The sequence below is a fragment of the Ammospiza caudacuta genome, chromosome 10 (genome assembly GCF_027887145.1).
Source record: "Ammospiza caudacuta isolate bAmmCau1 chromosome 10, bAmmCau1.pri, whole genome shotgun sequence".
Taxonomy (NCBI): Eukaryota; Metazoa; Chordata; class Aves; order Passeriformes; family Passerellidae; genus Ammospiza; species Ammospiza caudacuta.
Window position 1 is genome coordinate 5,988,517 of NC_080602.1, and position 69,644 is coordinate 6,058,160.

General features: G+C 52.4%; 1 protein-coding gene and 1 pseudogene across 1 annotated transcript; one reads left to right on the forward strand and one right to left on the reverse strand.

Annotated features, from left to right (window-relative positions):
- Positions 1 to 3,252: 3,252 nt before the first annotated feature.
- LOC131562155 (hydrocephalus-inducing protein-like) lies at positions 3,253 to 34,106 on the forward strand. Its single transcript, XM_058811723.1, has 15 exons — positions 3,253 to 3,282; positions 5,073 to 5,207; positions 6,647 to 6,846; positions 9,496 to 9,620; positions 10,885 to 11,089; positions 12,271 to 12,460; positions 13,552 to 13,651; positions 16,152 to 16,320; positions 18,211 to 18,278; positions 20,438 to 20,670; positions 22,661 to 22,761; positions 24,008 to 24,143; positions 27,682 to 27,846; positions 32,077 to 32,358; positions 34,065 to 34,106. Exons 1-15 carry the CDS (start codon positions 3,253 to 3,255, stop codon positions 34,104 to 34,106), a joined length of 2,181 nt encoding a protein of 726 aa, XP_058667706.1.
- Positions 34,107 to 34,616: 510 nt separating this feature from the next.
- Positions 34,617 to 55,007, reverse strand: LOC131562156 (serine/threonine-protein kinase pim-1-like; annotated as a pseudogene).
- Positions 55,008 to 69,644: the final 14,637 nt, after the last annotated feature.

Genomic DNA, 69,644 nt, shown 5'->3' on the forward strand with positions numbered 1-69,644 from the left:
GCAGTGCTGTGAAGCTGCAGAGCCCCTGCCCAGCCCTTTGTGCTGTGCTGCTGTTGCTGGGGCTGTCCTGGTGCAATAGGGAACACTGTGGGTTGCTTCAGCTGTGTCTTGCCTGGCTGTGCCAGCAGAGCCAAGTGAAACCAATGTACAGCTGAAGGCCTGAGCATGTGTTCTGTCCCTTTCCCTGTGCCACAGGAATTCCTTCTGTCAGGCTGGGCACCACTCACCGGTGCTGCTCTGACCATGCTGCCCTTGGGCACCTGGGCGTGTTGGTGGGGGGAAGCTCAAACTCTGCCCAAAGCCTTGAGAGCCACGGCTGGTCCCAGCTGGAAGAGCTTCCAAAGCAGCTGCTCTCTCCCAGCTCCTGTGTGGGCACAGATGCAGGCCTGCAGGCAGCGCTGGAGCCAGGGCTGCAAAGGTCCCTTGCTGTCTGCAGCTCACTTGGCTGAAGATGCCCCACTGCTGAGGCTCTGTCAAGGAGATGCCTCTGTTTTCTTCTGTGGAGGGCTCTGTCAGCCCAGACAGAGAAAACAATCAACAGGGAGAACTAAAACCTAGAGACATTGCTGTGCACCTCACTCTTGGTACAGTGTTCCTTTCTTGCATCTCTTGGACTCATCCAGCAGCGATATCTCCTTGCTGTGAGTTCTGAGCGTTGTGCAGGGATGGAGTTCAGGCAGTTCTGAGAGCTCCTCCCCATTCTCTGGAAAGGTCACTGCCTCAATCCAATGAAACGTAAGAGGAAACAAATGCCCAAAGAGCAGAAATCCCCAACCATGTCCCATCCAGTCATGGAGAAGCCAATGGGACAGAGCCATATGGCTGGAGTATGTGTGTTCCACTCTGTATTATTAATTCACTGATGCTAAGTATTTCAGCTGGAAACTCCCAGGGCTTCCAGGAATGTCCTAGTGGCTGTGATCACAAGTTATTCACCAGTGCCACTTGTTCAAGAAAAGCCTTTCTGAACAAGCACAACTCTGAGGCTCTAGCTGGTTTACTTTTGCCTTTCAGCTGCTTCCCTCTAAGTTCCAGAGGGAGAAGTTTCTCAGCAGGAAGAAGGAGGCCAGCACTGGGGGGAGTATTCTGCCCAGAATTGGCCCATTTCTAGACAGGAGTGAGACTCGCCCAAAGGTAGCCTTTTTCTGCTCTTTTCCTTTCTGTTTCACATGAAGTTTGAAGAGGGTGTGTGCTTGTGACAGGCTTGCCTCCAGCAAAATACCTCAGTGTCCAGGTCCTGCTGTCATTGCAAGGTGCTGGGAGTGGTGGACTGGGAGTCCTGATCTGCACTAAGCCAACACAAATACCCTCTGCTGAAGCTGCTGGGGTGTGCTGGAGTGCAGCTGCCATTGCTAAAACAATGGGAGGAAGGCTGGGGACACAGAGGCCCAAAATTGCCCTTTGCCATTCTCCTGCTGAAGGAGCCACCTCTTGCTTTGGTGTGGTCACCATCAAATGCTCAGGGTCACAGGATTCCCTGCAGAGTGGCAGCGTTGGCCTTTGAAGGCCAAGGATCTGCAGGAATTCCTTCAGATTGAACACAACAAATTGCATTACTGCTTTGGGCTGGAACAATGTGTTGGAGCCTGACAGGGTGTTAGATTTTGCAGGCTGCCAGATGTACAGGGGACTGGCCCTGGGCAGAGGGGAGTGGATGTGCTTTGTCTGGATCAGTGCCTATTCAGAGGTGTGTTTAAAGCTGCTTTTCTGGCAGGACTAGCTCGGTATAAAGCACAGTCCAAACGGGTAGGTGACTGAGGTGGGCTGTTGAGCAGGAAATTGGTAGCAAGAGACACGGAACACAATCCAGGTTAAGGATTGTCCTGGAGAGGGGCCTTGGGAACACCTCAGGAAAGGGCACAGCTAAGGGACAGTGTGCTGCAGCCACTCCCTTGAGCGGAATGTGTCTGCTGTGAAGTCACAGAGGAGACCTGCTTGTGTCTCTGCGGTGACAGCAGTGTGGCTGGAGAAGGCAGACAAAGCAGGGCAGAGTTTTCTCCAAGCAATGTCTCTGCTCCAGAAGCATTTGCTGTTGTTGTGTCATTCCAGACGTGCCTCTACAATGGCATGAAATAAGGTTGCAGTAATGACAGGAAAGCACCCATTTAAAGGCCATTGAAAAAGGAGATACCAACTCTGCTTTTACCCAAGTTGCTGAGAAAATAACTGAAACTTATCCTCATTCAGCATTCACCTCACTTGTCTTTTTATTTTCAGCTCATTTGTCTTTTTATTTTTGCCTTTTCCTCTCTTTGGAACACACTAACTTTTAAATACAATGAAAAGGAACAAAATCATCAAAGCAAAAGAAAAGTGTTTCTTAGTAAGGATTCAGCTGAGCTGGGGATGTCTCCCTCCCTGAGAGCCAAGGGCACACACACACCCTCTGAGAAAATAGCAATCTTTGTATCCCCTTTGTACCCGGCTGGGGCGGTCCCTGTGCCCTTTGCCATTGGATGGGTACTCAGGAGCTTCCATTCTCTACTGAGCACCAACTTTTCTGTCCGCTCCCTTCTCGTCCTCCTTCCTTTTGGTCAGGTCTTCAACCCTGTCCCTCTATTTGTGACACTCAACAAACCAACCTGAACAAATCCAAACCACAAATAACACACAGAACCAACAAATTCCATTCTTTTGCTTAATAACCTTTTGGCTTCAGCCAAATGTCACCTCATCTCTCACACCTACTCTGGTCCTGTGCTCTTCTTACTGAAGTCTAAGTTCTAGAGCAAAAAAGATATTTGCAGTTGTGTGGGCCTCGGTTTCCCTGTCTCAGAGTAAAAGACATCCCAAATCCTTTCCCATGGAGTCTCCTGTAAATTCATGGGTTTTACTTACTCCATGAGTGCTCAGTCAGTGCCCCAGAGCTCTGTGACCGCATGGGCACAGGGCTGTGTTTTAGGAACGTGCTGCCTGGCATTCTGGAGAAAGAAACCTGGAGAAATCCATGCCGAAAGAGCAGCTTGGCTTGAGCCTGCTCTGTGTGGCCCAGCAGCTGTGGATGAGCTCAGAGCAGAGGTGGGGGAGCCACTGTTTGCCCAGTGCGGGCTGGGCAGACGTGCTCCCTCAGAGTCTGTACTTCACTGGGGATCAGTGGAAGATTCTCCTGCATGAACCTTCCTCACAGCAGCTGAAGCTCTCCCTGCTCTCTCTCCTCTCCAGCTGCCGTCAGCTGCCCCGAAACAGAGCTGGTTTGGGGTTTCCCCACCAGAGCTGGTATTTCAGAACTTCGTCGCTCGGCAGGTGTCGGAAATGGTGCTGTCTCTCATGAATAAGGACAAGGTAAGTGCTGGCACGCAGAGCTTTAACGCTGTGCTGGAAGAGGAGAGTGCTCTCATTCCCTCAGTGTACAGCAAAGCAAGTTATCTGCTGCAGCACATGCAGAAGAAAATGTCTCAGCACCTTCTTCTGCAAGATGGTGGAAATTTTGCTGTGCTGGGAATTGTCCCCAGATTTTGGCCAGGCGTTGATGGTATCTATCCCAAAGGAGTTTCCTTCTCTTGAAAGCTCTGGATTGACAGGAATGTTGAGGGCTGTACAGTTCTTACCTGCTCTCATGCTTTGCCTTGGGTCTATAGCACATCCTGTGTGTCCTTGGTTAATCTTGGCTCCTGGTAGGAATCTCTGCCTCTCTCAGCCAGTTTGGCTCCTTTGTGCAGCTCACAGGCAAAGCTCAGGGGCTGAGTCTTCTGCACTTTATGCTGGAATCACTTCTCATTAATGGCATTGGCCCTGCAGGAACCGTGTTCTGCAAGAGCCCTGCAATCAGAGTGATGGAGCAGAAGCAGTGAGAGGCCTTTAGGTGCCACTTGAGGCTCCTGCTCAGCTTCATCCAGCTCTGCTCAGCTTTTCCAGAAGCAATACGGTGCTCTGCTTTCCCTTTGCAGAAGCACAGCACATCCAAAGCCATGTGCTCCTGGAGGTTTCCACCTTCACCTGAAGAAATTGGCATTGTTTTGCAGTTTGCCAAGAGAGCTGAGAGGGAAAAAGCTTAAAAATGTCAATTGTGTTCCACTGTAAAGAGGAAAACTTGAGACCATTTGAATTTCAGTCAGGGAAACATTTTCTCAAGTGAGGCTTGTGCCAAGAGTGGGCTGGCGGGAGGAGAGAGGAGGGAGTCCAAATCACCTGGTTTAGATTTTTGGAGAGCATTTTGGTGCTCAGGGGTTGATGAGATCAGTGTGCTAGAAAATGCATGTGTGCTGTGTCTGTGTACCCCAGAGGGCCGAACCTGGCCTGCTGGCTGCAGGCAGGAATGCCCAGCAGCCCAGCTTGCCTGCACAGGCAGCAGGAAGCCCTGGAGAGCCAAGATTGGCTTTTCATACTGGAACCACACTGTCAGTCAGTGCTGGTCCTGTTTCTCCAGGCAGAAAATGCCTCTGAAGCCCCACGGTCAATAGACACCGCCTGTCTGTGTTTCTGTCACTTTTGGCAAGCTGGTTGCTCTCATGGTTTTATGATTCTTGCTTGCTGCTTTACTGCCCATTTAAATTCTCTTTGCCATCTCCTTGTTTTAGGGATTGTCTTGCTGTGTTCATTCCTTCTTTTGCTTTTCAGGTTTGCTTTTATTCCCAATAAGACCACAGTGTTTGGTCTCCTGTCTTGCTGCTCTGCCTGCCTGACTGTATCCCCAGAAGGTCCCTACCTAAATCTGATCTGCTAGAAGGGAATTTCTTCCTTCCCCCACAGAAATGGGCTGGTTTGCTTTTAGGTAGCACATTCCCCCTCTGGAACATGACCACTTCATGGCTGTGTGCAGGCAGAAGCCAGCAGGTTTTTTGGCCTTGTTGAACATGCAGGTGACTTGGTTCAGGTGCTGTGTCTCCATCCTGCTGGTGCTGACCTGCTCGGCCCTTCCTTCCCAGCAGGCGCTGCCCTACTGGCCCTGGCCAAAATGCTGGAGCCAGAGAGAAGGGATTCAAGTTCAGCCTTGTGAATGATGTGCCTGTGCCTGCTCAGCTGGAAGTGCTTTGGAAAAGGGGCAGGGGAGGGATGTTTGCAGGGCATGGACAGGTCTCCTCTCGTCCTGTTTCCACAAGTGGCAAAATCATAATTTCATGTCTTTGCTGCAGTTTCTTCACGTGGTGAAGGTCTCCATGGAGAGCTCACCTTACTTCCAGCTGGTGAGCTCCAGCGATGCGTACCGTGCCGTGCCGCCGGGCGCCTCTGCCCCTGTGCGCATCCGCTTCACCCCCAGCAAGAACAAGGTGAGGCTGGAGGAGCCAAAGCACACAATGATCTCCACAGCCATTGTTTTCCCTGCACTCTGGCTCCAGCCCATTGCATGCTGTGAGCTGGGCTCCAGGCGTGGGCAGGCAGCCTGCAGCCAGTCACACCTTGGCACTGCTGGCAGGCACTGCAGCCAGGCCTGACAGGCTCTGCTTGCCCTCCCTGCACACTGCTGAGCATTGCCAAGGGAAGATGCACGGGAAACAGGATGAAAATGACAGAGGGCTGTTGATAGATGTTGGGCCATCTCTAGGTCCAGTGGAATGGGTTTCATTCTGATGGAAAACACCAGAGGAACAAAGAGGTCAGAGAGCTTTCCTCCTTCCTGGACTGCCAACAGCTTCTCTGCCTGCCCCTGGGCTGGAGCACAGCTGGTGCTTTTTCACCCCCTCTGTTGTGCAGCCTGTCAGCTGTGCTGTCCCAGAGCACAAGTGAGCATGGCACAGCTGCAGGGCCAGGGCAGAGGATGTGCTGTGCCCGTGAGCCCAGCCTGGCACAGGCACACTGGGCCCTGGGTGCCCTTGGTCAGCAGGAGGTTGCTGAGCTGCAGGGCACTTGGACACCTGCCTGAAGGAGCTGGTGTAGGGCAGGTACAAGCTGCAGGCAGAGCTGTGAGCCCAGAGCCCGTGGCAGTGACACTGCTGGGGCTCTGTCTTCATGCCTGTCCCTGTGCTTGCTCTGTCAGCTGGCACCCATTCCGTGCCAAAGGTGCTTTTGTGGGGAGGTTTGCACAGCAGTGCTGAGGCCCTGGCAAGTCTGATCTCAGTGCAGGGATCTGGAGGGTTCATGTTCTGATCTGGAGGCTTGTTCATACAGAAGGGTTGAGGGCATGGCATGGAAGGGAGGAAGCCTTGCAGGGAAACAAAGAGAGGCCCTTTCCAACAGCATCCTGCTACCTCTTAGCACCGTTCTTCTCCTGACTTGGTTGGACAGGCAAAGTTAGAGGGGAGTTGTGAGCCAACTGATGTTTCTGCACCAGGCCAGAGGTGCAGGATGTCTTTGGGTGCAGCTGTTTTCTCCTCTTCCTTTTGCTGCTAAGAGTTAGTTGAACACTTTGTCCTATTCTCAGACAGTGGGAATATAGAAGCCTAAAGAGCAATGCCCTGTGTTCCCCAGCTCCATGTTGCTTAGAAGGGGCTTAGGAATTCTTTAACATCATTAAAGTTTAGAGTAGAAATGATGGTGGCCTAGGGCTGTTATCTGTATGAGCCAAGTGACACAAGAGCTGAATGCCACTGAGACGGATTTTGCAAAGTGCGCAGGTGCCTTTAAAACGTGACATAGCAGTAGAACTTAGTGTTCATGTGAGGGTGCAATAGGTAAATGGATGCCCTTGAAGGGGTATAGGAAATGGTTTTTCTTCTGCCATGGGGATGGCACTAAATGTCCTGTGCTGAGCCAGTTTCTTTTCCTGCAGGATTATTGCCACGAGCTGGTGTGCCTCACTGCAAGGGAAAGGATCGTTGTGCCAATTCGGGCCATTGGTGCCCGAGCTGTGCTGGACTTCCCTGCCCAGCTGGACTTCTCCAAGTGTCCAGTCAAGGTCAGCACCCAGCAGACTCTGCTGGTGCGCAATGTCGGTGCCCGGGCAGCTCGGTACCAGCTGAGCACCCAGAGGTGAGGCAGCTCATCTGGCCCTGTGCAAACACCTTTGGGTGAGAGCGGAGTTGGGAAAGAGCTACAGAAGGAACCAAGCATCGGATCTGCTGCCCTGCAGCCTGGCTGGAAGTGAGCAGGATGGAAGGCATCTGCCCTTGCTTTCAGTGGCCTTGGAGCTTTCTGTGTCCCAGATTTCCTGGAGGCTGCTGGAACATGTTGGGAGCTGGCTTGCACCCTGCTGAGCACAAGCAGCTTCTGAAATGCTTCCTCAGCACTGTCAGCCAAAGAGAGCCATTCTCTGGGAGGCCACAGGCACGTGGCTTTGCAGTGGTCCTGGAGGGGACCTCTGGAAATCATCTGAGCAAAGACACTGCTCAAAGCAAGAGCAGTGTCTGGGGGTTGCAAGGTGCCATTGGGAGACATGGACCTGTAAGGCATCTTGTAAGATGCCTTACAAGAAAACAAACATGTCAATGGACCTAGTTATAAAAGCAGAAGAAAACAACCTTTTAAAACCCCCTCCATACCTTATCTTTTCTGCCTGTCAGGTGCAGTAGTGATTCATTGAGAGGATGGATCTAACAGGATGAGAAGTGTCTTAAGGAGCAGCTGACAATTAACAGAGAAAAGCCCAAAATTTAGCTTTCCAGGCCCATCTCTTGACAGCGATTTTAATTTGGTTCTTACAGTGTCAGGGATGTCTCCTTCACAGCTCTTCTAGCTGTGGGCTCAGGGAACAGTTTAGTGGTGTTGGCCGAAATTCAGAGGAGTTAAGTTTAGCTGTGGAGCTTGTGTCTTTGGGTCTTGGGGAGCCAGGTGTGTGTGAGAGATGACTGCTAGAGCAGGGACAGAGGAGTCTGGTGGGTAGAGCCCAGGGATGGAGGCGATGCGGGGGCTGATTTGCACTCAGTTTTTCAGTCCTGACAGCTGAGTCCTGAACTTGGCTGGATCCTCTTCTCCTGATAATTTGAAAAGAAGAAGACACCTTCTTTCTCAGGCAAGCCCTGAAGTCATCCCTGGAATGTTATTCCCATCCTGCCACCTGAAGGCAGGAGCATGTAAGATGGGGCAGGAGTGGGAAGGGAATGGAATGGAAGGCAGTGCTGAAGCCTGGCCAGGGATTCCCCTAACTGGCAGCTTCTCTATTGCGGTGAAATTTCTGGCCAAAGACTAAGAACAGAATGCTGTGCCTTGCCCCCAGCAGGCCCTGATCTCCCCAGCCCCAGCAGAGCTGCAGCAGTGCTGGCATCAGCCCCGGGGCAGATGCAGGAGCACGAGCACTGATCTGGCTCTGGGGCTGCTGGGGCCTTGTCTTTCCTCCCCTCCCTCCAAAGTCTCACGTCCAGCACATGAACATTGCTGGCCCAAGGCTTCTCCATCAGCCAGCAGTGATGTTCTCACCAGTGGCAATGGGAACAGGTCAGCCCATAATTACAGCAAGAGGTCCTGAATGAGCAGAACCTGAAGCGAGTTCATCAGCTGTTACTACTGACATGAACAAAGTTCAGCTTGCCAAATGTTCTCTTTGTTTTTGTGTGTGATGCATTCATCAGCAAAGTCCCCAGAACACATTTGATGTGACAGATTGACCAGCAACAAAGCACCAAGGCCAGGAACTTTTGTTTCCTCACTGGGGCTGTAGAAGGGCACAAAGCCCAGCAGCTGCTGGGCAGAAGCACATTTCCCCTGAGCTGTCCCTGAGCATCAAAGCACAGAGTCTTGTGTTTGTCAGGCAAGAGCTGTTTACCTGGTGACTAAATCCTGATTGCTCCTGTTAAATCCAAAGTGCACCAACTCATCTGCATCATTATTTCCAACACATTGCACAGAGTTTCTCTGCTGGGCCAAGCAAACAGTTACCAGCCTGCATGACAGCCCAGAGTCCCAGACTGCATTGCTGGCAAACACACAGAAACCTCCGGTTCTGCTTCCTTGATGTGCTCCTGCTCATGGTGCTTCATTTAGCTGGGATTGGACCCTTCAGACTGTAAATGGCATCGTCCTTTTGGGTTTCCATGTCACTGTATTGCTCTAGTCTGCATTTGCACTCTTTCAGAGTTTTGATTACTCCTCTTCTTAGAGCAGCTTTCATTGAAATGCCTTTAAAAGTTGCCCTTTTTAGGCTAAATCACGATGATTTCAAGGTAAAATAAACCAAAGAAGCACACTGCAAATTCAACAGGAACTATTCCTTGGTCTTCAGGGAAAAGTTCCTTCTCCCTGTCTGATTCCTAGGCTGTAATCTCCCAGGACAGGGAGTGCCCTACCATTTGCATCTCTTGAGATGGGATTTGTAGGCAGCAGGAAAAGAGAAATTCCTGAGGCAGTCAGTGTCAAGTTGTGCATGCAAATAGCTCTGAACCCTCTCTGTGCTTTTCACAAACCATTCTCTGATGGGATTGCTGGCAGTGGGAGCCTTGAGGCTCATTGCAGAGAGCTGGATGCAGAGAATGGGGAGCTGAGGCCCTGTTACCCCCAGGATCTTGTGAGGGCTGGATCTTGTCAGCAGTGGCTCAGTGGCTGTTTGTGATCCTGTCTGTTCTGTCTCTTGTGCTGCCTGTGCTTGGTTTGCTCCCTGCTTGGCCAAGGGAGCTGCAGGGAGCTGCAGTGCAGCAGGAATCTCATGGCCAGGCGTCCCCAGGCCTGACCCCTCTCTCTGTGTTGCAGTCCTTTCTCCGTGGTGCCGGCCACAGGAGCTCTGGGCGCTGGTGACACCGTGCAGGTGACAGTGGCATTTCACCCGCTGGCCAGCGGTGCCCATTGCGGCTCCCTGGCCGTGTGCTGCAGCTCAGGTGAGTGCTGGGCCCTGCAGGGCACAGGACAGTTCTGCACATGGCTCCCTGCTGTCCCATCCCCTGCATTGCCTCCAGAGGTGCCTCCCCTGTTCAGCCTTACCCCAAAGCAAACTGAGAACTCCTTGGTGTTTAGGGGCTTGAGAAAGGCAAAGATTTTTGACTGCTGTTTTGCTGGGACTTGCTGAGTGGAGGAAGGAGGAACTCTGATTCTCCACTACCATGTGGCTATGCCTGGGTGAAGTTTTATTTGATTCCTGGGCAGTGCTGTAGGTGAGGTCTCCATCAGACTCTCTCCAATGCAATAGATTTCTTGCACACCTCTGTCCCATATGCTGCTTCTCCACTGGCTTGTCACAGGCCCTTTTTCTGTGTGGCCCTTACACATAGATGTAGTTTCTGTCTAACAACATTTTCAGGCCTTTAAGTTCCTTTTTTGTGACAAATCAAAACAATTTTTTCCCTGTCCCCATTTCCCAGGCTGTTGAAGCTGTTGCAAACCTCTCACATCTATCTCCCATTTGATTTCTAGACTGAGGGATCCCATTCAGTCTTAATGTAGAAACTGCTCTGTACTCACTGATCTTTCCTTTGTCCCTTTCTTCTTTGATTTGCAATGCTCCAGCTTGGTTTTTCAGATCAGAACAGTATAAAATATTTAAAGACTGATGTGGCTGTGGGTTTGGACAAGGAGATGATTTTCACGGTGCTCATTCTGTAGTGGTTTGTCACATTGCAGAGCCAGGCTGGTTGTGTTTCCTCACCTGTGTCCCCTCCTGCTGTGGGCTGTCACTTCACTTGTTCCTCTGGGCCTCCTTTTGCTGCCCAGCTGCCCCCAGGCATATTTGCTGGTCAGCAAGAAGGGATCCAAGGGATCAGGAGTCTCCTGGGATGCCCAGGGAGAGCCTGGGCAAGGCAGGACTGAGCAGGGCTCCTCAGCCCTGTCACCTGAAGGACTTGGATGCAGAAATCCTGGTGATCTGAGTGGGTCACCGGAGCACATGGACCAATCTCCCTGTCCATCCTGTCCCCTTGGGGCCAAATCTCTACAAACACCCTCAGAAATAAGGTGTTTTAGGAGGTGCCCAGGACATCCTCACGCTGTACACACAGAGCTGAAGGATGTGATCAATGGGGTGGTCCACAGAAGTGCTCCTTCAGCGCAAAACTGGGACACTTTCTTCTGTGCCCTGTGCTTTGCTCTGTCCCTTGTGCTTCCATCAGCCAGTGAGCTGAGCAAAGACTCCCCTTTGCTTTGTTCCAGGTGAAGAAAGAATCCACACAAAGCTCCAGGGAGAAGCTGTAGATGTCAACGTTGGGCTGAGCCCAAATTCCGTGGAGCTTGACAAGACTTTCACCAGCATGTCAAGCCACAGAACCCTGTTCATTGAAAACAGGAGTAACATCACAGCCCACTTCCAGTGGAAGGCTTTTGCTACTGAGGAAGAAGAGAATGAAGCGAAGAGGAGGTTGGTTTGAAAGATGCATTTCAGTGAGATACAGGCCCAAGACTGAAACTAACGTGTGGCCTCAGGGGATGTTGGTGCTTTTGAATGGTTTAGGCCAAGTGAACCATGCCCGGCACTGGGGTGTGTGTCCCTGGGCTTCAGGAGCTCAGCACTCAGCATTCCAGGTCATTTATACTCCAACCAGGGATGGCATTTTGGGAAGGAAAGGTTGATTGGGATGACTGGATTTCCTCAGGTTCTAATTGGGCTCTTGTCTCTCTTCTCTTCTTTCTACATGACCTGGCAACATCCTTAAGCATTTCCTGAGTTGCCAGTCCCTCTTTCCAAAGGTGATACACCCTCTTTTTTCCCTTTAGTTCCTTCAAAATCTCCTTGCCCATGCGGGCTGGTAGTGTGTCCCTGTGCTGCTGTCAGAGAGGTTTTGTGCTCTCAGAGCAGAGAGGATTTTTTGTGAGAGAAGATAGTGCAGGATCCTTTCCCTCTCAGGACATTCTAGTGCCATGCACTGGGATGGGATCCAAAAAGCTCTGGCTCATGGAAAGGTCTCTCCAGGAGTTTGCTGTCTCCCTCCCGCACAACAAAGTTCCTTCCCCTCTCAGAGCCTCTGTTTTCATGCATATTGCATATAAAAACTTGAATGTCCCTGAAGGGATTCGGTGCCTGAATTCATCAATTTCCTGTGGAAGTGCTCTGGGATGCTCTTGTGAAAGGCAGAGTAGGGAACGGGGCAGGTCCAAACTGGAAGAAACAAAGAGTGATGCTGGTAACACGTAGCTGCAAGCCAGCTTTGTCTCCCCTTGCCAGGGAAATGCTGCAGTGGGTGCTCTGTGATCTTTCTGTGCCCCCCCGAGCAGCTCAGTGGGAAGAAAAGCCACTTGAAATGGCTGGTTGATTCTCCCTCAGCTGTGGCAGAGGCTTTGAGGCAGGAGGCTCTCTGGAGGGATGCTGGCTTTGCAAACCTCTGCTGAGCTTGCAAGGATGGAGTGAAACTCCCTGCTGGGCCAGGGAACAGCAAGTTGTCCTCTGATCCCTGTGGGACCCTCGTGGCTTGGGCTCAGCCTTTGCTGGGGAGCTGCTGCTGCTGCTCCTCAAGTGCTTTGCTCTCCTGTGCTCACACTTCTTTCTGCAAATCTGTGGCTCATGAAACCATCTGCTGGCCTTGTCTCTCCCTGGGGCTGCAGGCAGTGCTTGCTGCGGCCGCCCAAAGAGGTGTCCCAGGAAAACTTCCCAGAGGAGAAAGAAACAGAGAAGGTGAAGAGCTTTTGTGGAGATCACAGTGCCCTCCTGAGCAGCATGGACAAGGAGAAGATGGTAAAGGTGCAAGAAGACCCCATGCTATTCTCTGATGACATTTTTTTCCTTGAGCCAATGGTAAGTGATAGCTGAGAACATTCTCTTCCTCCTCCTCCTCCTCCTCCCACCCACCCTCCTCCCTACACCCACCCCTTCCCCTGCTGCGGTCACTGGGCAGATCCTCAGCTGGCTCCATGTGCTGGCAGGGAGGACATGGAGTTTCTGGTGAGGCTGCAGGGCTCGCTGCTGAAAGCATTTGTGCCCTGCAGGCTCCAGGCAGGGCTGGGAGCCTGACAAAGCCCAGCTCTGCTGCCAGGCTCGAGCTCAGGGCACTGCCTGCGTGGCCTTGCAGTGTCCCAGGGAGCAGTTCTTGTAGGCAGGGGCTCCCCTGACACGTGGGGCTCAGCAGAGGCTGTTGGAGCACTGCCAGCTCACACACTGACCTGAAGCTTGCAATTGTTCCCTAGCAAAAGGAGGCCAAATTCAGCCCAAGGTTAATGACAGAAATGCCAATCCCCTCCTGTAACCATGCCTTGCACTATTTCTGAGTGTCCCTTCCAGCGTCATCTGTGAGCCTGGACACCAGGGTGGAAGGTTAAAATGGGCCTTTGGAGTTGTCCTGCACACAGGGACAGAAAACCTTTTCCTTTTCTGGTGGTGCAAGCAAACTGCCACATGCTCCCATCAACCAGAGCCTTGATTCTGAGTACTGGCATTGTGAGAGATGATGAATGCCTGGTGTGTGCACAGTGGAACACCCTTCTCATCTTGGAGTAAACCCTAGAATAATCCCAACCTCTGCTTTCTTTCAGTAGAGGTTAAACTAATATTTTTATTTCCAAGGAAGGGGATCATGTTCTCTTCTTGGTTACAGCTATGGCCCATCTAAGGCCAAGAGCCAGCAGGGCACAGTGGCAGTTGCATCCCACTGTAGCTGACAGCAGCATGATGTGCCCAAGAGCTTGTGTCAGAGCAGCAGGAATATTGTGGAGAGTGGGAGCTGATCAGCTGAGCATTGAGAGCTGTGTTGGGCTGGGTTTGGAGTGTTTCCTTGGCTCCTTGTGTTGTTCACTCATCACTGATGCTCTAAACAAAGGCTTACAGGAGGGTGGTGAAAACAAGAATGTGAAGTTTGCAGACCAATCTTTTGCTGTCTCTTTCTGGTGTAGGAGGGAGAAATCGGGCCGAATTGTTCAGCTGAAATCAAGGTGACCTTCAAACCCCTGGAAGCGCTGGAGTATGGAAGTGTGGCTTACTGCAGCATCTCAGGTGCAGCTCCTTTGCCCTGCCTCTCTCCCCCTCAGTGAAGCCCTGGTGCCAGCCTGAGCCCACTGGGCTCCCATGGAAGTGCTGGGAAGGGTCCCTGGTCAGCAGGGCAGTGCTGGCACATCCCCCCTGGCCCTGCAGCTCCCAGGGAGTCCCCCGTGCCAGGCCAGGGCTCAGAATGCTGTGTGTGCCTGAGTGATCCCAGAACAGCCCAGGCAGTGCAGGGAGAGGTTTTCATGCCGTGGCTTTGCCAGCATTCCCTCAAAGGCCAGAGAGCTCCAGAGCAGAACAGCTTCAGTGAACAAGGACTCAGCCCCTGCAGGACCCTGGCCTCCAGGATGGCTCCATTTGCCATGGATCCATCATCAGGGAGCAGGAGCTGAGTTAGAAATGGGCTCCCTGAGCCTGGACCACCTCCCAGTGCCCAGACAGCAGCAGAGCAGAGGGGGCTGAGCCCACTGAGCCCGGGCTGTTGGTAGAGGGAGCAGCCTTGGCCAGCAGCTGCTTCTCTCCCTGTGTGGCAGTTGTCACCTTGCAGCTCTCAGTCTGTGGCAATAGAAGACAGTGCTGAGTGTCACAAGGGGAGCACCTGGGCAACAAAGTCCTGTGCTCCTGGGCCAGGGAGTTTGGCAATTGCCAAACCCTGTTGGAGCTTTGTGCCTGCACTGAATGGATTTCAAAGCTCCTCTAGGTGCAGGGGAAGGAAACCACAGAATCACAGTATGGTAAGGATGGAATGGACCTTAGAGATCATCTAGTCCCAAGGCCCCTACCATGGGCAGGAACACCTCCCCATAGAGCAGGGAGCTCCAAGCCCCATCCAGCCTGGGTTGGAACACTTGCAGGGCTGGAACCTCCACAACATCCCTGGGGAACCTGCTCCAGTGCCTCACCACCCTCACAGGGAAAATTTCTTCCCGAATATCTCACCTAAATCTCCTTTCTCTCCATTTCTACCCATACCTCCATGGCCTGTCACTACAGGAACCAGAGATGTTTTAAACTCAGCAAACTGGTGGCTCAAATTGGAAAGCAGCCCAGGGAATGGGTTAGAAATTGCAAGTCAGCCTCAGGGGATATGTCCTGAGGGAAGAGAAGGGTCCATATCTTCTCCTGCAGCATCAGGAGCTGGTTGCATCCAGCTCAGAGTTGGGGACTAGCACTGAGGCAGCCTGGAAAATCCAGTGGAGCAGAGGGAATGATTGTACTGCAATGGACATCTCTCCCCAGGCTGTGAGAGCAGGCTGCCCCTGCAGCTCAGAGGGGAAGGCCAAGGACCCTTGGTTGAACTCAGCTCTCATACTCTGAACCTTGGGAACGTTTTCGTCAACACCCCCCATGTCTATGAGGTGAGCAGCAGGGCTTGGGATGGATCCTGATGGCTCCTGAGGCAGCAGCAAACCGGGTGCAGCTGTGGACTTGCTGCCAACCTGGGCAGCTGTGAGCAGGGAATATTTGATGGACTGCTCAAATCTGGGGGGACACAAAGGTGTGTCAGTTGTTCCTGAAGCCCCAGTCCCTGCCTTTGGGCAGCCTTCCTTAGGGATCAGCTGGGAGGCTTCCTACAAAACAACTCCTTGGCCCATGAAACCAAGCCTGGGTCAAAAAGCTGCATGTTCAGAGGCTTTTGTGGCAGTGCCAGACACAAGGCACCTTTGGACTGGGCTCTGCAGAAGCAGCTGCACCAAAGTGGCTGCCTTTGAGCTTAAGCCCACTGCCAACAGCTGCCAGCCAAGTGTCTTCTGCTTATTGCTGCAATCACAGGAAATCCTTGGGAGTTCTCTCCCTTGCTGACCAGTCCCTCACAGCACTTCAACCTTGGTGCATTTCTGGCTCTAGAAAGAGAAAAGTGTTCCTGGGAATAAAGCAAAGGGTTTTTCTACCTATTTGTCTCCCCCCCAGTAGAGTCAAGCTTGCAAAAACTTCATGAGGCACTGCATCATGGCAGACACTTTCAAAATCTTGGCTGTGGATGGGAAAGACACGCTGAGATTTGTTACAAACGATGGTGCTCTCTGTACGTTTTGACGCTGATGCCTCATTCTCAATGTATTGTTTTCATGGTCTGGGAAAAGGTGAATGAGCAGATGGTGCTGTTGGAGCTGTGCTCACTGGGGCAGCAGCAGCTCTGGGGTGATTCCCTAGGCAGCTGCAATCAGCCCACGTTGCTCTCAGCGCCAGCTCTCAATGCGCTTGGTGCTGCTGGGCAGAGGGGCACTGCTCTGTGTCCATGGGATAAGCCCAGGGTGACTGCAGTTCTGTGGAGTTGCCACTGCTCTGCATGAAAACCCAAAGGCAGAAGTTGTCCTGTTGAATCTTTGGACTTCTGCCATTCAGCAGCACAAAGCATCTTCTGCCTTTTCTGGGTGTTCATTGCATCATTAGACAATAACTCACAAGAAGGGGAGATTCCACACGTATTTCCATTTTGCTCTCTTGCTGCTGCAGGTGAAACTGATGAACCAAGGAGCTATTGATGCTCCCTTCACCTGTCTCCCTTCAGCCACCAACCTGGGCTTGTGTTTCAAGTTTGCTCCCGACGAAGGCATCATTGCAGCAGGTGGGAGCCAGAGTGTGCAGATCTCCTTCAGTGCCACCGTGCTGGGGAGCTTTGAGGAGGAGTTCCAGTTCAGTGTGGCTGGATCTCCTACGCCTGCCATCCTGACCATCAAGTAAGGACCCTGGGAGCTGGGTGGGCACATCTGTAGCTGTCTCTGGGACATCCCCCACCTACCTCCTTTTGGGGTGGAGCAGAGGAGAAAGGTGTTTCCTGAGGTCTGAATCTCTGCTCTGCCGCTGGCATTGCTTTGGTGTCAGGCTGCCTCCTGCCCTGTGTGGTGGCTGGGAGCTGGAATGACTCGTCCCTGCAGGGATCTCCCTGTGCCTTGGGCCATGGCAGGCAGTGGGATGGATCAGCTTTGGGCAGCAGCTGCTCTGGGATGTCCCACCTGAACACCCAGCAAGGCCCCCAGGGCTTTGCAGATGGGCCAGCCTGGCTGATTCTGCAGCAGCAGCAGCAGTGTTTGTAAAACCTTGTGTGAATAATCCATGCCAGATGGGCAGCAGCAGCCTCAGCTCACCTCTCATGGCCATGCTGTGGGGCACAAGCTGTGCCCCCAGCTCCTGTGCCCAGAGGGCTCTGGTGCCTCCTTTGCACAGCCAGCAAAGCGCTGATGTGGGAGTCAGGAACTGTGGGCTGGTGCCATGGCAAGAGACAATCCTGGCCCAGCCACAGGGAGAAGGGCGGATCATAGGGGAGGCAGAGCTCAGTGCTCAGCACCACAGCAGCGTGAGGCCTTGTCCCTGCCAGCCTGAGCCATGTGCTGCAGGATAATGGAGTGGAAGCAGGAGAGCTGATGCTGGCTGCTCTGCAGCTTTGGAGCTGGGCTGCTGCTCTTGGGCAGCACTGGCTCAAGGCAGTGAAGAAATGAAAGCAATCTGCACCTGATGGTACCAATGAGATAAGGGAGATGGGTAAAGAAGAACAAGGAAGTTATTCCTTAGCAAGAGAAAAGTGGTGAGCAGGTCTGCCCATAGTGCAGAAACAAATCTGCTGGCTTTGTTTTTGGAGGAAAAGTGCTGCTTTTTTCATTTGGAAATCAAGAGGGAACCTTTCACCATCAAATAATTGATTCTCCTCTGTCCCTCCCCCAAAATGGCCATGGGGTGTTTGTGCATAAGCAGCTTTCTCCTTGAGCAGGGGCAGGTGTCTCTTGTTGAGATGTGCAGAGCAGAGCCAGGGGCAGTCCTGTGAGTACAATAGAGGACACAGCTGACTGGTTCTTGATTTTGAACCAAAAGGCAGAGTGGGCACTGATTGGCATCAACCATGAAATCAACTGGTGAATGTTGTGCAGCTTCAAGTGCTGATTTCAGTGGATGTTGGTGGCTTTTGGAGTGTGTCTGCTGAGTTCAAGGGCAGGTGAGGTGCTGTGCTAGATTCAGGACAGCCAAGTTTGGTTGTTGAAGCTCTTGCTCTTGGCTGTGCCAGCTGGTGCACTGCTGACAAGCTGGTCCTTTCCTCTAGGATTCATCTGTGCCCTGGGTAGAACTGTTGCTGCTCTTTTCAGAGGATGTTTGGGAATGCCATGGATTCATATCTCAGAAAGTGTCTGTAATGATTGTGTGGGTCAAACTCTCTTGAGAAAGCTCCTCCATGGGAACAGCAGTTGCAGCTCAGAAGGAGCAAAGCAGGGAAGCTGTGGCTGGAAGGGCTGCTTACAGAAGTTAGTGGGGACACCTTGATGTCCATGCCATTGCAGATGGGGAAACTGAGGCACGGAGCCATGTCTGGGTGTGTGTTCAGGGTCCTTCATGGGACCCCCAGCAACCCGGGGGCTTCTCCTGCCTGCCCTGTGCCCAGAGCCCATCAGGGGCTGTTGGCTGCTGCCCCTTGGCTGGAGCTGCCTCCTGTGCCCAGGGCCCTGTGCTGAGCACATGGGGCTGTGTTGGTTGGAAGCCCCGGGTGCCCTGAGCCCGGGTTTTGTGCCCCCGAGCCACGACAGCCGGAGCTTTGCAACGCCTTTAACCGAGCCATTGCCTGCTCTGTCCTCGGCCTGCAGGGGCAGCGTCACTGCACCGAGTTTACACTTCGACCTCGCTGAGCTCGACTTCGGGGACATCTCCTTTGGTGAGTGTTCCCTGGGCTGGGACACAGCCTCAGGGATGTGTGCCTTCCAACAGAAAAGCATCCCTCACTCCTGCTCTGCCCCAGCAGCCTCTTCAGGCTGTGAACTGCAGAGCTGCTGCTGCTGCTGCTGCCTCAGGGGGCATTTTGCCATTGTGAGATCCAGTGGAAGCAAGGAATAGAAAGGCAGAATTTTCTGGTGTCTCTGTGCTGCTTTAAAAGACAGATGTCTGCCAAGGAAGGTGGGAATCTTGCTGCAATGGAAAGATGAGCCCCTCCCTCCAAATGATTATCCCTTTGAAATGACAGGGCTCCCAGGCAAAAGTGTGGGAAAAGGAATAACAGTTCTTTGCTAGACTGTCTCAGGAGAGCACAGACAAGAAGGCAAGAACAGACATTTCCCAGTCCTGTTTTTCCCCTTTGGTGGAGTTCTGGTGACAGCAGGAGGAGCTGTGGGCTCTGGCAGGCCAGGGATCCCCCCCAGCCGGTGCGGGAAGGGAAGGGAAGGAGGAAATGCTCCTTTTGCAGAGCCCCAGAGGGCAGGGGGATGCGGGCAGTGCCCAGCAGCAGCAGCAGCAGCAGCGGGGCAGGCAGGCAGGGTCGGTGCCAGCGCTGAGCTGCAGCCAGGGCAGCCCCGGGCCAAGCACAAACCTCCCGCAGCAGCAGCGGCCGAGCTGCGACCCCCGAGCGGGAGGAAGGGAAGCTCCGCTCCCTGCCCAGCCTCAGCTCCCACTGCACAGCTGCCCACGGCATCACGCCACAACTCCCAAGAACCCCCCAGGGAAAAGCCCAGCCCAGGGCCAAAACCCCCCAAAACCCCCCAGAACCCCTGTCCCCCTTCCCAGACCCAGGGCAACGTTCACTGCCAAGCCTAAAGCCAGAACAATGAAGTTCATGAACTTCTGAAGGAAACTCATTGCCTTTCTTGAGCTTCTTCTTCCCCAGCCTGCATCACCACAGAGGCACTTGTCAAGTTGACTTTGGAAGGAATGAAACACGAAAGGAAAGAGATGGAAATATGGTTCTGAAGCAGGAGATTGATCCTGCTGAATCCATTTTCATTCCTAAGGGCTCTTCGGCTGAAGGCAGCTGTTGTATTTTTGCTTCTTTGTAACTCTTGACTGTTGTCTGCATGTGCTGGCCTCAGTCTCCTTGGAGGTTTTGACATCTGGGTTTGTCCTTTTTGTGCCTCTCTTGCCTCCCTGCTGGAGTCCCTGCTGGAGCTGGCAGTGGTCACTTGGATGGGCACAGAGAAGCTCTGGGCTGCAGCTGCAGTTGTTTTTCCTCCCCATCTGTGTCCCATTGACTCTTGGTGAGCAGGCCTGGGGAGAAGTCTCCTCCCCACAGAGCTGGCCAGCCCAGCCAGATGTGCAGTGCAGAGCAGGCTGTGGCTGCTCTGCGCGCTCTGCAGGACATCCCCACCATGAGTGGCTGTATCTCTGGCTTTGCAGGATGGAAAGCAAATCTCAGAGCCAAAGTGAGGTAAACCCTTGCAGGCAGCACTCTCAGTGAGCAGCACGGCTGTGATGTCCCTGTTTGTGGGCTGAGGTGGGACCTGGTTCCTGATTGCTAATCTCAAAGCAAGGCTCGGCTGTGCCCCCAGCTGAGTGGGCTCTGAGCTGTCACGTGCTCAGTCTGTTTGGCCCAAAGCAAGAGATGCCTTAAGGATCCTGCAGAGAGAAGCTGCATTAGGGTTCTTTGCCTCACGTTCTAGTTGCGGATTCCATCCTCACTTTCTTTTGCTGTAGCTTCTTCTCACTGACAACTCACTCTTTATATGTCTTGAAAAAGGTGGGAGTGTTGGCAGGCTGAGCAGGGAATTGGACAGCTTGAATTCTCAGAGTAAATACTGGGTCTGGGTGCACACTCATCACTGAGAGAGAACTGGTGCTGGTTTGGGGCAGGTGAGGGAGCTTGGCCCCATCACAAAGAGAGAAGCTTGCAGTGTTCAGCAGGGCTAGGAGTGGGCATTTTCAAGGCTGCAGTCTGGAATCTGTGTCAAAGGGAGCTAAGTGACGATTAATTCCTCACGCAGCTTCTGGGTGAGCTGTAGTTCAGATCATAGAGAGCTCCACTCCAATGCCACTTTGATCCTGCCAGGATCTTGCCCCCAGGATCATGGCCTGCTGGGTGCCTGAATGGATATTTGTGTCCTTGCCCAGGCTTTCCCTACACGCAGCGCTGCCGCCTCACCAACAGCTCCGCGGTGCCCCTGACGTTCCAGCTCCGCATGTCGGACGATGGCACGCAGCCGGCTGTGGACAGCGTGGATCAGATCCGCAGGGACACCGACCCGGCCTGGAGCAAGGGAATCCATTTCCGTGTGGAGCCCAGGGAGTTCACCATCAATCCCAGCGGAGGCACCATCCTCCCCCAGGGACACCGGGACATCGAGGTACGGCAAGAGCCCAGCCACAGCCGCTGCAGCACCAGGGCTGGAGCTGCACTGCAGGGTGGGAGGGCTTTAGCTCTGGTGCCAGCTTGGAGCATGCTGGCACGGAGAGATCTGCACTGCTGGGACGCCTCTGCTGGCTGGCTTACTCGGGATGTTCCTCAAAGAGCACTGTTTGCTTTCCAAAATCATATGCCTGAGTTCACAGACCTTATGGTCAAGGCCTGAAGCCATTCTTGTGTTTTTGAGAGCGATTGATTTGATTGCAATGGGGCAGAGCAAGGATGAGGGCAGAAGGTGGCTGTTAGAGAGATGTCATTGTATCAAGCAGTGAGCTTTTCTTTGTGGTGTCATTTCCCCCCTCCTGGGCAGCAGAATGATTTGTGTTCACTGCAGGAAGCTCCAGTGGAGACAAAAAACTCTGCAGCCATGTGTAGCGGTTCAAATTTATTGTATTGATTCCTTGTTAAGTGGTTTGTTCTGTGGTACCCCGTGTTCTCCCTGAGTTGGTTTACCCCTGGGTTTTACCCTCCCTCAAAGCTGTCCCTCATGCCATTCCCTGCCCCTTGTTCCAGCTCTTTCCCTGCCTGTCAAACCCAGCCCCTTTTGTTCCCCAACCTTCTTTGCCAATTTAACCTGGAGCCAATCCCTGTCTGCAATGCCCCTTTGGAATTCCCCTATTCCTGGAGGCCCCATTGGCCCAAGTGAGCCATCCTCCCCACCCTCCTACCCAAAGTGGCCCCAGACACTTGATGTAATCCCCTCAGTGCTCCCCTGAGGATTCCCTTTTGGCTTGCTGTTTGTATTCACCCTCTGATTTGTATCTGTACAAAAGCCCTTGCACGGGAGTGTCCAGGGCTCTTTTGGCTTTGACCCTTTTGCTTGGAATAAACCCTTCCTTGTGGAACTTCAAGACAGAGATCCTCCTCCTTTCTCCTCTGCCTGGTCCCGTTGGTGGCTTGTCTCTTGCGGCGTAGAGCAAGAGGCTCTGAGGGTTCTGCCTGTGGTCAATGCCCACCCTGGGGCAGTTCTGAGGGTTCTGCCTGTGGTCAGTGCTCACCCTGGGGCAGTTCTGAGGGTTCTGCCTGTGGTCAATGCCCAGCCTGGGGCAGTTCTGAGGGTTCTGCCTGTGGTAAATGCCTACCCTGGGGCAGTTCTGAGGGTTCTGCCTCTGGTCAGTGCTCACCCTGGGGCAGTTCTGAGGGTTCTGCCTCTGGTCATTGCCCAGCCCGGGGCAGTTCCCCACTCCTGGCGTGGGGCCGGAGTTCTCAGAGCCAGCCTGGGGTCAGGGTCCAAGGGCAGCCATGAACTGCCCAGCACCTGCTGGGCCACACTTTGCCCTCAGCCTCCTGCTGTAAAGCTGAACTCGTTGTGGTCGAGTCAGATTTCCTCGGCATGGATGTCTTTGTAGTCAGATGAGAAATTGGCCCCTTAATTTGAATGCAGTGTTGCATGGAGCTGTAGTCTAATGTTTTAACGTAGCTGACCTGACATAGGAAGGGGACCAGGACACCAGGTGGTTCATCACAGGTCCAGTTTATTGAAGAAAGCTTCAAACACTTATACAGCAAATAATAAGCTTATGAATATTCTGTAAGCCAAGCAATCTATTGGTTAAACTATACCATTAACTCTTCCTCATTCCTTAGGGGTTACATCTCTCTTTTCTCATGTCTCTCTCACTATTTGTTATCCTACTACAGCTAGGCCCAAGGACACGCTATCTCACAGGTGCAGGACTTGGAATTAGCCACAGTCTTGTACTTTTCCATTCTCTAGTCTCCTAAATTTCCCAACACTGACCTGTGCCCTTATAGCAAGGTGTGTTTAACAAATGTGGTATTGCCAGAAGGCTTTTGTTACTCTGAGACTGTGCTCTACACATGGAGCAGCAGAAGAATGAAGGGCAAATCCTCCCTCAGGAACTGGAGGTTATCACCCGTGGGTAATGAGCTTTTGTAAGGAAGCATTAACTGTTCTTCTCTTCCACCAGGTGACCCTGTGCTCCAACACGGTGATGGAGTTCTACCGGAGATTGCTGGTGGACCTGGAGGGTATTGGCAAGGGAGTGGCATCCCTGATCATCACAGCCAGGTACCAGCCCTTGCCTGGCCTCCCCCAGGCACTGCCTTGCCCAGGCTGTGCTGGCTGCAGCTGCCAAGGAGAAGTGCTGCTGAATGCCCTCATGTTGTGCCAGCTGGACACGAGAACAGCAGTGCTTGGGCAGCAGCCCGTGGTGAAAAGCACGTTTGCTCGCAGCCCAGCACGGTCCTGGGCCCTCTTCTAAAGGCACCAGGAATGATATCATTGATTGGCCTTGTTTTTGGTGCTTGAGGTGGAACAAATTTCCTGAGGGCCTCCTCTCCTTCAGGCTGCAAGAGGTGGAGTTGTGCTGGCTGTGAGCATGGTGCACTGGTTTGGGCCACACCAAGCAGCTGCTGAGAGTCAGGCTCTGCCTCTGTCCATGAGGGCACATGGCAGGGGAGAAGTGGCTCCCAGCAAGAGTGGGGAGGGCAAGGTGTGACAAGGGGAAAGCAGCCCTTGATGTGGCAGGTCAGCTCCAGTTTTTGTCCTTCCCTCTGCTTCCCGTTTTGAGCTTTAATGTTGTCAGAGTTGAGAGCAAAAGTCGTTGTTGCTGCAGCAGAATTCCATGCTGCTGTGCTGCTGTGGGTGTCAGTGTGATGCCCAGAGGGATGCAGCTCCCTGGTGCTGTTCCCTGTGCCAGGCAGAGCCATCCAGGCAGTGCCTGGGCTGCCACTGTGTACAGCAGGTGGAGCTGGGGCCAGGCAGTGCCTGGAGCTGTGCAGTGAAGGAGCCAGGGAGCTGCAGGGCCTGGCAGGGGCTGATCAGCCCCTCTGTGGGGCAGCTGCTGTCTCGTGCCCTCCAGGGCTGGGGCAAAGAGCTGAGTTCTCAGGCAGGGCAACAGCACAATGGCAGAGAAGGGAGTCAGTTTTACTGAGACCCTGGAGCTGTGTGTTCCTTGAGCCTTAGGGAGCACTGATCCTTGTTGGGAAGGCTCCCCCAGCGCTCGTGGGTCACTGGCACTGTTGCAGGAGTCCTTGCAAGCCTTCTTGGGTAAAGGAGGGGCTGAGGCAGCTGTGGGGCAAAGTGCTCTGCCTGGGGCACTTGGCAGCCTCTGGGTGCTGCCTCTCAGGGTTTGCCCCTCCTTGACAAGACATGTGGGAGTGGGAAGAGGTAGAAGGCAATTTATCCCTGTAGGGCTCTTCAATGTGCATTTGACAGTGACCAATGGGTTCTGCTCCATTTCACAGTCTTTGGGGGTAGGCATTCTCCATTCTCTCAGTATCTCTGATTGTCCTGGGGTCATCTCTTTGCCCAGATGTCTCGTTCCTGAGCTCCAAGTGTCCTCCCCAGTGCTGCTGTGTGATGAGTGCCACCTGAAGGTGCCCTACGAGAGAAAGATCCTCATTAGGAATCCCAGCCACCTTCCTGGCTGCTACGGGCTTATTCCCCAGGTTTGGCATCACATCCACCTTCTCCTGTCAAATATTCCTGAGGAGATTATTAGGGGAACAAAGGGTTTGGATAAGACCTTGCTGCTTTCTATTCAGTCTTAAAGATCTGCTGAGAGCAGGATCCTACCAAACTGTAAACTTTAGGAGGCAGTTTAAGCTCCTGAGGAAACAGTTGATGCTCTAGTCCTCAGGGTGTTTTCCTGTGGGAGATCTTAGAGGGTTGTGAAAAGCTGCTGCACCCACAGACACCAGTGCCTGTGCTGGCAGCCTTCTTGCAGGATCCCCTGGGAGTGCTAAACCTACAATTCTTGCATCTTGTTTGTACCTTTGACCTTTGTCCTGGGGAGCTTTAAAGGTGTGTGTAAGTTTCTGTTGTGGTGGATGTTAAGGAGCCTACAGTTTCTTGAGAGGTCCCTCTGAATCTGCGTTTCATTGTGTCCCTTCCAGAAGCGCAAGGAGGACTCTGCTGTGCTCTACTCCAGCCCCAAGCCCTGTGGGATTGTGCAGCCCCAGAGCACAGCAGAGATCCCAGTTGTGGTGGCAGTGCAGGCCCTGGGCACTCATCGCACCAACGTTCTCATCAGCGTGTTCGGGGATGAGAGAAACCCCCTGGTGAGGGCAAGGGGAGATGTGAGCCTGTGTGCAGCTGCTCCTGGCAGGGTGCACAGGGACAGGGATTCTGCCGGGGAAAACAGGCACAGGCTGCTGGGGAGAAGGACAGGAGGGACGGGGGCACAAACAGCTCCTGCCTTAGAGGGGGGAATCTCAGTGTCTGACACAGAATGGAGTTGGGCTCAGCTGGAATCCAGGGGGCATTTGAGGTCATTATTCTTTCAAATGCTGGTAACTTTGGAAACATCTGTTTGAAAATGTCATCTCTCTGAGCGCAAGAGAGGATGTCAGAAGACTTGTGGGAACCTTGAGCTTTCTGTAAAAGAAAGGAAAGCTGGCATTTGAAGAGTGGTTGCAAGGACTGAAACTTTGATTAAAACATATGGAAATGGCAATGCCAAATTCCCCGGATGGCACCAAACATCTGAACCCGGGCCGTCGTGGCACTGCCTGTAAATCAGTGAACAGGAAGGAAAGGCAATGCAGGCTGTGCCAGGGAGCCTGAAGTTTGAGCAAACAGGTGCTTTTAACTATCAGGCTGCTTCCCTTAAAGAGGAGGGTTTCTCCCCACCAGAAGAACCAGTTGTTTAACCGTCAGGCTGGTCTTACCTAGAGATTTCTTGCAAAGATAAAACCTTTCGGACAGTAACTTTTAGTTTGAAAGGTTCTCTTAGCTTAATCCTTTTCAATTTGGAGGTGAACATGTAATTTTCTTTTTCCCCAAAAGCCCAGCATTTCAGCTGGAGAGTGGTAGCTGTCCCTAAAGAAATAACTTGAGCAGGGTTGAGCTGTTGAAGGTTTTTTAGGTTTCTCTGTTGTGGTTTGTTTTGGGTTTTTTAAAATCTTTCTTGCTTGCTTCCTGGAACAGAGAGCACAATTACGGAGCTCAGGACGGCTGGCAGAAATCTCCCCAAGCCCAAGGCTGGCAGAGCTTGGCAGGATCCCAGCACCACAGCCTGTGTATGTATGGATGGAAGGAAGGATGGATGGGGAATGCGACCTGAGTCACCTGGGAGTGTTGTAAAATGTCAACCAACCCCCCAGCGGTGTCAGGGGAACATTCCTGATAAATCCCTGGTGGAGCTGCAGAGTTTCTGGCCTTGGGCACTGGGTGGGCTGTGCTGGCTGGGCACTGGCTGGGTCTGCCCCTCGGTGTCTCAAATCTCACCTTTTTGCTGCCTTCTCTGTCTTTTCCTCTCCCACTGTGCTTTTTGCATCCCCACCAGGTGTAAATGCCTGTCCTCTGTAATTGCTCAATGCGAGCAGTTGCAGCTGCTGCAGCACCTCAGTGCCATCCCTGGGCTGCCTTTAGAACAGACCTGCCCCAGCCTGGATTGGGAAGGGCTGGATCAAACCATTTCTCAGTCCAACGAGCCAGCACCCAGCCAGGGGCTGCATCCTGGCCAGGAGCTGCTCGTGCAGGTGTCCCTCCCTCCCTCTCTCCCACTGCAGGTCCCTGTTCATAGTTATTTATTTTCCAGAGATGAGCTCCACCCACCTAAATTCAAACCCCAGCCACCGAAGGAGAGGAGAACCAGTCTGGATTGTGCGGCAACTCGATGGAGGCACTTCAGGACTGGACAGGAGGAGGCAGCCAGAGCCCTGAAAGAAGTGCAGGATTTTACCCACTCTTCAGGAGCAGAGGTAGATTTTCTTGTACACCGACTGCTTGCTTTGCCTCCCCAGCCTGCCAGCACCAAGTCCTGCTCATGCTGAGCTCCCTTTTTGCTGCCCTGCTGTGCTGTGCCCTGACAGTGGGCTGGGCAGCAGGGCACGTGGCTGGACATGGGCTGAGGGGGAGGGAGAAATAGGAGAGTTTTCCTTGGAGAAGCTGGCTCAGATCCTACAGGCCTGTGCTGAGTGTGGGATTTTTTTGCCTTGTTTCCTTCCCAGTGTAAGATGAGGCTTTTCTCTGCATCATCATGGTAACACCTCCAGCTTCCCTCACAGAGCAAGCTGGGATTATGCTGATCTCCATGGACCCTCTTCCCAAGGCAGCCAGACTCCCTGTTTGCAGGGCTCTGCTTTCACCCAGAGCTGCTATTGCACTGCTGGCCCTGGAGCTGTCTGACAAAGGCAGACTTTGCAGAGGGGCTGTCTCTTCCTCCCAGCACAGAAAATGGCTTGTTTTTTGGGTGCCAGCACCAAGTCCTGAGCACCCTCACCTGCCTCGAGGCTTGGAGGGATTCAGGTGCTCCCTGGACGTGGCGCACACTGCCCTGGGAGCAGAGAAGGCAAGAGGGAATCTGACTCCCTTGCCCATTGTCAGTATGGCAAGCAGGGCTGGAGCTGCCAGTGCCACTGGGGGCCCTCAGCATTGGCCACAGAGGGGCCTCCCATCCCTGCAGGCCATCGCAAAGTGCTGCTGGAGCAGCTGCTTGTTGGAGAGGCCGTGCAGGACACGTTGCAGGGCTGCCCAAGGATGCTGTGCAGCACCTGTGGAGGGCACTGCTCCCCCTGGAACTCCTCAAGTGCTCCACAGGAAATTGTTGCAGGAGCTTTTGCTGTAGCACCTTGAGAAAGAAGCATTTAAATCAGAGAGAGAGGGGAAGAGCCTCAGGAGTCAGATGAGCTGGACTGGACTCCTTCCCTCAGCTCCAAGAGCTCTCACTCTGAGTCTCCTCCTTTTCTAAAAGCAGGAGGTTTTGAAACTTTGTAATGGCAAATTGTGCATCAGAGACAATTTCTACTGCCAGGAGACATCCTAGTTCACTTTCATGTAATGTACTAATTAATGCATTGTGCTGTGAGTATGGGAGAAGATTTTCCCCATGGTCCCTGCACTGGTCAATGGCATGGATGCAGGATGAGGTGAGGGTGATTCTGGCAGTGTTTGGGGAATAGGCCCCTCTGGCTACAGCTCCAAGATGCTCTTCTGCATCCATTTCCATGCTCAACACCTCAATCTCTCTTGTCTTCCATCCAGTCTTTCAATATCCTGCCACTGCCAGGTGTGCTGCAGCCAGGAGAGAGCCAGCAGGTCACCTCCACCTTCTCTGGCCACCTCAACACCACCTGCAATGTCCCGGAGCTGTGCCACATGGAGGGAGGCTCCACCTCTGAGGTGCTGGTGCCCAGGGCGGCCTCACGTGTCAGCTCCTCCCTGAGCCCCCAGGAGATCAACTGTGGCTCTCAGGCCTCTCTCAGGGACAGGTGAGTCAGCCTTCCATGGGTTCCTGCTCTGCCACGGGTTATTGTCCCTGCAGGGCTTCCCTGCTCCAAGGCCTCTGAGCTCAGAGGAGCTGCAGAGCAAAGGCCAGCAGCAACATAGGGATGGCCACTCTGAGCTCCCTGGCTGCCAAGAGAGGAAGGACCTTCTTCTGTTGAGACAGAACATCATCTTCTCTATTTGAGTGCTGAGCCCTCCTGGCTTAGCTGCTCTCTGCGGGGAGCTGGGCTCTGGGCCTGCCTTGGCACCGCATTTAGAGGTGTCTTGAAGTCCATGGTGTTGAGTGGCATCTTCTTCATCATCTGCCTTCTTCACCAGAACAGTGGGATTGTGGTATGGGCAGGCGTGGGGCACAGAGCAAACCTTGCTTTGGGTCCTGCTCCTGCCACAGATGAAGTCCTTGCACTGCTGATCTGCCAGGGTTCTCCTTATGGTGGCATAGCAGCCAGAAAAACTCCTGTGCTTTAGGCTCCCCTGCAGCTGCAGCCGTAGGCAAGCACAGGAGAAGCTCAGCTCCAGCAAGGCAGCCCAGCTCAGGACACACAGGCCAAGTGTGGAGCTGGGAGTGGAGGTGCTTAAAGCAAGCCTGTGCATCAGGACTTCTTCAGGCCAGGCTGAAGTTGGTTTCATGGGGAGGAGACGGACGAGGCTGCTTCCAGTGGTTTCCATGGCAGCCAGCACTGGTTTGCTTGGTCCCAGCTGGGTTCCAGCAGGAAATCTGCCCGACAAGAGCCTGTCTTGCAGGAGAGGAGTTCCTGCAGCCTTTGCTTTCTGACTGATAGGATTGTTCTCATGAAGGAGCAGGCTAGGAGTCGTTAAAACCGAAGATCACGGGCAGAGACTCTCTAACTAATTAAAGTTAGACAGTGGGATGTTTATTAACACCGGCGGGCGGCACCAGAGCCGTCCCTAAAAGGCGTGACCGCGCTGTCCAAGGTTCTTTGCCCTCTCTTTATTTCCCAAGATCTTACACACAATACATCTGCACAACCCCAGCACCTCCCATCCCTGCTCTGTATTCAAATGAGGTCATTGGTCCTTCACTCCTGTGCAATTCTTCCCTTGAATTGGGTTGGTGTCTCGAATTGGGTCAGTGGTCTTAGGGGATGAAGTCAGGAATGTCTTCATCAGGTCTCTGTGACCCTCTGGCACCATCCAAGGTCCCCTGCTTAGTGATTGATTGACATCAAGCCCAGGTGCTAACCATTGTTCTACTGGTTTCAAGATGTTCTTATAACAGTTCACTTCCTCCACTTCCCTCTCCTAATGGTAAACAATAGAACAATCTGCTCCAGCTTAAGCATCTCATAATCATTAACCTATGGTCTGCCTATCTAACCTACATCCTGATCAATGGGAATTGCTTCTAACCCTCAGCTGAAATCTGAACTCTTTAAAATCATGCTTCAGCTATGCCCAGGGAGAAGGGGGCTGAATGAGCTGAGTAAGAACTGTAGGAGAGCTAAGCAGATGTCAGCAATCTGTGCTCTGCTTTAAACTGGGAAGCCAAGAGACAAAGGGTGTTTCCAGGCACCAGTGCAGAGAGCTGCTGGATCAGCCTTTGGCAGGGGCTGGAGGGGTCTGGCTGTGCCTTCAGAGGGAGCTTGCACAGTCAAGACCTTATGATGGCAAAGCTCAGGTTTGGCCGGTCCTGGAGGTCCCCTTCCACCCATGCCCTCACTTGGGATGTTCCCAACCTCTGTGGGTTGAGGAGAATTCACGGAAATGGCCTCAGGGTCAAGGAATGAAGTGCAGGGCCAGCCAGGACGAGGGAGCCCAAGGTTCTGGTGGGACTCTCAGCCATATTTTCTGTTTTGTCTGCAGAAGGGAGCTGAAGGAGCCAGCTCAAAAGGTCGAGGAGGAGGCAAAAGCCTTAGAGGAGGAAGAGAGGAGGAAGGAGGAAGAGAGGCAGAAGAAGGGAAAGAAGAGTGTCTCTGTTGGCAAGCAACCTCCAATACCAGCAAAGGGGAAAACCAAGACCCGAGAGAATAAGGAAACCAAAATTCCAAAAAAAGAAACCAAAATCCCAGAGAGGAAGGAAAGCAAAGCATCAGAAGGGAAGAAAATCAAAGCATCAGAGAAGAAGGACACCAAAGCATCAGAGAGGAAGGAAACCAAGATCCCAGAGAAGAAGGAAGACAAAGACCCAAAGAAGGCGGAACCCAAAGCTCCAAAGAAGGGAGAACCCAAAGCCATCAAGAAGGGGGGAACTGAAATCCCATAGGACTAAGCTAAGATGGAGAAGAACTCTTTATTCTTTATTCATACAACTCATTTTACACAGTTTAACAGACCTTGTGTGCACCTTTAGTTCATTCAAAGGTTTCTTATCAGTTAGTCGATTATTGGTTAATAAAATAGATTTTACTTGTGCATCAAATCTCTCTATTGTTTACCTCTTCACTGATTCTCATGGGACAAATTACTTGTTATTGCAGGTGCATTTGTTTTTCACCCTCAGAATAGAATGGTCACAAAGTCTCATTCTCAAAATAGCTTCACATGGGAACTTGTAACTGCTTAGTTGCACACAGAAGAGATGATAGGCCAGCTATTGATGTGGCTGAACAAGGCTTCATTTCAAAAGGCTTTTCTGTCGCAGACATTTTTTCACAGAAATCCTTTCTTTCAGTTTTCTGTGTCTTCTGGAAGGCTGAGGCCTCAGAGGAGAACATAAACAATTATTATCAGCTTCTGGGGAATGCAACAGGGGCACCTATTTTGATTGGTGATTGGTTCATGTTCCCATGTTTATAATTAAGGGCCAATCACAAAGTGTAAGCCAGGGGACTGAGTCCTTGGCCACAGCTTTGTTGGGATTCTTTTCTATCTCTTCCTAGCTAGCCTAGCTGCTCTGCAAACCTCTCTCCTTATTCTTTCTAGTATAACTATAATGTATTATATCTTATATTAATAAATTCAGCTTTCTGATTCAAGAAACAAGATTCACCGTCTCTCTATCACCAGCAGCGCCCACTCAGGCGCGGTAATATCTGGTGACCCGACGTGTCAGAGCAAAAATTAATTTGATAAGACCAGAGGAGCAAAATTGCTGCACTGGGTAAAATCCTGTATGTGTGGCATTTGATGGTTGCTTTGAAGTGACCAAAGAAAGTGGATTCAAGCCAGGAGCTGAAGAACTGAAGATCCTGATTTGGACAGAGTTCACAGCCAAGGCTGACCACAACAGAACCTTCTTCTGGAAAACCATCAGGAAAGATGATGGAAAAGGGCAGCAGACCTGTGGAGCTGGCCAGAGCAAGCTGGACTCTTTTAGAAGGTACTGTGGGCTTTTCTATCCCTGATGAACCAGCCCTTCATAGCTTGTGGCTGTTCGTTTGGCAGACACATGCCTTGCCAGAAGAGATTCAGTTCTCCGCTTCAGAGGAAAAGCTTATTGCCCTCTGGAAATATTGGTGCAGAGAAGATGGTTGCTTTTTGTCAGAAACAGATATCTATGGGTTCTTTCGATGGGCAAAGCTTTTTGGGTTTTTTACTGATGTCCTGTACGCTTTAGATGTTTTCGTCTGGGAGTGCATGGACTCAATTATCCAGTGCGTCTACAGTCAGGGACGCGTGTTGCCTTCTATCTACCCAGCATTTTTAAAGCTTTTCCCAGTCCTGAAGCGCAGAGCAGCTTGTTTTCAATGGATCTCTAACTGTTATGGACAAGCTCCGTTTCCACCGCCCTTGGCAGAAGACCCCATGGGTGATGACTTTGGGCTTTTCGCCCCCCCCGCTTCGCGGCGCGGGGGGCTGAAACTTCGCAGCGCGAAGAAGTTTTTTTTACTCTTGCTCCGGAGCATGCTCAGATGGAGTGTTGTCCTCCCCCCCCTTCTCTCTTTCCGGGGGGATGGGAGTGGCCGCTCAAGCCAGCGCCGGCCTCTCAGACTCCGCCTCCTTCACACATCGGAGCGGCACCGGTCTCCGAGGCTTCCTCCACGCCCCTGCTAGAGCCGTCACTCCAGGAGGTCCCGCCCGCGGTTTCACCGGCCTCCCCGCCCCCGCCAGAGCCTGTGTCGGAGAAGGCAGAAGAGAACAGCACTTTCGGCGATTGACCTGTTGCTAAGCAACAGTGATGCCCCGCCGCTTCTCCCGGCTCCGCTGCTGCCTGTTTGCGCTCCGAAGGAGACTGCGACTGCGCCTCTGCAGCAGACCCCGGAGTCAGCGGCGGGGCACGGCGCCGGCCCCGTGTCGTGCCTGCCGCTGCTTTCAGGGCTGGGGGACGCGGCGGAGGTGGGTTCTCGCGCATCCCCGCCGCTTCAAGCCGAGACAGTCCCAGAGTCAGCGGCAGAAAACGGCGCTGAACCTGCGGGACTCTCGGAGCAGCCCGCGGCTGATCCCACGATCAGCGTGATTCCCTCCTCGGCCGGCTCCTCCGTGGCCAGAGTCACTGCCGCGTTCCAGGCCAGCCCCAGCGTCATCCACAGCCCCGTGGGCCCCCACCCTGGCCCAGCGCCCCCCATGGCCGGCCCGCCAGCCCCGGGCCCGCTCCAGGAAGCGGCCCCGGAGGCTGGTCTCTCCTTCAGTGGAGCGGGGGCTGCCCGCCAGCTGACTCTTGCGGCAGTCCAGCTGCCGGCTTTCAAGCTCGGCGGTTTGGGGGGTGGTGTTTCGGTTGCTGTCCCATAGAGGCTGCCATCTCTGCCGCCCATCTTGTGCCCTAGCGGCGAGGGGGAGGGGGCTCCCGAAAGTTCTGCCTCTGGTCCCCAGCCCGGTGGGGGTGGTGACATGTTGCTGTGGGAAACAAACATTCCCAGACCCAAGATGAAGATTCTCGGGGCAGCTTCTATTTCCCTGCTGCTGGCATGCCTCAGTGGTTTAGGGGAAAGGAAGCGTCTCACTACCCGTGCTGCCATTGTGCTGGCAACAAGGTTCAGGCCTGCAGGAATGCAGAGCCTTCCTCATGGGTTTGGCCTGGGCCGTTGGGCTCAAAAAATTCCTGGGCTGGTCCCACTGCGTGGCCTCCTTATGTTTTTGGGGACTCTGGTTTCTCCTACCGGTCCTGGTCCCCCTTTGTGAGCCAGTTTTGGGGTTCCTGGTCCAGTATGGGACAGAGCCCCCAGGGCCTTTCCTTGTCTGGCACTGCTCTGCTCGGGTGCTGCTCTTTTGTTTTTCAATAAAAAAAAAAAAATTAAAATTAAATAAAAAAGATTGAAAACAGCGGGCAGCAGCTCTGAAGCATTGAAGGGCCAGAAAGGACATTCCACAAACTGTTTAAAAATTGTGTTATGACTGTCAATGGTTTTTTGATAACTATTGATGGGATTCCTTTTGCAGCAAGTTGTTTTCAGGACCAAAAAGGACTCTCAGATATTCCAAGGGAAACAACTTTGGCTCTTGGACTGTTCCTGAAACTCAGCTGCATGGACTCAAATTCTCTTTGCATTGTATTTTGCATTTTTCTTATATTGTAGCATTGTTCTAGTGATTTGTTAGTTATTGTATATTCTACAGGTAAAGAAATTTCCTGTTCATTCCACATCAGCATTTTTTTTTATTTTATACAATTTAGAAAGGTGAGATGTCGCAGACATTTTTTCACAGAAATCCTTTATTTCAGATTTCTGTGTCTTCTTGAAGGCTGAAGCCTCAGAGGAGAACATAAACAATTATTATCAGCTGCTGGTGAATGCAACAGGGGCACCTATTTTGATTGGTGATTGGTTCATGTTCCCATGTTTATAATTAAGGGCCAATCACAAAGTATAAGCCATAGGACTGAGTCCTTGGCCACAGCTTTGTTGGGATTCTTTTCTATCTCTTCCTATCTAGCCTAGCTGCTCTGCAAACCTCTCTCTATATTCTTATTAGTATAGTCATAATGTATTATATATAATATCTTAATAAATCAAGCCTTCTGATTCAAGAAACAAGATTCACCGTCTCTCTATCACCAGCAGCGCCCACTCAGGCGCGGTAATACTTTTCTTCTATCATTATTCTACCTATGACATCCCCCGGTGTGTCCTTGGACCCACATTGTCACAACTGACCCACGGTTCCATGAGGTTCCCCTGTGTCACCATGGTCACTGTCAGAAGCTGGATGAGATCAATGTCCTGAGACACTGTGGGATGAGCTGTCAATCAGTCACACAGTGGGTACAGTGCTAACCCAGCCCTGATTGCCTGTGTGATCAGAAATCCCACCTGGGGGAGGCTCACAAGGGCCCGGGGGCTTAAAATATAGAGCACAAGGTGAGCCCCTGGTATGGACTCTGCCCTCTCCTGGGGTTTGTGTCTCACCCACACTGGAACCCTAGGAGCTGTTAGTCATATATGTGTCTTTCTATAGAGCTTCTGTCTTTCTGTCTCTCTCTCTTTCTTCTTGTTCTAATGCTCTTTATATGGAACATTTTTGGATACCCTAACAGCTTACGTGTTTTAATGTTTCCAGGATAAATGGGCTAAGTTAATGAAGTTACTGCTATGATTAGTGTTTTATGTGTAATTTGATGTTGCGTTAAATCCTATTCCAAAGTTCTTGATTTTTTGCACTTTGCCAGTAGAATTTTGTGTCATTTTGACCTCTTACAAATATCTGGCTGGTGTTTTTCCTGTGCACCAAATTTGAGTAAAGGTGGCAGATGAATTGGTGAGTTGGCACGCAAGCCCTGAATGGAGCTCCGGGTGCGTGGAGGATCGGGGCAGTGTGAGTCGCGCACAATCCCTGCAGTAGGAGGACACGGGTCCCTAGCGGGGTTTAGGGTGCCCCGAGTACAGCGGCAGCACTGAGTAGAGCCAAGAGGGCCCCAGTGCCCAGGGTGGAACGGCGGTGCTGGGGGTTCAGGGTGCCACCCTTCAGGTAGAAACCGTAAACCCACTGAAGGCCCCTGAGGGGATTGGGGTCACAGGGCAGGGCAGGGCTGGGCTTACAGGGCAGGGCAAGGCTGGACCTGCCCCTTCCTCCCCCACACACAAAATGTTTAGAGCCAACAATCTCCTCCAGTCTGTCAAAACAGGCAGTGTTGGAGGTGAAATCCCAATTGTGGCCATGGGCACCTGGCTGAGAAGGACAGTTCTTTTCCATGGGAAGGAAAGCACAGAGCCTCAAGGTTTGGAAGGCAAGTGAGAGCCTCAGCAGGCCACAGCCAGCTAGATTGTCAGTAATTGCAGAGTTTGGATTTAGGGAATTTTGGAGGTGGAAACCCAATCTCAGCCATGGGCACCTGGAGAAGCAGACAGTTCTTTCCTTAGGAAGGAGAGCATGGAGCCTTTCCCAATGTTTTGGGGACGGATGAGAGGTGACCCTTGTGAAACCACTGCCAGACAGACTTGTCCTGGCAATATTCCTATTGGAAGAATCCCTGGATATAAGGACCTTTGGAGGTGAAATCCCAATTCTGGCCATGGGTGCCTAGAGCAGGAGGACAGTTCTTTTCCATTGGGAAGGAAAGCACAGAGCCTCAGTGTTTCAGCAGCAGATGAGAAGTGACACTCAACATGCAAAGGTCAGTTGGACCAGTCAGGCAGTCTATGGGAGGCCAAAGCAGCCAGACTTGTTTTGTGTTCCCTTGGTTTTGTGGGGCTCCATATTGTCACAATGGTTCCTTGGATCCATGGGGCCCCGCAGTGTCAGAATGGTGACTTGATTCCATGGGTTCCAGCAGTGTCACAATGGCCCCTTGATTACAAGAAGACCTGCAGTGTCACAACGGCCTCTTGGTTTCACGAGGCCCCACAATATCACAATGGTCCTCCCAGGATCACAATGGTCTCACTGATTCCATGAGGCCTCACAGCGTCACAATGGTCTCTGCGTTTCCATGAGTCCCTTGAGTGTCACAATGGTCTCTGTGTTTCCATGGTGCCCCTCAGTGTCACCATGGCCCCTTGGTTCCATAACACCCCAAAGTGTCCGAATGGTCTCCATGGTTCCATGCAGACCCACGCTGTCACAATGGCCCCTTGTTTTGATGAGGCCTCTCAGTGTCACAATGATCCCTACATTCCATGGAGCCACACAGCGTCAGTACAGTCCCCATGGATCCATGAGGCCCAGCAACGTCACAGTGCTCTCCATGATTCCATGAGGCCCCACAGTGTCACAATGGTCCCTTTTTGTCACAGGGTCCCACAGTGTCACAATGGTCTCTTGGTCTCACAGGGCCCCACAGGGTCACAATGGTCCCTTGGTTCCATGGGCCTGTGCTGCTGCATTCCCCCCTCCCCTTCTCAGGCCGCCCTGCCAGCTGAGAAATGCTCCCTGGGCCTCAGCCTTGGCCAACAGCCCCAGGCTCAGCTCCTCTGCAGCTCATCACAAACACTGTCTGCTCCAGGCACTGCTGCTGCCCAACCAGCTCCTGGTTCCTATAGGAGCAGTCCTGGGACCTGTTTGTGTTCCCTGAGCGGCACAACATCCCTGTTCTCACACTGCCAAAGGAAGCTGTTGGTGCCAAGTGCGGCCAGGATGAACCATTGCTGGGACTGAAGCCCCTCTCTTGGGGCCCTGCAAACAGCGCTCCAAAAGGAGCCCTTGGAGCTCTCCTGGGCCAGCCACTCCCTCTGAGTGGGGCCTCTCCCAGCCGGGAACTCTCCCGTTTGCTGCACTCGGGGATCCTGAACAACGACGGAGCCTGGGCCGATCCCCCCACTCCTCCAGGCTCAACCCTTCACCCGCTGGGGAGATGCCAAAGGACCCACAGTGAGCATTTCCTGCCCTCAGGGGAATTGCTCACAGGTGCCTTGCACTGACTCTTTGTGTCTGTGTGCACACAGGAGTGCCTGTGCTGGAGAAATGTGGCAGAAATGCTGCACTCTGAGGGGCTTGAGTGCCTTGGATAGCTGAGTCAGTCAGGCCTGTAGGGAAGGTTAAATCACAAGGCCTAAGTGAAGTTAAATGCTGCTGAGAGGTTTTCTTTTGCTAAGCAGTTACCTTTAGTATAAGTTTTATGTTAAGTTCAATATTGTTAAGTGTTATTCCTCTGTTAAATTGCGAAGTCATAGGTTTAAGTTAGGTTACATGCTGTTATACTCTGCTCTTTTGCTAAACTGTGAGGTTGAAAGTATCAGTTAAGGTTAATGTATAAGTAAAGTCCTGTTAAGTTTGAGCTCTGTTAAGCTTTCAGGCCATGTTCCTTTTATCCTTGCCCTTGCTGTCCTTGTGTCACTCACACATGCACACACAGGGACAGTTCCAGGTTAATTTCTGGTTTTATTGCCTGGATTCTGTTTGGTTTTGTAGTTGCTTTGTTTCCTTGGTGTGCCTGAAGCGTCCAGTCAGGAGCAGAGTGACTCTTGCCAAGGAACTTTGTGCTGCTGTCCCTTAATATTAAATCTGGTTTTGGCTGATCCCTTGCCGGGGGTTTTTCAGCGCTCTCAAGGCCTCGTTTGTAACAGGGTGAAGGAGCCCTGGCCCAGGCTCTGGCCCTGGGGGACACGGGGACGCTGCCGGGAAGTCCCTGTCCCCCTGTGCCACCCCCAGGGCCCCGTCCCCCCGTCCCCGTGTCAGGCTCTGGGGTCGATCTTGTGGAACATCCTCTGGGGGAGGCTGCGGGGCTGGGGGACCCGGGGGGACAGGGGACCCCGCTGTGCACGAGCAGGGTTGGACTGCTCTGGGGGGAACTGTGAGGGGGGCCGGGGCAGAGTGACCTCCCCAGTGCCCTCACACAGCCCCCGTGATGTCACACTGCCCCTGTGATGTCATGCTGCCCCCATGATGTCACACAGCCCCTGTGATGTCACACAGCCCCTGTGATGTCACACTGACCCTGTGATGTTACAGAGCCAACTCTGTGTCATCCTGTGATTTCATACAGCAGTGCTGTGACATCGCAGAAGACTGATGTCACAAAGTCACCCTGTGATGTCACAATCTGGTCTGTGATGTCACAGCCTCCTCTATGATGTTACACAGCCACCAGGTGAGGTCACAACCTACTCTCTGATGCCTCAGAGCCACCCTCTATGAGAGCAGACACTGCTCTATAGCCTCACACCCTGCTCTGTGATGTCACAGCAAGCTCTGTGATGTCAAAGCCAGCTTTGTGATGTCACACAACCCTCAAGAACCCTTAAGAACTCAGTTCTATTGAAACACTGAAGTTTCTTGTATTTTGAAGAGATCCCTGTCAGGGACACCACAGGGAAAGTGTCCCCAGGCCCCAGGCAGAGCAGAGAACTGGAGGCAGTGATGACAGGTGGGGACAAAGAGAAGCCAAGTCTTGGTGCCCTGGGGCACAGCAGGGTCTGTGCCACCAAGGGCTGTGAGGAGACACCTTGTCCTGAGGCACGGGGGCCTCCTGGCACAGCCCCAGCCAGGCTGGGCACTGTCAGCCCCTTGTCCTGCCCTCAGCATCCTCCCCTAGCCCACATCCCATGGCCTCAAGGATCTGCTGGAAGGAGTCCCTGGGGAGCCTTGCTCAGGAATGGTCCTGGGGGCTCCTTCATGCTTCCAGGGACTGCAGGTTTTTCAAAGGACTTTGGGTTTTGCTTTTGCCTTGGAGTCTCTGAGAGCTTTGTGCAATCATGGCCTCTAATTATGTGTTGCAATTAGTCCTTAGAGAGGCTTTGTCAGTAACACCACTCAGTGGGGCTCATAAATGCTTCAAGGTACTTCAGTTCTTTTAAGGTATTTGGTGTTTCCCTTGGGATAGACTCTGGGAGATATTTGTCCAATCATGGCCCCAATTATCTGCGTTAATTAGTCCCTGGAGAGCTTTGTACTGACACGAAATGGGGCTCATTAATGCTTTGAGACACTCAAGGTGTTGAAGGTACTTTAGATTTTCTTTTCCACACTGTCTGAGAGGTTTTTGTGCCATCCTGGCCACAAATTCTCTCCTCCAAGGAGTCCATGAGGAGCCTGTGTTGGAGAGGGACCTCAGAGGGAGCCATGAATGCCTGGAGACACTTGGGGTGTTTCCTCTGCCTTTGACTCCTGGCAAGGTTTGTGCAATCTCCTCCCAGGCCCTGAGGTTCAAGGGCTCACTCCAAATGCACAGTGAGGCTCATGAGGATCAAGCAAGTCCTGACAAACCCTGGCTCTGCCTTGATTTCCCTCTGCTCCAGTGTAGTTCATTAGGAGGTTTTCCTTTGACAGTTATGGAGAAATAGTTCAAAGAGCTTCCAGGAAATATGTAGTCCTATTTTAAAGGGTGTCTTTTTATTGCTGTTCTTATTACACAAGAGGTGATTGCAGCATTCAGTGACTGATATTGATCCAGGGACTCTCCTAAGGAGCCCTGGCCTGCTCAGAGAAGTGGTGCCTTGAGCTCTGAGCCAGTGTGGACAACCTTGCTTCATATTCCCCAAGCCCATGGTCTCTCTCCTCACTCACCTGGAACCTGCTTTGCTTGGAGAAGTGGCTGCACACAGCCAAAGAGGGATTTTCCTTCATTTGTTTTTGAAGCAATCTAAAACTCCTGAGTTTCCCCACTGAAAACAGACATCCTCCTCAACTGTGTGCCAAGCCCAAGCTGCCACCAGAAGCACTCCAGACCTGCCCTGGGCCAGCTGTGAGGGTGCATCATCATCCCAACATGCAGTGGTGCCATTGCAAGGGACTGTTGCCATGGACACTGCAAGGACCCCACTGCTGGGTTTGGGTGCCATGGCAACCCCCATCAGTTCAGGTTTCCTTGGAAACCAGCCCAAGGAGCCATTTCTGCAGCCAGGTTCCATGGCCACTTGCCTGCAGAGCTGTTGCTGCCCTTGGCTGCCATGGCAACCCTGGGACAAAGCGGTGCCAGGGCTGTTCCAGGTACAATTGCAGTGACACTCGTTGGTGCCACCAGGTGCCATGGCAACGGCCACGGGGACCCGTTCCTTGGTTTGGTGCCATGGCAACCAATGCCCGGACCCGTTGTGATGGTTGGTGGCCATGGAAAGCTGCCCTGGGCCCTTGCTCAGGGCTGGTGTCAGTGCCCAGAGCCAGAGGGGATCCCTTGCTGGGGGCTGTGCCATGGCCACCTGCCCTGTGCCGCGCTGGCCGCTCTGGCACCAGGAACCAGCAGCCACCGGCACTGCCAGGGCCAAAGGCCAGGTCAGCCAGACAGAAAGGGGCAGGGCTGGGCACTGTTTCCATGGCAACCGGCACTGGGGGGACACCTGGGTCACCTGGCCTGGCAGTTGCCATGGAAACCCCCGTCAGGGACTGAGGGCACAGCCCCTGGCACTGAGACACTGCTGGGCCGGGTGCTGAGCACAGCGCTGAGCACGCAGAGATGGTTTTGTTCTTGCTGAGCTGCAGCACAGCCAAGGCCTGTCCTGCCCCTCGTCCAGCCACGCTGGGGAGGGGCTGGGGCTGCGGGGGAGCTGGGCAGGGGACACAGCCAGGACAGGGGACCCCAACTGACCCCGGGCATACCCCAGACCAGAGCACATCATGCTCAGGGTATGAAGGGGGGAACAGGGAGGAAGGGGGGAATTTTGGAGGGAGGGCTTTTGCCTTCCCAGGTAACACTTAGGCAAAAGGGGGCCCTGTTTCACCAGTGGGCAGGGTCACTACCAAAGACACAGACACCAAGTTAAGGAATTGTGTCATTTATATCATGCACAGCTGCAGAGATTTACAAAAGGATAAGCTCAGCAAAGCACATCATCATTAGCAAAGAATTACAAAAGAAGCTCAGCAATCCATCATAACCCATCATTATATTTTGATGACCAATCCCTTGGTGAAACACCAGAGGTATTTGTGGCAGACAAAGATTCTGGCTGACTATCAAGGTACACCTTACAGACATCAGTAGTACTTTAGTGACACCGTTGTTCATTATTTTTTCTCAATCTCATTCGAGTTAGGAACAAGAATTCTGTTGTCCATGGAGCTGGCACCTTTTTAATTCCAGAATAATGCCCCCAGGCCCTTTGCTGTTCAGCTTTACCATGCTGTCTGTGGCTAACAAGGCTTGGGGGGCCCTTTCCCCTCTGGCTGGAAGGGGCCGGGTCCCAGTCCCTGAGGGGCACCCAGGCTCCTGGATGGAATTGCTGTGCAAGTCCCTCAGTGTCACAGCAGCCTTCACACGGAGCCCCGTGGATCAGAGCATTTTCCACAGGGGCCCTTAGAGCAAACAGGGAGATCTGGTCTGGCAGGATGTGTTAAACAATATAAAAAATATATACATATTTTTTACACATATGTGTATACACATATATACCCACATATATATGTGAATATATTAATATATATATATATATGTCTTTATATACTATAAATATGTATATAGATATTTATTATATCAATATTTCACTTGTACAAATGCATATTAGCTCAAGATTAAAACCTTCTGTTGCTCCATGTGGGAGCATTCCAATAATCATTGTTCCTTCTGAAAGTGCTGTTTCCTATGTACTCTCAACAAATTCATCTTTGTCTGCCCAAACCCACAAGGTGTTTTCCTTTTCCATTTGCAATTTTTGGATGCACTTGAAGCCATCCAGGGGTGCAGCTTCTTTTACCCGACTGCCCCACTGCTCACAAGGGGCTCCGACCTCAGCCCACTCCAGAGCCAGGGAACTCCAGGGAAGGGCTTCCCAGCTGGCAATTTCTGATGGGACTGATTCCTCACATTTACATTGAACAAATGACATTTTGTTGGCATCTGGCCAGACTGTGCCAGTTTTGTTTTACCAGTGGGCAGGGTCAGCACCAGAGATACAGACTCCAGCTGAAGGAATCAGTGTCATTTCCTGCAGCTCAGAGCAGCAAAGAATCACAAAAGGAGCAGCTCAGCAATGCACCCAAGCATCCCCACCAAAGATTGCCTGCAGTGATTAACAAAGATCCAGCAGCATTTACCCTCAGCCTTTACCATCCCCCAGACCCACACAGCAGCTGGGGAAGCTGTCACAGCCAAGGGCTGCAGAGCCACTCCTGGGCACTGGGAATTCCTGCAGGTGCCTCCAGCCCCAGGTGAGGCTCCAACCCCGCTGGGAGAGGGCCCAGCTCTGACAGTGCTGAATGAACAAACTGACAGCACTGCTAGTGTGGCAACATCTGCTTTCATCCTCCTCTTGGGTCCCTCCCAAAGCCTGGCCAGGGCTCAAGGAGGAACCAAGGGAGCCGACTTTGACCATACAGCCCCAAACAAGGCCAGATGTCAGATTTCATGGCCTTGTCTGGCTTCTAAATACACAAAGGTCAATACATGTTTCACTAAGGAGTGGCTACATCTATCACAGTGTTAATGACCATGCATATTTCATCAGGGAGCAGATACAAAGATAACCTTTGCTTGGAAGGTTCATCCAGAGGCCACCTTTGGCTCAGGGCCTGCTGTCCAGGCCTCACTCAGGGCTGGTGTCCAGGCCTTGGCACTTCAGGGACGTGGTTTAGTGCTGGGCTTGGCACTGCTGGGTGACCGGCTGTACTGGGTGAGCTCAGAGGGCTTTTCCAACAGAAAGGATTCTGTGATTCCATGATTATATCCGCTGCATTCAGCTGGGGCTATTTTAGCAGCATTCCTTTGCTCCAAAAGTTCCCTTTTGCCCAGCTCCTGTGGCCTGAGGCTTCAGCTCCTTCAGCTCCTGGTGCTGAGCTGCTCATGCTGAACAAGACGGCTCAGAGAGAAGAACACAGTCCATGCAATTCCTTCTGGGACACGGAGAGGGGAGGCTGTGCAAACAGGAGCTTGTTTGCTGTGGCCTCCTCCTCTGCCCTTCACACTTTTCAGCGCTTTGAACCAGCCAAGAGCTTTCTCCAAGAGTGCAATGGAGCAGCTGTTCCTGCTCCCAGGCCTGGCTCTCTCCAGTCTCTGCCCTTGCCTGGTTCTGTCCCTCTTGCTGTGCCCTCTGTTCCCCCAGGGCTCGCTGGCTGCTGCCCAGGACTGTGGCACTGGCACAGATCCAGTGCTCCAGAGCCTCCTTTCTGTGCCCTTGCAGCTGCCTGGGCACAGCAGCCTTTTCCATCTGGAAGCTCCCCATGCACAGGGAGTGCCCAGCTCCGTTCCTTGCACAGCCTCCAGGAGCCCAGGGCTGCCATCTCCAGTCCCTGCTGGCCCTGGGGGCTCCCAGGTGCCTCAGGCTGCTGTGACACCGCTGCACACGGGAGGGAAGAGGGGCAGGGGCTGTGCTCAAAGTCAGCTCCATGTGCTGCTGCTGCTGCTGCTGCTGTGGGGTCATTTGTGCAGCCCTGTCTGCCCAGAGTCAGGGATCAGATGCTGCCAGTCTCTTCCAGCCCTGGCTGCTCAGAGTTTGGGCCTTGGAGCCCCAGGTGGCCAAAGGCAGCTGCTGCTGGTGCCTCTGTGTGCCCGTGTTCAGCAGTGCTGCTCCATCAGTCTGTGCCCAGCAACGGGGAAAAGCCTCAGCCCTGCAGGGCCAGGAGCTGCCGGGCTCTGCCTGAGCAGCTCAGCCAGCAGGAAGGGAGCTGCTCCACATGGGAACCAGGAGCAAAGGACATTCCTTTTATAGGACATGTTTTCTATTGAAAGGAAAAAAAAAGGAAAAAGTAATCAAAAACTATATAAAATGTGAAAGTGTGAAAAAACCCCAAGTGTGCAGTGAAAAGTCATCTCTAACTTTGAATTAAGAGGCAACTGATCTTTTGAAAAGAAAAGTTATTTACTTTGTAAATGTGCTGATGGCATGGATCCATCTTACTGACCTCAGCAGTCTTTTTAAAAAGTTTTTGGGGATTGTTTCCAATATTGTTATTTTAAATTGTGGTCGAGGCAAGAGGAAGTTGCTTTGTGCCCTTCCAGCTCCAAGCAGGACTGGGAATGGAAACTCTTTCAAAGCCCAAATCCTTTACAAGACGACCTTCCTTCTCAGCCTGGGAATGAGCGGAACATTCCCATTGAAACTTTCAGGGATTTCTTAGAGTCACAAAGTCCCTCTGACAGCTTTTTGCTCTGGTGTGGAAGTGCAGAAGGGCAATTCTCCATCCACCAGCTCCAGACTGCACTGCCTCAGGAGCACGGCCCACTCGCCAGCTTTGGCCCACTCGTGGCACTGCCAGAGGAGGAAGAAAGTGCAATTGCACAATTCCAGCCAATCAAGAAGGAAGAATGGGACAGACAAAACACCCTGTGCAGATCCAGGTGTTCAGCTGCTACTGTGGAGAGTTTGGGTCCTTGCCAGTTGGATGTGTGTCCCCAGCTGCAATCTCTGGGCCTGCAGCAGAGTCTCACTCACCTGCCAAAGCAGAAAGCTCAGGCGCTGTGCTCACAACGGGCTCGTCTGATGCAGAGCTGTCAGAGCAATGTGAGGGCAGAGCCAGCCCAGCTGGGCCCAGGGCTGAGCCCAGCTGAGCCCTGGCAGAGCCCAGAGCAGCCTCAGCAGCCGCAGAGCCCGGCTGCAAGGAGAGAAAGCAGAAACCGCCCGTCAGCTGAGGGCTCCTGTGCCCTTGTGCCAAGGCCTGCGGTGCCCAGGCCATGCTGGCAGTGCCCAGAGCTGCCCATCCCTGCTGCCTTTGGCAGCAGAGCAGGAGGGCAGCACATGTGCCCAGCCTGCAGCCAGCCACGGCACATCCAGCCCTCAGCAGCTGCCCAGAGCCAAAAAGCAGCTGGGCAGCTGACTGAAGAATTCATTGTATCTGCCCCAGCAAAGGGGGAACCTTTGGTGCCCAGCTGTGCCATGCCCAGATCCGGGAGCAACCCCCTGCCTATAGACTCACCTGCAAATTGGACCTGGAGCCTGGCTTTGAAGAAGGTGCCAGAATCCAAGTCCATCATCTTCAGCTGGCCAGGCCAAGGAAGAGATTGTCATCTTTGAGGTTGTCCTTGGTGTCTCCAGCACCAGCCCCATTTGGAACAGCTTCTCCAGGGGCTCCTTCTCCTTCCCTGGGGTCAGACCAGGCTGTCAGGGCTCTGCCCAGGGCCCCAGCCATCCATGAACCATACAAACAAAACCAGGGGGATGGTGGCCACCAGTGCTTGTCACACCGGGTCTCCAGCTCAGCTCCAGCCCAAGAGCTGCATGTTCCCTTCTGCTGACCCCTGCTCAGAGCTACAGGCAGGACAAAACCAGCCTGGTTTGCTTTGCCACTGATTGCCAAGAGATGTGTGGAGCTGGTACCTGCCAGGCCCCTGGATCCAACTGTGCACGTGGATCTCTTCAGTCTTCTAGGGCAGAGGAACACCCTTCACCCAAGGATGACAGAAAAGATCTTCTAAGGATGGCCTGTCCGAGGGTTGCATGGACAAACACCTCTTAATGACATCTTGGCACGCTGGGGAGAGAAACCAGAAATCACCAGTCAGTTGGAGAAGTTGCCCTCCTGTTCCCATGCCCAGGTCATGCTGGGTGTGCCCAGAGCTGGGCCTAAACTTCCCCGTGGATGCTCTGTTTGGAGGACAGCAGGAGAGCAGGACATGTGCAACCTCCTCAGCAGCTGCCAGAGTGGTTTGCCCATGAGCCCGCTGCTGTCTCCCAGCACTGGTATTCCCCCCGTGCCCAGAGATGAGGATCCACCTTGAGAGAGCCATCGTGGGAACAAGATTCGCCCCCGGATGATCTCATGGCCCCTCCTGAATGGGTGCTTCCCCATGACCAGGTGGCACAGCAGGAGGCCCAGGGACCAGATCGTGGCTGCCTCGCCATGGTAGCGTTGGTGCTGGATCCACTCTGGTGGGCTGTAGGACAGGGTTCCTGTGGAACACAGACACAGCTCAGCAGGGGGATGCTGCTGCTCCCAGAGCCCGGCCCCAGCATCCCTGGGCCTGTGGGGCCGCCCCAGAGGCACACGGGGTGAGCGCTGCCCTCTCACCAGCACTTGGGACTTGTGCACAAACTTGGGGATGGAAAAGAAGCCACTGGTCTTGGAAGAGGGCAGAAGAAACACAAGGAAGGCCCAACCATGACACACAAAGGAAAAACCCACCCAGTAGTGGAGAAAACCCACTCTCCCTCCCACCCAGAACAACTCGGCCTTAGCATCAATCCCATCCCAGTGCTGCACCCAGGCTGGGCCACGAGATGCCCAGGAGCACACCCTGCGAGGGCTCACCTGCAAACTGCGTGTAGGCTGTGTCTTGGAGGAAGGCGCCACAGCCAAAGTCGATCAGTTTCAGCTGCCCGCTGGCCAGGTCGAGCAGGACATTCTCGGGCTTGATGTCCCGGTGCAGGACCCCGCAGGTGGTGCAGTGCCGCACGGCCTCCAGCACCTGGCGGAACAGCTCCCGCGCCTCCTCCTCCGGCAGGAACCCCCGCTCCGCCAGGAAACCCGAGAGCTCCTGGCACCGCTCCGGACGCTCCAGCACCAGCAGGAAGCTGTCGGGGAGCTCAAGCCACTCCAGGAGCTGAATGACACCGCCACAGCCACCGGACACCTTGGCCAGCAGCACGATCTCCAGGGGTGCGCTGGTGCCGTCGGGCTGCGGGAGGAGCACGACGCCGTCAGTGGGGCCGAGGCCGTGCCGGGGCTCTGGGAGCCCTCAGCCAGCCCGGGATGCTCTGCATGCCCCGCTCAACCCACGCCCGCTCTCCCCGCAGGGCTCACGGCGGCTCCCACCGCGCCGGGCCCCGGCTCCTCCTCGCCCGGCACGGCCCGGCTGCTGCCGCTGGCTCCGCTCACTCACCAGCTCGCCCCAGTGCCGGATGCGATCCCTCGGCACGCGTTTGATGGCCACCTGCGAGCGAGGGAGAGCAGCGGGCTGAGCTCGCCGCCCGTCATGCCCAGACGCATCCTCCTCCTCCTCCTCCCTCCCCTCTGCCTGCGTCCGCCGCCGGCCCAGCCGCTCACCGGGGCGCCGTCCGAGAGCCGCGTGGCCGCAAAGACGCTGCCGAAGCCGCCGCGCCCCAGCAGCGATCCCAGCCGGTACCGCTCCTGCAGGGCCTCCTGCGCCGTCCCTGCGGGCGGGACGCGGCTTTCAGAGCTCGGCCCGGGTCCAGCAACGGCCCCCGAGCGCCCCTCACCCGCCCCGGGCCCGGCATCCCCACCCGCCCCAGGCCCTGGTGGCTTGGGGCCGGCGGCCGCGCTGCCGAGCGGCGGAGCTCGGGCCGGGGAAGCCGCAGCGGAGGCGGAGGGAGCGGCCGCGCCGCGTGTGTGCTCCGCGGGCCCCGGGAGAAGCCGGGGCCGGGACCGGGGTCGGGACCGGACCCTGCGTTGGGTCCGGGGCCGGGCTCGGGCCAGGCGGAGCCGAAGGGCGGCGATGCCGCCCCCGCACCAGGCACTGATGCCCGCCCAGCAGCGCCACCGCCAGTAGGGCCAGAGCCGGGCGGAGGCGAGACCGCGGCGGGACGGCCGGGGCCGGGCACGGGGCAGCCCCGCCCGGGGCCGGGGGCGGGCCGGGGGCATGGCCCTGCCCTGCAGGGGAGAGGGAGGCGGGGAGAGGAGAGGGACGCTGGGAAACGGACCCCGAGAGAAGGGTGCCCGACAGCGGGAAAGGGAGAGAAAGAGAAATAAAGAGACAAAGAGAAAGTAAAGGAGAAAGACTGTTCAGAAGTATCTGTTTTGGTGCTCTCGCCGCTGCTGCTGCCGCTGCTGCTGCCGCCGCTGCCGCCGCTGCCGCCGCTGCAACTGAAGCACCGGGGCCGTTCGTCCCCGTGTCCGTTCCCCGCTCGCCCCACGAGCCCCACGTTCGAGCCCCGCGCGCCCCGGGGACAGCCCCTCCGTCTGCCCAAACACGGGAACTTTGCAGCCTTGAGCCCAAATGCAGAGCCCTGACTCCTGCACGCTGGCACAGTGATCCCCTCGCTCGCTGCTGGGCATTGTCCTTGCTGAGGGGCAAACACTGTCGGGCCACCTTCCCTTGGGGTAGGATTCCTACCTGAGCCCAGCACTGCACTTACATATCTAGTGTTGCTTTCCAGTAAAAACAGGGGAAGGAAAACTCTGTGTGGCTCATGGTATTTTAGAGTGTCTAAAAATCACTAAGTCACCAATCTTAGAGGTGAGGTGCATCTGGAATTACTGGGATGGAGAAGCAGTGCAACATGGAAAAGGGGAGCATAGAAATAAATAGAGGAAAACACCTTGGATTGTTTCTTTCATTTTCATTTCACTTCTGGAAAGCTGTTTCTGTTTTCCAGGAATCTTCTCCTGTCTGCTCTTCCCAAGAATCTCTCATGGAGAACAAGGTCAAGCTTCTGTCACAAGATTTGCCACCAGGAAATGATGCCACTGGTGAAATTTTCATTGTGACTGTTTGTGCTGGTTTGGGGCAAATTTTGGGAGGAAAGCTCCAAAATGGGTCTGTCTAGAAAGCAAGTTCGAGCAGCCCCTACTCCTAATAGTTCAGGAAAAGACTTCCCTTGAGAAAAGTGAAAAAACCCAAGTTTATTTCACAAGTGAAGTATTCACAAGCATGAAAAATGAATAATATTAAATCAAACTTCTCACAGTAGTGAAGAGATGGCAAATTCAGAAAGTCCTTTTTGTGGGTTGTAGTTGGCTGCCTTGGTCTCTTCTAAGTCCCTCTGGTGCTGGAATGCAGCGTCCCAGAGCTCGGGGGGCCACAGGTGTGAGCTGCTGCTGCCGGTGTTTGTCTGGGTTTTCAGTCCAGAGCAGGTGTAAACAGTTCCAAGAAAAAGGAAAGTCACAGTTCCTCCACAGAAAGAGGAACTTCTCTTCCTAAGCTAGCTAAAACCAAATTGCTAGACCTGGGCTGTGAAGGTATCAGGAAATTTCCAAATCTGGGCACTGGCGGTCCCAGCAAACACCAGAGCTGGATGGTGCTGGAGCCAGAACCTGCAGAGTTACAAATTTTGGCCTTCTGTGCCAGCTAATCCATGGACTTGGGCTGTGCCAGCACCAGGAAGTTTTCAGATCTGGGCGCTGGCGCTGCCAGCCAACACCAGATGTGGGTGGCGTCATTGCCAGCAACAGAAATCTGCCAGATTTGGGCTCTGCTGGCCCTGAGAAATTTCCAAATCTGCGTTCTGGTTACATGACACACAAGATGTGGGGGCGGTGCCAGAGCCAGTAAGAGGAAGCTGCCACAGGGTTTGGATTTCTGTGCCAGCAAATTGCTGCACTTGGGCTGTGCCAGAATTGGGAAATTTCCAGATCTGGGCACTGGCAGTGCCAGCAAACAGCCCATTTCAGGCTCCAGGCTCCAGGAAGGACTGGATCTGGATGCCTTCCTCTTTTCTTTCCTTCCTTCTTTCCTGGGGTCCTGCAGCCAGCAAACTCCAGATTGGGCAGTGCTGGCAAGGGGAAATTGACAGGTTTTAGCTTTCTTTGCCAGCGAATTCTGGACATGGGTGGTGCCAGCACCGGGAAATTGCCAGATGTGGGCACTGGCAGTGCCAGCACACACCAGATCTGGGTGGGGAATGTGCCAGCACCAGGAAATTGTGAAATGTGAACTTTCAGTGCCAGCATATTGCTGGAATTATGCTGTGCAGGAACCTGAAAAATTCTGGATCTGGGCACTTGTGGTGTCAGCAAACACAAGATTGAGTTGCTGTAGGTACCAGGTATTTGCTTGGTTTTGGCTTTCTTTGCCAGAAAATTACAAGACTTGGGCTGTGTTGGCACTGGGAAATTCCCGCATCTGGGCACTGGTGGTGCCAGCAACCACCAGATCTTGGCATTGCCAATGACGGTAGCAGGGAATTGCCAGATTGTGGCTTTCTTTACCAGAAAATTGCTGGACTTGGCTCTGCCAGAACAGGGAAATATCCAGATCTGAGCACTGGCAGTGGCAGCAAACACCAGGTCTGGGTGCCTGTATTGGCATCAGGAAATTGCCGGATTTTGGCTTTCTGTGCCAGCAAATTGCTGGACTTGGGCTGTGCCAGGACAGGGAAATTTCCAGATCTGGGCACTTGCACAGCAAACACCAGACCTGGGTGGTGCTGGTGGCAGCACTGGGAAGCTGCTGGGTTCTGGCTTTCTTTGCCAGAAAATTGCTGCATTTAGGTTTTGCTGGCACTGAGAAATTCCCAGATGCTAATTTTCTGTGCCAGCAAACTGCTGGAATTGTGCTGTGCAGGCATCTGAAACATTCCTGATCTGGGTACTGGTGGTGTCAGCAAACCCGAGATCGGGTTGCTGTAGGTACCAGGTCTTTGCTTGGTTTTGACTTTCTTTGCCAGCAAATTGCTGGACTTGGGCTCTGTCAGAATAGAGAAATATCAAAATCTGGGAACTGGCAGTGCCAGCAAACACCACATTTCAGGAAGGATTGGATCTGGATCCGTTCCCTCCCTGCCTCCCTCCCTCAACAAGGCGCCAGAAGGGCTGGAGAGCAGCCAGGCAGAAAGGGACCTGGGGGCACTGATGGACAGCAGGCTGCACAGGAGCCAGCAGTGTGCCCAGGTGGCCAAGGAGGCCAATGGCTCCTGGCCTGGCTCAGGAATGGTGTGGCCAGCAGGAGCAGGGCAGGGATTCTTCCCCTGTGCTCAGCACTGCTTGGGCAGCACCTCGAGTGCTGTTTGCATTTCTGGACCCCCCAATTTTGGAAGGACATGGAGGGGCTGGAGCGTGTCCAGAGAAGGGCAACAAGGCGGGGGGGTGGGGGGGGGATCTGGAGCACAAGAGCTGTGAGGAGCGGCTGAGGGAGCTGCTGGGGTTGTTTATCCTGGAGGAGAGGAGGCCCAGAGGAGACAAGGCAGTGTCAGGGCACAGGTTGGACTTGATGATCTCCATGGCCTGTTCCACCCTTGCTGATTCTGAGATTCTCTGAAACCACCCTTGGAGCAGTTGCAGGATGAGCCCTGGGCCTCCTGTTCAGAAGCTCCAGCAGCCCAGGTCCCTCAGCTTCTCCTGCCAGCCCCAAAGCCCATCCTGTCAGTCCTGCAGAGCCTCTGCAGCTCCTCCTCACTGCCCAGAACAGGGAGCCCCAGAGCCAGACACAGCAGCCCAGATGTGCCCCCCTGGCCTGGGGTGCCGCTGGCAAGGGAACAGCACCAGGCACTGCAGGAGCCTGCAGACAATTGATCTGAAGGCCAAAGCTCCTTAGCTCCTTCTGAAAGAGCAGGAACAGTTCCTCATTCCAGAGTGGTGGAATGCTGGGCACCGCAGCTCCGGGTGAGGACTGGACACAAGTTTGCTCCCACTGAGTGCTGTGATGGGTTCTGCAGGAGCTCTGGGCTCCTGTGCTTGCCAGGCACAATGAGGAGAGAAGGAGCCAAGTCCACTGATGTGGGAAATGGGTTTGTAGAAAGTTTTTAGAGCCTAATAGAAGGCCCACAAAATATGAATCTGTATATAAATCTTGAGACAAGGAATGCTAACTTAAAATTTTCCATGGAATAGGACAGATATTGTTGATAGAGTAATGGAGCTAGAAAAATATTTCTAAAGATGGCCTTGCAAATAAGACTTTGGAAAAACAGAGCTATGAAAGATGCATTGTAGTGGGACCCACAAGGGGTATTTTTAAATAATTGGCTTTAATGCATCTACAACATGGCATGGCAAAAGGCTGAAAGACCAAGAAACACTTATAATGTAAAATATTTAGGAAGTAGTTGGCTTCTGATTGTGATGGCGTGAATGATAACATCTGTATTGTCTCACCCTTCTCATGAGACTGAAAATGGAATAAAAGTTTATAAAACACCTCTCAGTTGCCCCATCTCTAGGTCAAGAAAAGAGTATTATCCAACACACTGACACACCTTTGCCTTAAGCATAGCCCAGCCTGGACCAAACACACTGAAAGGTTTCCCCTTTGGCCCATGTCTCGAAACATCAGGTCTGCTGTTTGACAACTCAGGTTGGGTTGGTGTCAAGGAGTTCCCTCAGAAATACTGGGTTTGTCTTCCTCTGTGCCTTCCCCTCAGCAGCCTTGGGGATGCTCCTGTGTGAAGCCATCTGTCTCACACAGTTTCAGACAACTTCAAACAGGATATTGTGCAAGAAGTCGTCTCCTCTAAAGTGTTCCTGCAATCCCTTTCCAGCAATGGGAAATTATTACTGATAGATGAAAGTGGAAAACCCCCAACAGTTTATTATCAAACAGAATCCCCCATGACACGCGTTCCAAGAAGGCGCCGGGGTCTCTCTCGGAAGAACAGGAGCTGTCACGGAGCAGTTCCAGCAGCTGATGGAAGCTCGGGGACTCATCCGGTGTCGGCTTTCTCCCACGGCAGAGCTCCATGGGGCGGGCAGGGCAGTGAAGCAGCTGGGCTGGAGCCCCTCGCTGCCTTGTCTCCCCGGCGTGGCTCAGCTCACAGACTCTCGGGCTGGGAGCGGGGCCGCTCCGCTCCTGCCGGCACCGTGTCCCTGGGCTTGGACAAACAGTTTCCTGCCAGGAGAGCCCTGCACACTGCTCCACAGATCTTTCATAAAGGCCCAAACCAACTCCAAACACTCTGTCTGCAGCAGCTTTGCACAAAGGGCTGCAGCAATCCGGGACAGCTGCAAGTGAGTGTCGGAAGGCTCTTGTCTTGTTCCTGACAGCAGAATTCTTGATGATCTGATGCAGTTTTATTCAGATGTAACATGAGAGCAGAGGTTTTTTGTTAAAATATTTCATGATGAGTAACAAGCCTTGGGTGCATGAGGTACAGGACTGACATGCCAAAGCATGAGCATATCCTCCAAAGTGGCCAGTTTAATTGCCCATTTTATTACTCTTGTATTTACTCCACACTAATAAGGAAAACCAAGCTCTGCTTGGAGGCAAAACAGGCATGGGATACACTACAGTCCCTCGCAGGCTCAGCAGGGCTGGCAGTGACACAGCAGGCCGTCTGCTTCATTGTGAACCACTACAGAGCTGCATCCCAATGTGGTTTAGGTAGCGTGGTATAATTAAGAGCTCCCTTTCTGCATGAGACACAAAAAGGAGATCCCAAATGATCTTCTGCAAACAAGGTGCAAACAACACAGCTGCACTGCTGTCCCGGGTAAATATACATACAGGTGAACTTTGCCAAAGCAGTGCATCATTTCCCAGTGAAATACATGACCTTTTCTTACCTATGGAATTGTGATTGAAGACACCTGTGAGCCAGATCAGTGGGAGATTGCAAAGGAGCAAAGCTTTGGGATTTGGGCACACTTCTCTTGGTTTCTTTGCTCAGGCCTTTGGTGAGCACAGAACACACCTAGGTAGAAAACCTTTGACTAGACAGGATCTTTTGGATCCATTGTCCCCCAAACGTGTCAATGTGTGGCCCCGTTGTAATGCCAAGTAACAAAGAGCAGCACAGATGACACAAAGAAAACATGGCCAAAGAGGAATAGGAGAGGCCCAATGAGGAAAGGATGTGGTGAGACACTGGCACATTGAGTGAGCTGCACTCCCATAATCTCTAGGCTAGCAGGTCCTGGTCTCACTTTCTCCTTTTGGTTTTTTCAATTGTGTTTATTTATTTACTATTTTTCATCATCAAAATAAAATAGCTAGAATTAAAAAAAAAAACCTCATAAAAACTTAAAGACAGAATCAAAAGACATTAATTCAAAAAGAACCCTAACCCCAACCCCAACAACAACCCCAACCCTAACCCTAACTGGGGTCGTGTTTTCCTAATTTTCCCCATTTTTCCCCCAATGTTTCCCCACCGTGTCTCGGATTCCCCCCCGATATTCCTTCCGGGGATCCCCGGCCGTGCCCGGTTCTTTACCCCGATCCCGCCCGGCCGTGCCCGGTTCTTTACCCCGATCCCACCCGGCCATGCCCGGTTCTTTTCCCCGATCCCACCCGGCCGTGCCCGGTTCTTTTCCCCGATCCCGCCCGGCCGTGTCCAGTTCTTTACCCCAGTCGTGCCCGGCCGTGCCCTGTTCTTTTCCCCGATCCCGCCCGGCTGTGCCCGGTTCTTTACCCCGATCCCGCCCGGCCGTGCCCGGTTCTTTGCCCCGATCCCGCCCAGCCGTGCCCGGTTCTTTACCCCGATCCCGCCTGGCCGTGCCCGGTTCTTTTCCCCGATCCCGCCCGGCCGTGCCCGGTTCTTTTCCACGATCCCGCCCGGCTGTGCCCGGTTCTTTTCCACGATCCCGCCCGGCTGTGCCCGGTTCTTTACCCCGATCCCGCCCGGCCGTGCCCCGTTCTTTTCCCCGATCCCGCCCGGCCGTGCCCGGTTCTTTGCCCCGATCCCGCCCGGCCGTGCCCGGTTCTTTACCCCGATCCCGCCCGGCCGTGCCCGGTTCTTTGCCCCGATCCCGCCCGGCCGTTCACGGCCCTCACCCGTCCCCGTGCCCGGGCCGGCCCTGGGGCTCTCCCTTGCTGGCCCCGGGCGGGTGCGGGAGAGAGAAAATCCAGTAAAATGGAACAAAACCCAATCCAACCGTGCGGGGTCTCGGTGGGGTTTGGGGTGCACAGCTGGGATTTGGGGCGTGCGGGTGGCACCTTGGGCTCCCTCCCGGGTGGGGTTTGGGGTCAGCTGGGGCCGGTTCGGGGCTCCCGTCGACAGAGGAGCCGGGCCCGGTCGGAGGAGTCCGCAGGGGATTTGGGGGCAGCTGAGCTGGTTTTGGGGGAAACGGGGGCATTTTGGGGGCTCCGAGATGAATGCTGGGATCACCTGGGGGCATTTTGGGGCTCCCGAGTGGGTTTTCGGGGCACTTGGAGGCATTTGGACAGTCCCGGAGGGATGCTGAGCTGAACTTGTGGCCGTTGCAGCTCAGCAAGGAAAGAAAAGGTAAAACAGAAAGCCTGAAAGCCAGGCAGAAAGAAATTCCTAATTTTTAACCCCAAAAATGCCGGTTGGAGCCCTAAACACTTCCAGATTTTCTCCCTGCAAGGACCCAAAATTCCCATTTCCCCCCCTTTCTCAGGCCCTACAAATGCAGGATTTTACCCCAAAAATCCGGAGATCCATCGCTGAAAGATTCGGGTTTTGAAGCCCAGAAATGCCGGGCTTGAACCCCAAACAATCCGATTTTGAACCCCAAATCTTCCCCAATTTGTTTCGCCTTCCAGGGCCCAAAGGTCCCGGTCTGGAACCCCCAGAGTCGCGATTTTCAAGCCAAACATTCCCAGGTTTTCACCCCCAAAATCCCCACCCAAATGCATGCCCAGAACGGGGGGGATTGAAGCCCAAAAGCCCCGACTTTTCGGGCCGGAGTTCCGGGAATTTCCCGCCGAAATGCCCCGGATGTTTCCCGCCAAAATGCTCAGGGCTTGCGGGCGCGGCAATGGTGGCGGCGGGATCGGCCCGGCTCAGGTTGGGGGTGTCCGCGGGGGGGTTGGGGGGAATCGGGGGGATTCTGGGGCTGCTGGGGGGATCGGGGCGCTGCCAGGCCGGTTTTGGGGTGAATCGGGGCCGTTTCTGGACTCGCGTCGAGCGCGGCCGAACCGAGCGCGGCATAGGCGGCGGCGGGAAGGGGGCGGGGGGGCAGCGGCGGCGGGAGCGGCCGGGGCGGGGCGGAGGTGTCCGGGGGGGATTTTGGGGGGATTTGCGGGGACTCTGGGACAATTGGGGGGATTTTGGGGCTCCGAGGCCGGTTCTGGGGGGGATTTGGGTGGTTTCTGGGCTCTCATAAGCGGCGCCGAGCCAAGCGCGGCAGAGGCGGCGGGGGACGGGGGGCGCAGCAGCGGGAGCAGCCGGGCCAGGGTGGAGGCGTCCGGGGGGGGATTTGGGGGGAATTGGGGGGGATTTGGGGATGGTAGCCGAGGCTGGAGGGGTCCTGAGGCGATTTTGGGGGTAGTTGAGGCTTTTTGGGGGGAACTGGGGGGGGGGTTTGGGGCTCCCGGGTGAGGTTTTGGGGGGGTCCGTGAGGGGTCGTGGGGGTCCTGGATGGGATTTGGGGAGATGGGAGGGATTTTGGGGTGAATGTGGGGGATTTGGGGGCCGGCAGGTGAATCTTGGGGGGGAATTGGGCCATTGTGGGGGTCCCGAGTTGCTTTTCCCAATCTTTAGCCCCAAGTTCCCGATATTTCGGCCGTCGGTGCCTGCGCCCGTTCCCCGCTGGCCCCACAAGCCCCACGTCCGAGCCCCACGCGCCCCTGGGACGGCCCCTGCGCCTGCCCCAACATGGAAAAGGGGAGCGCAGAAATAAATAGAGGAAAACATCTTGGATTGTTTCTTTCGTTTTCATTTCACTTCTGGAAAGCTGTTTCTGTTTTCCAGGAATCTTCTCCTGTCTGCTCTTCCCAAGAATCTCTCATGGAGAACAAGGTCAAGCTTCTGTCGCAAGATTTGCCACCAGGAAATGATGCCACTGGTGAAGTTTTCATGGTGACTGTTTGTGCTTGCTTAGGGCTAATTTTGGGAGGAAACCTCCAAAAGGGGTCCGCCTAGAAAGCGAATTCAAGCAGCCCCTCCCCCTACTAGTTCAGGAAAAGACTTCCCTTGAGAAAAGTGAAAAAAAACCCCAGTTTATTTCACAAGTGAAGTATTCACAAGCATGAAAAATGAATAATATTAAATCAAACTTCTCACAGTAGTGAAGAGATGGCAAATTCAGAAAGTTCTTTTTGTGGGTTGTAGTTGGCTGCCTTGGTCTCTTCTAAGTCCCTCTGGTGCTGGAATGCAGCGTCCCAGAGCTCGGGGGGCCACAGGTGTGAGCTGCTGCTGCCGGTGTTTGTCTGGGTTTTCAGTCCAGAGCAGGTGTAAACAGTTCCAAGAAAAAGGAAAGTCACAGTTCCTCCACAGAAAGAGGAACTTCTCTTCCTAAGCTAGCTAAAACCAAATTGCTAGACCTGGGCTGTGAAGGTATCAGGAAATTTCCAAATCTGGGCACTGGCGGTCCCAGCAAACACCAGAGCTGGATGGTGCTGGAGCCAGAACCTGCAGAGTTACAAATTTTGGCCTTCTGTGCCAGCTAATCCATGGACTTGGGCTGTGCCAGCACCAGGAAGTTTTCAGATCTGGGCGCTGGCGTTGCCAGCCAACACCAGATGTGGGTGGCGTCATTGCCAGCGACAGAAATCTGCCAGATTTGGGCTCTGCTGGCACCGGGAAATTTCCAAATCTGGGTTCTGGTTACGTGAAACACAAGATGTGGGGGCGGTGCCAGAGCCAGTAGCAGGAAGCTGCCACAGGGTTTGGATTTCTGTGCCAGCAAATTGCTGCACTTGGGCTGTGCCAGAATAGGGAAATTTCCAGATCTGGGCACTGGCAGTGCCAGCAAACAGCCCATTTCAGGCTCCAGGAAGGACTGGATCTGGATGCCTTCCTCTTTTCTTTCCTTCTTTCCTTCCTTCTTTCCTGGGGTCCTGCAGCCAGCAAACTCCCGATTGGGCAGTGCTGGCAAGGGGAAATTGCCAGGTTTTAGCTTTCTTTGCCAGCAAATTGCTGGACATGGGTGGTGGTAGAAGAGAGAAATTTCCAGATGTGGGCACTGACAGCGCCAGCGCACACCAGATCTGGGTGAGGGATGAGCTGGCACTGAGAAATTTCCTGATGGTAATTTTCTGTGCCAGCAAATTGCTGGAATTGTGCTGTGCAGGCATCTGAAAAATTCCCGATCTGGGTACTGGCGGTGTCAGCACTCGAGATCGGGTTGCTGTAGGTACCAGATCTTTGCTTGGTTTTGACTTTCTTTGCCAGCAAGTTGCTGCACTTGAGCTGTGCCAGAATATGGAAATAACAAGATGTGGAAACTGGCAGTGCCAGCAAACACCACATTTCAGGAAGGATTGGATCTGGACCCGTTCCCTCCCTGCCTCCCTCCCTCCACAAGGTGCCAGAGGGGCTGGACAGCAGCCAGGCAGAAAGGGACCTGGGGGCACTGATGGACAGCAGGCTGCACAGGAGCCAGCAGTGTGCCCAGGTGGGCAAGGAGGCCAATGGCTCCTGGCCTGGCTCAGGAATGGTGTGGCCAGATGGAGCAGGGTAGTGATTCTTCCCCTGTGCTCAGCACTGCTTGGGCAGCACCTCGAGTGCTGTTTGCAGTTCTGGGCCCCCCAATTTTGGAAGGACATGGAGGGGCTGGAGCGTGTCCAGAGAAGGGCAACAAGGCTGGGGAGGGGTCTGGAGCACAAGTCCAGTGAGGAGTGGCTGAGGGAGCTGGGGTTGTTTATCCTGGGGGAGGCTCAGGGCAGACAAGGCAGTGTCAGGGCACAGGGTGGACTTGATGATCTCCATGGCCTGTTCCACCCTTGCTGATTCTGAGATTCTCTGAAACCACCCTTGGAGCAGTTGCAGGATGAGCCCTGGGCCTCCTGTTCAGAAGCTCCAGCAGCCCAGGTCCCTCAGCTTCTCCTGCCAGCCCCAAAGCCCGTCCTGTCAGTCCTGCAGAGCCTCTGCAGCTCCTCCTCACTGCCCAGAACAGGGAGCCCCAGAGCCAGACACAGCAGCCCAGATGTGCCCCCCTGGCCTGGGGTGCCTCTGGCAAGGGAGCAGCACCAGGCACTGCAGGAGCCTGCAGACAATTGATCTGAAGGCCAAAGCTCCTTAGCTCCTTCTGAAAGAGCAGGAACAGTTCCTCATTCCAGAGTGGTGGAATGCTGGGCACCGCAGCTCCGGGTGAGGACTGGACACAAGTTTGCTCCCACTGAGTGCTGGGATGGGTTCTGCAGGAGCTCTGGGCTCCTGTGCTTGCCAGGCACAATGAGGAGAGAAGGAGCCAAGTGCACTGATGTGGAAATGGATTTGTAGAAAGGTTTTAGAGCCTAATAGAAGGCCCACACAGTATGAATTTCTATATAAATCTTGGGACAAGAAATGCTAACTTTAAAATGCCATGGAATAGGACAGATATTGTTGAGAGAGAAATGGAGCTAGAAAAATGTTTCAAAAGATGGCCTTGCAAATAAGACTTTGGAAAAATAGAGCTATGAAAGATGCATTGTAGTAGGACCCACAAGGGGTAGTTTTAAATAATTGGTTTTAAGGCATTCACAACATGGCAAGGCAAAAGGCTGATAGACCAAGAATACTGTAATTAGGAAATAGTTGGCTTCTGATTGTGATGGCGTGAATTATGTGTATTGTCTTACCCTTCTCGTGAGACTGAAAATGGAATAAAAGTTTTTAAAGCACCTCTCAGTGTCCCAAATGATCTTCATGCAAGCATGCAGTAAAGAACTGCTCCTGCTATCCCAACGAAGCGTTTGCTTTGGCCCTTAGACTCTTCCCATTCATCTTTTGATGCAGACACTTCAGGTTTTCCCCCACACCCCTGCAAGGCTGGCAGTCTCTGTTTCCCATTTCCTGTTCTTCCCTAGAGATGGTGCAGTGGCTGCCTTGAAACAAAAAGCCCTGAGATCTGGACAGCTTGAAGGAGCATGAAATGCTAATTAAGTGCTCATATTGGTAACACCCAGGTCTGCACTGCCCAGTGCTCTGGAGCAGCAGCAGCAGGACCATGCATCATTCCTGTTGGTTGATGTTCATGTTTCTGGTGTGCAAGAGCAATGACTTTGAGGAGGGACAAAAATGCCCCTCTTCAGACAGTGGGTGTGCAAGGAGATGTGAAGTTTCATAGCTTTTTCTAGGATATTTCAGAAAGATCTAAGAGAATATTGTGGCATGGAGCAGGTCCCTAAATTTATCTCCAGAGAAATCCCCAAAGGGCACATTGACTCTGCTGCTGATGGCAACCCCATAAGCTCATGGACCAGTTTTCCCTGCAACGTTCCACCCTGCCTGGGCTTTGCTAGGCCGGGACTAGACCCAGAGCTAAGCAAACACAGGCAGCCAGGTGACATTGTGTAACATCAGAAGCTGGCAACCATGAGGACTTTGCTGTCAAAAGGTTACAGCTTGCACTGGGCCCAGTAGTGTTTTTCCTTAGGGCAAAGCAAATTGAAATGTGAAGTTTAAAAGCTTCATATTACTATGAAAGGAAACTTCAGAATAATTTCTGGAAGGGCAGCATTGTCAATGACCATGCAGCCCACCAACAGCTGGAGCTGAATCCAGAATTGCTTCTTCCAGCTGTGCAGGAATTCATTCCGCTGGCAAGCACTGGTCCATGGGAACAAATGATCCCCTAGCTCTGGGCTGAATGGCAGCCAGGCTGCAGTGCAGATTTGAGGAACCCTTGTCACTTGTTATTGGCCTCCCAGGGCACTCATCCTTCTGCAAACAAGGTGCAAACAACACAGCTGCACTGCTGTCCCGGGTAAATATACATACAGGTGACTTTGCCAAAGCAGTGCATAATTTCCCAGTGAAATACATGACCTCTTCTTACCTATGGAATTGTGATTGAAGACACCTGTGAGCCAGATCAGTGGGAGATTGCAAAGGAGCAAAGCTTTGGGATTTGGGCACACTTCTCTTGGTTTCTTTGCTCAGGCCTTTGGTGAGCACAGAACACACCTAGGTAGAAAACCTTTGACTAGACAGGATCTTTTGGATCCATTGTCCCCCACACAGGTCAACAGGTGACTCTGCTGTAATGCCAAGAAACAAAGAGCAGCACAAATGACACAAAGATAACATGGACAAAGAGGAAGAGGAGAGGCCCAATGAGGAAAGGATGTGGTGAGACACTGGCACATCGAGTGAGCTGCACTCCCATAATCTCTAGGCTAGCAGGCCCTGGTCTCACATTCTCCTTTTGGTTTTTTCAATTTTGTTTATTTATTTACTTTTTTTCATCATCAAAATAAAATATATAGAATTAAAAATACGTCATCAAAACTTAAAGACAGAATCAAACCACATTAATTCAAAACTACATCGAAAGATCAGAACATATGTACAGCTGTAACTATGAAGCCTAACGCATCAATCCTAATCTGCAAACACTCTTCATACAGGCGGTATTATAGTGACTTGAGTGGGCTGCTGCTGGTGAGAGAGAGACGGTGAATCTTGTATCTTGATCAGAAGGCTTGATTTATTAATATATGATATAATACATTATAGTTATACTAAAAAGAATATAAAGAGAGGTTTGCAGAGTTGCTAGTTAAGCTAAGAATAGATAGAAAAGAATTTACAACAAAGTTGTGTCCAGGGACTCAGTCCCCTGGCTTGCACTGATGATTGGCTCTTAATTATAAACATAGAAAATGAGCTAATCAAGGTGAATCTTATTGCATTCTACAGCAGCTGATAATAATTGTTTACTTTGTCTTCAGAGACTTCTGGCTTCCCAAAGACACAGAAATCCAAAAGGAAAGATTTCTGTAGAGAAATGTCTGCGACACAGGCGGCAGCTTCTTCCTGACTTTGGAGGACAGGGAGCTCTTCTGGAGGGGAGGCGAGGACTTTGTGGGTGAGGGAACGTCAGAAGTGTCCAGAGAAAACTTCTCGGTAAGACTGTAACCAGCCAGATCTGCAAAATGGAGACACAAAGTTTAACAGAGAGGCAAAGTTTAACAGAGGCCACAATGCAAACCTAAAGCATCTGAAGCTCTGTATTTCATGGGACACATTTCCTGGAGATGTGGAAACAGCTGCACAGGGAAACATGCTCCTGCTGGCAGACACTGAGGCAGGCCAGGGCAAACCCTGAGCCACTTGCCCAGAGCTGGCACAGGCCCAGCCTGGCCTCTGGGCTGCCCTGGGACAGCAGGGAGCCCAGAGCCCTGTGCTCCCCAGGAATGGCTCAGCTGCACACGCACCCTCCTGCTCCTCTGCCTGCCCCACAGCTCAGCAGCCCCACAGCTCCAGGGGCACTGGCAGCAGCACAGCTCATTGCAGGGGCACATGCAGGGCACAGCTGTTCCCTGGCAATGTGCACAGCCTCTCTGGGCTGCCACAAGACCCTTCCTGCCAGCAGAGATTGGCCCAGCTCCCCCCTCACCTCTGCGTGAGGCTGAGCCATGACTGCCCTTCATCTTGTCCTCCATCTGGAGCTGCTTCAGGCCCCCCATGCCATGACTAGGAAGGGCAATGGAGAGAGCAGGGGCAGATGCACACCCTTCCTTAGGATTTTGTCATTTTTGGCACAGCTCAAAAGGCAAATCCAGAGGTTTCCAACTCAGTGCTTCCTCAGCCTTCTGGAGAACATCTCACCTTCACCAGCCCAGCATTTTGGAGAGGTTTTCCCGCACATGTGGAGGCTTGCTGGCAGCACATTCCTTCAGCTGGGTGCCCATCACCTTGCAGAGGGCAGAGGCCAGCTTGGTGGCCACGGTGCGGACGCTGGCGCTCCGCACAGGCAGCGCCTTGTTCTCCAGGCAGGACCAGAGCACGGGCAGGGCGTCGCGCTGGGCGACTTCAGGGCTCCTGGCATGAACCCCCTGCACAAGCACTGCCGGGACAGAGACACAGCTCCTTACCCACCAGCCTCCCTGCAACAAGGATCTGCCTCTGCTTCTGCTTCTTGCCAGCCTCTCTGGCCAAGAGCAGCAAAACAGCACCCAGAGCCCCTTGGTCCAGAAACGGGCAAAGCAGCTGAGCATCCTGGAAACAGAACCACCCACCCCTCAGCACTAACTGCTCTCACCAGAGCCTTGTCCCTGCGGCAGACTTCCTACCTTTACTAAATTATTTCACAATCTCTGCATGAGCAATGAATGAAATGTCCAATTGCCTTTGATTTCCATTAAGAAGTTGTCTAAACCCACACTGAAGATTTGGAAATGCACCATAGAGAGGAAATGGAGAGATTTCTAATAAAAGGGATGATTCCATTTTTGTAACTTTGATGCCAAGTGCCAAATGTCTAATCTGGCTCTTCCCTGTGCTCAGTGGCACACAGCAAAGGGCAGGGTTAGAACACACCTCAAAACTCCAGCCCACCAGAGATGGCTGCTGCCTGACAGCTGGATGAGAAGCATCAGTGACCAGCTGGGGTCTTTGGCAGAATGCTTTTGGGGCTTCCAGCAAAGACCTGGTTCAAACCTCAGGGTGTCTTAGATAATTACCCAGACCCCATTGCATTGGCATTTGGGCATTTTCACATTTTAATGCCACTTCCCCTCCCAATGTTAATGGCATTTTTCTTATAATGTCCACTTGAATAAGGGCATAGAGAAAGAAAAATGCTACACAGGGGACTGAAATGTAACCAAAACATGAGTGTTTTCTCATATTGTCTCTGAAATCTCTCTGCCCATTTTCTGAACTGAACTATATCAAACACAGACAAATATTTACTACCAACAGGCTTCTTGCATGGCAGATTTGGCTGAGAGAACAAAAAACTGAAATGCTCTGGAGACCATTCTTGTTTTCTGATCACACAAAATGTTATCTAGCAGCCATTTAATATATTGTGGTGGAAGAGACTTCATTTTCTCTATGCTGTTAATCCGTCAGCAGTCATCAAAATTGAAACAGCTCCTGCAAGTACCCAAAACCAATTCTGCTAAGCAGGAAAGGGTTATGGTGCCCATTTTAAACTGGGAATTCATTTGAGTTTAAATGTAATTAAAGACATCGGTGACTACTGAACATGAGGAACAGCTGTCTGTTCCTACTAAATCTCAGAGGGAACATCTGCTTTTTCTAAAGTAGTCCTAATTTATTAATTCCTTTATTTGAAAAAGAGATCAAAAGAACTGCTAAACTAAATTCCCTATTGCTGGAGATCTACTTTATTCAAATGCACTTTAAAAGGCCTTTGACATTCCCAATCACTGAACATGCCTTTTTGAGATTCCTAATGAAGACACAAAGTGTATGAAACCTTGCATTCAAAGATGTTGGCATAATTAGCAGTGCTTTTAGCCCCAGTTAAAGCAAGGCTATCAATCGTCTTCTCTGCTATATATTGAGATTATCCTTTTTCCATTCCTTGGCTCTTGCTGACACAGCAAGCTCCTCTGAGGAATCAATTATCAGCTGCATTTGTAGCATTTTGGGCAGCGCTGACCCAGGCAGACACTGTTTGCACACCCTGAAAGGCTCAGTCCAAGGCCCCTCTGACAGCACAGGCAGGAGCCTCAGCACTCTGCTTCTGTCCCTGTGCCCCAGAGGCTGCCTTGCACTAAACCCGTGCCTCTGGTACCTCTGTTGAGTTCTGGCCTAAGCTGTGACCCCCAGGCCCTGCACGGTTCAGCCTCAAAACTTTCCAAGAGAAAAACAAGAATTCTGTGAGGACAAAACAAACTGATGCCCTGAAACAGCATTGGCCACCATTTCCCCTCAAAGATCACAGATGTCCCTGAGCTCCCCAGAGAGGAGCCAGCTGGGGCATTTTTAGCCCTCCCTTTGCTGGAGGTGGTTCTGAGATGCCCCAGTGAGAGCTCAGCCCCAGGCCGAGCGCCGCCCCCATCTCAGGTGCTGCCCAGCTCTGCAGCAGCCAGGGAAAACCTGCCAAACCCACCTGCCTTGGCCATGGGGCAGCAGGGACACGCTCAGCACCTCCTGGTTTGGAGGAGCTGCTCTGCTGTCTGCTCACAGGCATTCCCTGTAAATGCTCCCTGGGAAGAGCTCTGGGCTCAGAAGGGGAGGCCAAGCCTGTGATACGCTCGGTGACATCCAGCAGGGCTTGGCCACTCAGGTGATTCCATTGGTAGCTGAACTCTTTCAGCAGGGACACTTTATCTACAAGGGAAACACACGTTCCTGCTCACTTTTCTCAGGTCATAGGAGAAAGAACAGTGGGGAGGGAAAGGGCAGTGCCAACCCCATTTTATAAAATAAAGTACATTTCTGCTGTGTTTTGAATCCTTTTCTTCTTTCCTTCAAGCCTACTTGGCAGGGTTTTAAATTCCAAAAGAAAAGCTCTCCTCTTACATTTGTAAATCCAAAGTTGTTTGCTGTAGCAGGAGCTGTGTTAAAACATTTCACATCAGGGACCTCAGGAGTTCAGTCACATGGAAGCAGTGAAAAGGGTTTGCATCCCAGAGCACAAAGGAAGAGCCCCATACTTGGGTCACAGAAAGGCACTGAGTCAAGACAGTTCCTGAGTTCAGAGAGCAGCTGGGGAGGAGAAAGTGGAAGCTCCCCTTGAAAACCTGCCTCTTCAACACTCCTTTTTTCAGGCATATTCCCCCAGTGCAGCATTCTCAGAGCTGACATAAATCTGTGCGGCAAAGGAGTTTAGAGCAGCCCTTGCCTATGTAGTTAATTGCTGTGGCCATCTTGCCCCATGCAAAACAACACGTGGAACAAGGCATCCTTGACAGCTGGGTTTATACCTGTTTGATATAAAGAAATGAACTTGGGGAATCACAAGTTCCCCTTTGAACATAGAAGACAAAGAAGAAAAGTGGAAAATAGGCAGCTAATGCCTCTAATGTAGAGCCTCCCAGGTGGCTGCCCTGCAGAAGCTCTGATGGGTCAGTGTCCCTTCATGCCAACAGCAAAGCTGTTCATTTGGGAAGTCAGACGGGGCCCAAGCAAACTCCAAACTCCCTTTGCCTCTGAACTGTAGCAGAGCTGCAGCCCAGGACTTGCTCTTCAGACAAGCAGCACAGAGCCAAGGGCTCCTGGGACTGTTGGGAAATGCTGATCCCATTCCAGCCAGTTGGGGATGGTGCATAAGGACTGCACCTGCACAGCCTCTGGTGGGTGTCAGCTGCAGTGTTCCCCAGACAAGAGCAGCTGCCAAGGCACTCAGCGCTCTCTTGTGCAGGAGAGACAGAGACGAAGCTGAGGAGAGTCCCTGCCAGGGCTCAGCCTTACCCAAATGAGCAATGGATTCTCCCAGTGCTTTCACAGCTGCCCCACGAACCCTGGGATCCTTTGAGTTCAGGTTCTTTGTTATTCCCTCCACCAAACCAATGATCACCGGGTTCAGGGCATCTTTCAGGGCCCCTGTGATTTCAGCCAGCACGTCCAGCACCCTCTGCTTCACTTTCTTGTGGCTGTCAGATATTCTCAGGACAAAATATTCAAAAATCTGTGAAGAGAACAAGCAACGTGAAGGCTGGATTCAAATGTCCTTGTTTGAAGAGTGGATGTAGCAGTCAGCAATGTCAAAGATGAAAGTGATCCTTTCTGTCAGGTCAGCACTCCCTTTCACAATTTCACTGTTTTCCCGTGGGCCGCTCACTGGAATGGTGGTGCAACCTCATGCTGGTTGAAAGATTTTCTTCTGTTTCTAAGAGGTTTGGCTGGGGACTGAATAGTTCCTATGGTATTTTTCTCCATCTATAAATCATTAAATCCATTCCATTTATTAATGCTAAAGAGTGCCTTTGCTTTGAATGGAAGCAGATGTTTACAATTCCTGGTTTTCTATACAGTTGCCTGAAGTACTGAGGGCAGTTATGATTTTGCCAAAACTATGGCTGGAGGAGATCTAAGTTTTCTTTTGTTTGTCTCAGAGGCAGTGCCAGGAGAAGAGCAGGGCTCTGATCATCTCTTCCAGGATCCAGACTATTACAGCGACCTGATGAAGGTCTTCAGGGGTGAGAGAAGTGGACGAGAATCTTGTTTGATGATCAGAAGGCTGGATTTATTGATATATAATATATAATACATTATACCTATACTAAAAAGAATAAAGAGAGACGTTGCAGAGGCTGCTAAGCTAAGAATAGCATAGAAAAGAATGAATAACAAAGTTCTGTGTCCAGCAGAAAGGAAGGACAAACTCTCCTGTAAGTGGTCAGCAAATCCAAACACAGAAGCCAAATCACCGCTGCACCTGTTACATTCCACACCAGCCAATAACAATTGTTTACATTCTTCTTCTGGGGCCTCAGCTTCCCAGAAGATGAACAAATCCCAAAGAAAGGATTTCTATGAAAAAATGTCTGCGACACCAGACCATTTCTCTAGGTAACAGGTGGACTTCTGAAATGTAATGTGCTGTACAGCTCTCATTACAGTAGGTTCAGTCCCTTGATAGCCACATTATCAGGCAGCTTTTCCTGGAAAAAGGGAAAAAGCAGCTACTGGGAGGAGAAGGCAGAGATGAGTCCTTAGCTGTTTTCCTCCTTTTCCAAAGAGAAAAAAAGACCCCAAGAAGGGTGAGCACTGTCTTTACCAAGAGGAATAGGAACAAGGATGGAAATGAGTAGCACGAGCTGTGCCTGTGTAAGACAAGATGGAGTATATAGAAGTATTCTTTGAAAAAAAACAGCTGGGTTTAAATCAACCCAGCCTGATTCTTCTCTTCCCTATGCAAACCCATTTTTGGTCTAGAGAACAATTGCCATGCTTTCATGGATTCCCTTCACTTCACCCAGCTGGGAGTAGGAGAGAGCAGCAGTTACACCAGCAGAAAATTCTGCCATCATCTGATGAACAGCATCAATAGGCACCTGCCAGACAAATACAGCTGGACTGAAATAACTTGTCCTGAAGCCTGGACCTGAATTACATTTGTCTGGGTGAGAGGGACCAGCGTGTCCCAAAAAGCCAGGACAGAGTGCCAAGACACACTGAATTAACTTTGCTGCTACAGGTTTAGGAAAGGAGCTAAAGGAAAGGAGCAGCGAAGATACCCCACATACTTGGGCAATGTTAGTGGAGATGAGCTGGGGGCTGTTTTTGCACAGGTCTAGGAGAAGTTCCACTCCTTCCATCCGTGCCTGAAACCTCTTGGCTTCCAGGAGATGGTGAAGCTTCTGGAGCAGCTCCGTTTCTTCCACAGCTGGAGGTGACGTGACCTGGGCTTTTGCACGGGGTAGGAGGTGTCCATCAGAGGGAGATTTCACCCTGGGAAATAAAACCAAATGAGGACCTGGTGGTGATAATTATCGTAGCATGGCATCCCCATAGTGGAAATAATTAGCATTGACTCCATCATTCCAGAAGGCTGATCCATCACTTTATTACACTATACTATACTATACTATACTATACTATACTATACTATACTATACCATACTATACTATACTATGCTATGCTATGCTATGCTATACTATACTGAAACTCATCGCCCTCACAGACAGTCTGATACTGAAGCCCCAAAGCAGATAGCCTCCAAGAAATAATGAGTTAAAACATAGAATGTGAGGCATTTGAAGAAGGCATAGTATTAGGAAACACATAGAGCAATTAATCAGCTAAAGCATGAAACACAATGACAGGAAGGAGATAGGGATAGGGGGAACTGATGGGCTAAGCATGTTCAGAGCCAACAATGTCAAACTGACCCTAAGAACTTTGCCAAGCCATAGAGACCAAGCCAAGTACACCGGGAATTGACCAAATTAGGGAAGAGGTTCAAAAGTTTAAAGAGGAAGAGTCATCGGAAAGACCCCGTCTATGATGAAGGCAACAGGAACGACCACCCGAAAATTCCCCAAAAGAGATGTCTCCACCTACGCTCCGCCTACACCACGCCCCATATGAATATGCATGATTATGTATCTGATCTGATGTAATCCTATACCCAAAATTGTATATAAGGCTTGCTTTTGCTATGTGAACTCAGAAATCCACTTCGTGATTTCTCCGACGCGTCGTAATAAAATACCTCCTGCTTATCTGACTTAGGCTGAGTCTCTTAAGCAGTTATTCTCGCCTTTTGGGGCAAAATTCGGCATCATTTTCTGGCGACCCAGATGGGACCAGACAGGAGATCCGGGCCTTGAGGTCCTCCCGGGCCGGGTCCGGGGTCGGGATTCTCTGGGCGCCCCTGACGAATTTTTTTGTCAGAAGAGACCCCCCTGGACTGGCGCCTTGGTGGACGGAGGGTTCCCTGCATCTCCTGCTTCAATTAAGAGGTATTTTAATTGTTTATTGGTTTTATTGGTAGGGAAACGGGGGTCAGACGTGACCGCCCGAAGGGAAAGCTGGGGGACACCCCGGTAACGAATCCCAGCTGGGTTAAAACCCCAGCATTGGGTTGCTAGCATTGGGTTGCTAGCATTGGGCTGCTAGCATTGGGCTGCTAGCATTGGGTTGCTAGCATTGGGTTGCTAGCATTGGGCTGCTAGCATTGGGTTGCTAGCATTGGGTTGCTAGCATTGGGTTGCTAGCATTGATTGGCCAGGGTTAGATTCCCGGCATTGTTTTGTAGAGAAAAGGATAAAGTCCTGCTGAAAGAAGTATTTGTTCATCTTGGTATTTTTGGTCTGTATGGGAAACTGTTTTAACATTGTGTTTGATGTTGTAATACTGTGAATTAAGGGTTAAGAACTGAAACTGCTATCTGAAGAGGTCTGTCAGCTGGTGATCTTTTGTGTCTGTTCTATGTGTTTGTTGTAAAATTTTACAGAAAACATCTTGCTGCTCTCTCTATAATTTTTAGAAGAGAATAAGTTGATAGATATCCGGAAGAAAATTGTGACCCCCTGCAATTGTTATATTGTCTACGGCTGCGATTGTATGAATCTGGCAAACCGGTGTCTCATGGTCTGTAAGCGACCTCTTGTGACCAAACCTGGTAAAACAGTCTGTTCTGATATAGACCATAAGGTAGGAACTATTTTATAAAGGTGTGTGGGTATGGCTGAGAGTGAATGAGACGCAGCATCGCTGCGACGCGAGAAGCCAGGACAAAGCGACTGAAAATTGTGTGTGAAGTGTTAAACCAACACAGGGAATAACTATGGGAGGTCAACAGAGTACGAAGTGATGTATGCTGACATGTTCTTTACCCTAAGAAATAAACAGGAGTGGCAAAGAGAGTGCGGGGTAAACGTAGCACCTCAGGACCCCCTGGTACTCGCCCTGGAAAAGGATAAGAAAGGTTCGAAGCCTAAAGAACGTTGCTGTGATGCATGTAGTAGAAATGAGAAAAAGCAGAAAGCAGATGCCAGAATTTTGGTGGCAGCAGTTCAAGAATTGCAGACAGTTTTGAATACAGAAAATTTGCAGGGAAAGACAAACAGTGGATGCCAGGATCTATTCTTAGGAACACAAGACCTGTGCATTTTTCCCGCAGCAAAAAAAAAAAAAAAAAAAAAAAAAAAAAAAAAAAAAAAAAAAACCACTTTAAAAATTCTTGCCCCACTTTGAAGGGTGCGGGACCTACCTGTTTTTATTGTCATAAAAAGGGGCACCTGCAAAAAAAAATTGCAGAAAGAAACAGAAGAAACAGCAAGATGAGAAAACTTCTCAGGAGAATCAGAAAGGGCAAGAGTTTTGTTTAACGAAGAGGATCGAATTACACCTAGAAGAGCCCTTGATAATAAAACTAAGAGTAGGTCCTCAGAGTGAAGAATTTGTATTTTTAGTAAATACAGGAGTTTCTCGGTCAACAGTGATGAAATTACCCCAGGGATGTGAGATCAGTTGTGAACAAATCTCAG

What these genes read in the sequence shown, in the direction of transcription:
- LOC131562155 (XM_058811723.1), top strand. Translation starts at nt 3,253, where the DNA reads ATGGTGCTGTCTCTCATGAATAAGGACAAG. An exon ending in TACCAGCTGAGCACCCAGAG is followed by an intron (nt 6,847 to 9,495) that starts GTGAGGCAGCTC and finishes TCTGTGTTGCAG; the next exon opens with TCCTTTCTCCGTGGTGCCGG. An exon ending in CTTCGGGGACATCTCCTTTG is followed by an intron (nt 18,279 to 20,437) that starts GTGAGTGTTCCC and finishes GTCCTTGCCCAG; the next exon opens with GCTTTCCCTACACGCAGCGC.